General features: G+C 43.7%; 1 protein-coding gene across 1 annotated transcript; it reads left to right on the top strand.

The window, feature by feature from the left end:
* The first annotated feature begins 307 nt into the window (after positions 1-307).
* LOC124717153 lies at positions 308-50,511 on the top strand. Its single transcript, XM_047243911.1, has 6 exons — positions 308-405; positions 25,974-26,105; positions 30,827-31,052; positions 40,210-40,295; positions 45,178-45,331; positions 50,252-50,511. The coding sequence occupies exons 2-6, from the start codon at positions 26,028-26,030 to the stop codon at positions 50,344-50,346; spliced, it is 639 nt and encodes a 212-aa protein (XP_047099867.1). The 5' UTR covers positions 308-405; positions 25,974-26,027; the 3' UTR covers positions 50,347-50,511.
* Positions 50,512-60,948: the final 10,437 nt, after the last annotated feature.

The raw sequence follows: 60,948 nt of genomic DNA, 5'->3' as shown, positions 1-60,948 counted from the left end.
GGCATACACGACCTCGTTTCGCGCTGGAGAAAAGCACAGAATGTGATGGAGATTACCTGAAAAAATAGGGTGTGCAGATAAAACACCATTCTTTGTTGGCGCATTGCTTTCTGGGCAACCTTCGCAGCTTCTGCCATGGTATCAGATAAAAACTACAACATCGAAGTGAATGACCCTGGTGTAGCGTGTTTTTGTACCGACGTTCGCGGAATACACATGAGAGGGGCCCCTCTGCCACTTGTGGCCCGCATAATGGTCCAGCCTCCTCCTCCTCCCCCTCCCCCCTCCTGGCATCTCGCGGCCCGCGCGGCTATCACAGCACGCGGGGTCACAACAGTCGCCTTGTGACCGGCTCCGCGAACACATCATCGCGCTCTGCTACACCACGACGTGCATTTCGCCGAGGTAAGCTGTGCAACAAATGGGAGAGCCAGCGAAAAATGTGGAAGTACATTCTGGGCTTAACGGTGTACTTCCGGATATTCAGCCGAGCTGCTGATTGCGTTCTACACACGATATTCCGACGACCGACGCAACCCTAGTCTTCAGGTGCTGCCAGTTTTGTTATGCGTGCTCGCTGCGTGGAATGCAACGCCACTGAACTGTTGGAGGTGTCACTCCGCTACTTATAACCGAGTTCGACTCCCGCACCCACTACGCCCTTTGATGCTCTTTTTATTTTTTAGAGCCCGCAATGACATTCCGTGTTACGTATATTTTCTCAGCACTGGTGGATGTGATGGTCGGCTAGAACTTAATAAATTGAGTTCCGGACGCCTAATTAAAGCCTCCGTCCAGTTATAACAGGTCATCATCATCATCATAAACTAAAGGCTATGCCTTGTCGATATAGCCACGTCACTTTCTACATTGCCATCCTCTTCAGTTTCTTCATACGATTTTATCCCCATATCTTCTTTGATGGCCGGCCGAAGTGGCCGAGCGGTTCTAGGCGCTTCAGTCTGGAACCGCGCGACCGCTACGGTCGCAGGTTCGAATCCTGCCTCGGGCATGGATGTGTGTGATGTCCTTAGGTTAGTTAGGTTTAACTAGTTCTAAGTTCTATGGGACTGATGACCTCAGATGTTAAGTCCCATAGCGCTCAGAGCCATTTGAACCATTTTTCTTTGATGTTATTAAAATACGTTGCTCTTGGCCTGCCTATTGGTTTTTTCCCTAAAACTTTTCCTTCAAATACATTCTTTAGGAATTGGTTGTGTCTCATTATGTGCCCTATCATTTTTGATTTTCTTCTTCCTATATAATTTAGCAGGGTTCTGTTCTCATTCACTTCTCTTAAGACCTATTCATTACTTTTTCTGTCTATCCAGCTTGTTTTCGTCATTCTTCTCCATCTCCACATTTAGATTGGTTCCAGTTCTTTTTCTCTGCCTTTCCCAGAGTCCACGCTTCTCATCCGAATGTTAAGACACTCCAGACAAATTTTTTGCTAACTTTTCCCTACTTTCCAGACTTCTATGATTATCTGTTAGTAAATTCATTTTATTTTGGAAAGCTTGCTTTGCCAAGGCTATTCTTCTCTTTATATCCGTGATACATTTATTGTCGCCAGCAGGTCATCCGACGCATTTATTACGACAGGCTTGTTAACCCTCGCAATGCCAAGGGGCGGAAAGGGGGGGGGGGGGGGGAGGTGGTAGTTTATGCCCACCTTTTGAAGAAATTGTAATCTAGTCAGTTTCTTTATATTCTAAAACTTTGAAAAATAAATGTATTGTTTGTAGTAAATTCTTCTACCGGATAATATATATAATGTCGTGTGACTAGGGCCTCCCGTCGGGTAGACGTTCGCCTGGTGCAAGTCTTTCGATTTGATGCCACTTCGGCGACTTGCGCGTCGAATGAGATGAAATGATGATGATAAGGACAACACAACACCCAGTCCCTGAGCGGAGAAAATCAAACCCGGGCCCTTAGGATTGACATTCTGTCGCGCTGACCACTCAGCTACTGGGGGCAGACTTCTACCAGATGTCAAATACCTTTTAAATTTTTCAGTTAAACCTCATGCAAAAATTTAAGTCTCAATAACAGATTTCACTTTCCCCAATGAATGCCCTATTCAATATTTCGAGGTTCAGAGACTTACTAACACGTCAACATCTGCTTGAAAAGTATACTGAGAGTAAAAATCAACGACAGTGAACGAAATTTGTATTTTTAAAATTCTTCTTTGTAGTGGTCATGAATTCAGTAGTACACATTATTGAAAGTACTCTGATACTGCTAAGAGTGTGCTGAAAGATATCGTCAGGTTCTGGACCATACTTATACATCAGTACCCTTATAAAAAGCAAGTTGTTGATCTAATTCAACAACACTTGACGATTTTTTTCTTTTTTAAAGCTTTTTCGGTTGGGCACGAGGTACCCCTCCCCTCCCACTTGCTAGCGAGTTAAGGAAAATTAACTACGCCCTCCTATGAACCTGCCGTGTGCACCACGTTGCTGGTCTATTGTATTGTATTTCATGGTTACATCCCAGTCAGTGGTCTGCGACAGCAGATTTGCTTAGTTGCTTTAGTCAGTTGTGCTGAATCTCTACTCAGCTGTTCTAATGGTCTGGTCCACTGAAGAAACAGCTTGGTTGAAGACCCGGAACTACGCTATTTGTCAAACACGCCGACAGAACCTGGATGGTCACACGAGTATGATGACCAGCACGTGGCTTTGCGGTAAGGCTGTTCGTTAATCGAAACATTTGGATTCGTCTGTTTTAACTGACTTTATTAACAGTGGGAAGATTGGACAGACTATTTTGAATTATGTACCTCGCAGAATATCTAGGACAATTATCGACAGATCTCAAGTTGATTCCGCATTTCTAGTTTCCAGAAGTTTTCGACACCGTTCCTCACAAGCGGCTACTAATCGAACTGCGTGCCTACGGTGTAGCCATGTCCGAGGGAACATTGTATCAAGCCACACAGACACTGTAAAATAAAAACACTGCACTGCCGTGTTTAGTAGATCTGTTGCATCTTCTGAGTATTCTGCCAATAAAACAGAGTCACTGATTCGCCTTCCCAACAACGATTTCTGTGATGGTTCCGATTTAAATTGTTTTTAATTATAATTACTAGATATTTAGTTGAACCTATAATCTACAACTTGACGTGTCTTCTTTAAGGTAAGTAGCAAACTGTCTTTTCCTACATTGCTGATGTTTCTACCTGGAGTTTCCATTGTTTGACCTTTAAATTTGTGTTACTTATCGTGTGCCTGAAACTGAACGATCTTTTTTTAGTACTCAGGTGGAGGACTTCACATTTTTTATTGTTCAATGTCAACTGCCACGTTGTGCATCATACTGATATCTTGTCGAAATGATTCTCGAATTCGTTTTGATCATCCGATGACTACTAGATGGTGAACGAGAGCTTCATACGTATGAACTCTATGAGTGCTGCTCAGATTGTCTGCTGATAGCTTATATACATTAAGAATAGTGGAGCGCCAAAAACACTCCCTTGAGGATCGCAGATATCACGTCTGTTCTACTAGCTGACTTCGCACAATGTGATCTTTCTGGCAGGAAATCACGAATCCACTTGCACACGATTCACCGCAGGCACACGATTCGATTACAGGCCGCTTGTGAGCGACGGTATTAGAAAGCTTTTGGAAATCTAAAAATACAAAATTAACTTGAGATCTGCAGTCGGTAATACACATTAATTCTTGTAAATAAAGAGACCGCTGTACTTCACAATCCGGCCGAAGTGGCCGCGCGGTTCTGGCGCTGCAGTCTGGAACCGCGAGACCGCTACGGTCGCGGGTTCGAATCCTGCCTCGGGCATGGATGTGTGTGATGTCCTTAGGTTAGTTAGGTTTAACTAGTTCTAAGTTCTAGGGGACTAATGACCTCGGCAGTTGAGTCCCATAGTGCTCAGAGCCATTTGAACCATTTGTATTTCACAAAAACGATGTTTTCTGAATCCGCGTCGTTGTGTGTAAATAGTCATTTTTATCCGAGGTAGTTCATGTGCTTTAAAATCTTGCTACTAACCAATGTATGTCTACTTCGATTTCCTGTAACAAGCTAGCATTGAGAAAAAATGAGGAACGAAGTCGACCGCGTCTTTTTAAAGCAATGGTGCAGGCTCGTTGGCGGATGTGTACAGGTACCTTAAATGTACTGGTTTTTATGGCATCTATTCTAAAGGCGGGGGAGCGGAATTATAAGGAAAATCACTCTATGAAATATATACTACAGGAAGTGATAGAATTCCAGTTACAAACGGGGAACAATATACTGAAATCTGCTCTGATTCTTTAATTAAAATAACTTTTGTTTTAAATAACGGCGCACAACATTGCTACGTTTGTGTGGCGTAAGGCGCCTTAAAATGTTACATGTAAAATGTTTACGTGATCTATGGAAAAACTAAATATCTCAAGGAATCTTTAATAAACAGGAAAAAGTATTATTATTAACAGGGGTCGGTAAAATATTGGTGCCTCTTTCTAAAGATCCGTAAATTATTTATTATTTCTTACCTCAAAATATTGTCTTTGAAATGGTAATCGATCGCCGTGAAGCGGCCTATTTGAATCCAACTGAAAGTCCACAAATTACTATAAATACTGCACGTGCCTTGAAGTTAGTAATATATTCAAGTAAGGCCTGTCAAAAAGAAATTATTTACGCACTCTCAGGTGTTTACGCCTAAGAGAAACTATGGAAACATTAAAATAAATGTTACGGGCGGTATTGGCTGCCAACAATGACTTCCATTGCGCGATCTTTCCGCGCTACTTCAGGCACTGAAAATTAGAGAAGTTACTAGTTCCTGCATGGGACAGGATGTCTACTTAAGTTAAAAAATTATTACTCTATCTATAACATACTTTAACAACTATTAAATTATTATAGACTCACAATGTTCGATCGCAGACCGTTGCGTGCATTCCAGAACAAGAGAAAACTCGTAGCGAATTCTTTATCCTTGAGCAATGATTAACAAATATAATCTTTTCATTCTAATTACACAGAACAAAGAGTTTCTTTATTATTATACAATTTCTATGCCGATCTTATCTACAATATTCTTAAATTGACTTTAGTTCCTTTTTTCTTTACGTACGCCTCAATCAAAGTCTTTGCGTATAATCAAAAATATTTCAGTAAAAAAAGTGTTCACTTTATTTAATGTCATCGTCAGGTATCGGTACAGCTGCACGTTAACCCCGAACGTTTCTTTCTTTCGTCTCTCAGGTGAGCGTATCAGGACCACTAATATCCTCAGTAAACAAAGTACAGGGTGTTTCAAAAATTACCGGTATATTTGAAACGGCAATAAAAACTAAACGAGCAGCGATAGAAATACACCGTTTGTTGCAATATGCTTGGGACAACAGTACATTTTCAGGCGGACAAACTTTCGAAATTACAGTAGTTACAATTTTCAACAACAGATGGCGCTGCAAGTAATGTGAAAGATATAGAAGACAACGCAGTCTGTGGGTGCGCCATTCTGTACGTCGTCTTTCTGCTGTAAGCGTGTGCTGTTCACAACGTGCAAGTGTGCTGTAGACAACATGCTTTATTCCTTAGAACAGAGGATTTTTCTGGTGTTGGAATTCCACCGCCTAGAACACAGTGTTGTTGCAACAAGACGAAGTTTTCAACGGAGGTTTAATGTAACCAAAGGACCGAAAAGCGATACAATAAAGGATCTGTTTGAAAAATTTCAACGGACTGGGAACGTGACGGATGAACGTGCTGGAAAGGAAGGGCGACCGCGTACGGCAACCACAGAGGGCCACGCGCAGCTAGTGCAGCAGGTGATCCAACAGCGGCCTCGGGTTTCCGTTCGCCGTGTTGCAGCTGCGGTCCAAATGACGCCAACGTCCACGTATCGTCTCATGCGCCAGAGTTTACACCTCTATCCATACAGAATTCAAACGCGGCAACCCCTCAGCGCCGCTACCATTGTTGCACGAGAGACATTCGCTAACGATATAGTGCACAGGATTGATGACGGCGATATGCATGTGGGCAGCATTTGGTTTACTGACGAAGCTTATTTTTACCTGGACAGCTTCGTCAATAAACATAACTGGCGCATATGGGGAACCGAAAAGCCCCATGTTGCAGTCCCATCGTCCCTGCATCCTCAAAAAGTACCGGTCTGGGCCGCCATTTCTTCCAAAGGAATCATTGGCCCATTTTTCAGATCCGAAACGATTACTGCATCACGCTATCTGGACATTCTTCGTGAATTTGTGGCGGTACAAACTGCCTTAGACGACACTGCGAACACCTCGTGGTTTATGCAAGATAGTGCCCGGCCACATCGCACGGCCGACGTCTTTAATTTCCTGAATGAATATTTCGATGATCGTGTGATTGCTTTGGGCTATCCGAAACATACAGGAGGCGGCGTGGATTGGCCTCCCTATTCGCCAGACATGAACCCCTGTGACTTCTTTCTGTGGGGACACTTGAAAGACCACGTGTACCGCCAGAATCCAGAAACAATTGAACAGCTGAAGCAGTACATCTCATCTGCATGTGAAGCCATTCCGCCAGACACGTTGTCAAAGGTTTCGGGTAATTTCATTCAGAGACTACGCCATATTATTGCTATGCATGGTGGATATGTGGAAAATATCGTACTATAGAGTTTCCCAGACCGCAGCGCCATCTGTTGTTGAAAATTGTAACTACTGTAATTTCGAAAGTTTGTCTGCCTGAAAATGTACTGTTGTCCCAAGCATATTGCAACAAACGGTGTATTTCTATCGCTGCTCGTTTAGTTTTTATTGCCGTTTCAAATATACCGGTCGTTTTTGAAACACCCTGTATATACACTTTCGTTGACTGCCTCCTGCGGAGGATGTTGGGTGTTTTCGGAGATGTATCTCCGAAGCAGTTATGACCCTTGGGGCGTTACCATGAGGAATACTCAGTGAACTGCTATGAAGAAAACACAATCTGTCATGCGTCTGTGAGTGCGTCTCATGTCGCAGTTTACAGCTGTGTCTCTGTCACCACTGGAAGTCAACAAAAAACTCAGGCACGCTTGCACAGTCCGAAGGCACTGCACCTAACACTCCACCTCACGGAAATGTTTTAGTTTCCCTAAACCACATCTGTTTCCAGTTAATATACGCTAACCAACTTTCTTAGCTGTGTGTTGCTCCATCTCTGCAACGTAATACACCAGCAACTCTCCGCGGCATGAACGCGACAAGTCATTCGTAGGCTCCCGGAGGTATGTGACGCCAGATGTCCACGCACACGGCACGAAATTCCCGCAAAATTTCGAGACGGTGTTCTATGGGTGCGGAGCTGTGCCTGAAAGCGTCCCAGGCGTTTTCCACCAGGTCCACAGCAGACGAATCTGGTGGCCAAGACATAACGTGAGAGGGAGGTTACGCGTGGTACCCCTTTCTGTCGAGTGTTGTTCGTGAGTGAATGCACAAAATAACTTTCATTTTCCAAATTATAGCCCTGTTACAGGTGCAACCTACCTCTTACTAATCGGTCTATCCTGCTTGCGATATAAAATATGACCGTGGATCGCGTGTATGCCTAAGGAATTTTTTCTAATTGTATAAGGCTATCTTTCCTGAAGAAGTGATACCGATAAATAGGAGGGAAGTGTACATCCGATCCTTCTGATGGAAAGTCTACTAAAATTAAAAGTAATTAAACCGAACAGGGCTATAATTTGGAAAATGGAAGTTATTTTGTGCATTCACTCACGAACAACACTGGACAGAAAGGGGTACCACTGATCATGAATCGAAAGTTATACTAATGAACGAAAAAGAAGTAATTAACGGTCGCCAGCCCACTAGGGCAATTTACATCCTAAACCCTGTACTAAATGATGTAGTATTAAACACTGACGTGGCAACTAAAGATTGCCACGGTTTTTTAAAATTTTTTGACACTAATTTTAAGTGAGTATGTAGTGATAAAGTTATAAATGCGTCAAAATGAGTTAATAGCTTACCATTAGTAACTTGACAGGAATTGCACCTACAATAATTTTATCGTACGATATCCGAGCACGAACATTCTGTTTTACTACTACTCTAAGAATCATTATCGGCTTGAATGTATCGTGACTGAAAGTTGATGTGTGTTCTTTAAATCTTACTGAAATTTTTTACGGGTGCCACATAAATTACTGCTTAATATATATTACGAACAGTGTTTAGCAGCGTATTTGATGTCATTCAATATCACAGCTGTGCAGTTTCGATATATCGTTGTAAAGATTCACTGCTTATTTCGGAATACCAGTTACATGGAAAGTTCTCAAGAGGGTACCAGTCTGTGGAATCGGTTGGGTAAGCAAAATAAGAGAAGTGATAGTAGTGGAGGCAGAAGTTGTGTTTTCCATTCAGTGAGGAGATAAGTGGAGCGGTCTTTTTTCGTGCCGGTGTTGCATAATGGGCACAACAAGCGGACCGCGTCGGTCAGGGAGTACAGAGTCACGTGTTTAGCGTCAAGCAACTTCCGTACGGCGCCGAATAGCTCATATATAAACACGTGATTGTAAAGGAATTATATAAAATTTTTTTATGAATGTATAGACACTAGTTCAACTACCAGAGATTAAAAAGGTAAAGCATTTGCTGAACAAAAGAAGCTTTACGCTCTTCGTTTATTAGTCGTAGAATAAGTTACGTTTCGCTGTCATCCTGGCCTAGTGTTATGACGTGTTGTGCCATTTCTTACTGATAAAAATTGGGTTAAATAATGGCACTCAAAATGTACGTGTGTCTATTCCGTTCGTATGTTCGCATACATCTGAGTGTGTACAAGCGTAACCATATTTAAGACTCGTTTCCTACACAGACTCGTTTCCTACACAGTAGGAAACGAGTCTTTCTTTTTTTTTTGACCACTCATTCGCGAATGTACGTGCCCTCTTATTTGATGTAGTCAGGCGGCCGTATTCTTTAATAACATTATTTGTAATATTCAGTGGCTTGGTTTCTACAATTGATCTTTGCCTGTGTTGCAACAGTGTTTCACGAGAAATATTTATTACGCGACATCCACAGTAACTTTTGTTTCAAAATTTCGACGACCGACTCATCATCATCATCATCATCATCATCATCATCATCATCATCATCATTTAAGACTGATTATGCCTTTCAGACCGACTGAAGAAAGATTTTTCTAACAATAACAATAGCAAAGCATAATAATATAGGAGGACGCGTTACATGATCCATACGGTTTTTTTATCTACAGATGGCACAATACGCGTCAACCAATGCAAAGATTTACCAATACCCCTCTGCGAGGACTGCCTTTTCATTTTCACAGAAACGGGGACAACGGATTTCTTTTTGTACAAATCGGTTTAATGCTAATCTGAATATTCCCCTTTTAAAATTTATACACATTTGCACCCCTTCGAACCAAAACGGAAATTCTTTATTCCGCTCTGTTGGTGCTTCGAAAACATGGTGCAGTGAGGATTCAACAGCTTCTTTAGGTGTAGAGCTATTTGTACCTCTGTTGAAGCCATGCACTCTACGCCTATGAGCGCGCCTTCAGTGAAGACAGGGGAGATGCCCTTCAGCATTGGAAGCCAAATGCTCTCGGATAAATTTTTCATTCAAGGCATGGCATTCACGGATAGTCTCGATCTAAAAGTAAAGCCTCCATGTATTGATTTCTGACCGCTTTCAAGAGGTGAGATGAAATTCCGACAGTTTCTACCAGCTTCCGAAGTTGGTATCCAGTTTTACACACTACAATATTTTTTTCCAATATGACATCTGCGTATGATCTTGACCAACTCAGCTGTAGATTCCAGTATATTATTTTAACACAGGCTTGTAAAGTATAAATATAAACTGCAGATTTAATTTTCTCGTTGAATCTCAGTGGTCCATATACAGGGTGGTCCATTGATCGTGACCGGGCCAAATATCTCACGAAATAAGCGTCAAACCAAAAAACTACAACGAACGAAACTTGTCTAGCTTGAAGGGGGAAACCAGATGGCGCTATGGTTGGCCAGCTAGACGCCGCTGCCCTAGGTCAAACTGATATCAACTGCGGATTTTTTTTTATTTAGCTAGTAACCCCCATTTTTATTACATATTCGTGTAGTACTGTACGTAAAGAAATATGTATGTTTTAGTTGTACCACTTTTTTCGCTTTGCGATAGATGGCGCTGTAATAGTCACGAACATATGGCTCACAATTTTAGACGAACAGTTGATAACAGGTAGGTTTTTTAAATTAAAATACAGAAAGTAGGTACGTTTGAACATTTTATGTCGTTTGTTCCAATGTGATACATGTACCTTTGTGGACTTATCATTTCTGAGAAAGCGTGCTGTTACAGCGTGATTACCTGTAAATACCACATTAATGCAATAAATGCTCAAAATGACGTCCGTCAACCTCAATGCATTTGGCAGTACGTGTAACGACATTCCTCTCAACAGCGAGTAGTTCGTCTTCCGTAATGTTCGCACATGCATTGACACTGTGCTGACGCATGTTGTCAGGCGTTGTCGATGGATCACGATAGCAAATATCCTTCAACTTTCCCCACAGAAAGAAATCCGGGGACGTCAGATGCGGTAAACGTGCGGGCCACGGTATGGTGCTTCGACGACGACCTGTCATGAAATATGCTATTCAATACCGCTTCAACCGCACGCGAGCTACGTGCCGGACATCCATCATGTTGGAAGTACATCGCCATTCTGTCATGTAATGAAACATCTTGTAGTAACATCGGTGGAACATTACGTAGGAAATCAGCATACATTGCACCATTTAGATTGCCATCGATAAAATGGGTACCAGTTATCCTTCTTCCCATAATGCCACACCATACATTAACCCGCCAAGGTCGCTGATGTTCCAGTTGTCGCAGCCATCGTGGATTTTCCGTTGCCCAATAGTGCATATTATGCCGGTTTACGTTACCGCTGTTGGTGAATGACGCTTCGTCGCTAAATAGAACGCGTGCAAAAAATCTGTCATCGTCCCGTAATTTCTCTTGTGCCCAGAACTGTACACGACGTTCAAAATCGTCGCGATGCAATTCCTGGTGCATAGAAATATGGTACGGGTGCAATCGATGCTGATGTAACATTCTCAACACCGACGTTTTTGAGATTTCCGGTTCTCGCGCAATTTGTCTGCTACTGATGTGCGGATTAGCCGCGACAGCAGGTAAAACACCTACTTGGGCATCATCATTTGTTGCAGGTCGTGGTTGACGTCTCACATGTGGCTGAACACTTCCTGTTTCCTTAAATAACGTAACTATCCGGCGAACGGTACGGACACTTGGATGATGTCGTCCAGGATACCGAGCAGCATGCATAGCACACGCCCGTTGAGGTGGCGCAGTGGTTAGCACACTGGACTCGCATTCGGGAGGACGACGGTTCAATCCCGTCTCCGGCCATCCTGATTTACGTTTTCCGTGATTTCCCTAAATCGCTTCAGGCAAATATCGGGATGGTTCCTTTGAAAGGGCACGGCCGATTTCCTTCCCCATCCTTCCTTCACCCGAGCTTGCGCTCCGTCTCTAATGACCTCGTTGTCGACGGGACGTTAAACACTAATATCCTCCTCCTCCTCCTCCTCCACACACCCGTTGGGCAATTTGGTCACAATAGCCATACATCAACACGATATCGATCTTTTCCGCAATTGGTAAACGGTCCATTTTAACACGGGTAATGTATCACGAAGCAAATACCGTCGGCACTGGCGGACTGTTACGTGATACCACGTACTTATACGTTTGTGACTATTACAGCGCCACCTATCACAAAGCGAAAAAAGTGGTCCAACTAAAACATTCATATTTCTTTACGTACTACACGAATATGTAATAAAAATGGGGGCTCCTATTTAAAAAAAACGCCGTTGATATCCGTTTGACCTATGGCAGCGCCATCTAGCGTGCCAACCATAGCGCCATCTGGTTTCCCCTTCAAGCTAGACAAGTTTCGTTCGTTGTAGTTTTTTGGTTTGACGCTTATTTCGTGAGATATTTGGCCCGGTCACGATCAACGGACCACCCTGTATACTGAGGCGACAAAAGCCATGGCTAATATGGTGTCGGACCTCCCTTTGTCCGGTTTAGTGCCTCAGCTCGACATGGCATGGACTCGACAAGCCGTTGGAAGTTCTCTGCAGAAATAATGAGCAACGCTGTCTCTAGAGTTGTCCATAATAACGGAAGTTTTGGCGGTGCAGGATTTTTTGCACGAGCTGACCTCCCGATTCTGTCCCCTAAATGTTCGATGGGGTTCATGTCGGACGATCTGAGGGGGGGGGGGGGGAACCTTTCCCTCGACCTGTCCATGATGTTCTCCAAACCAATCGTGAACAATTGTGTCCCGTTAACATGACGCACTGTCATGGAAACATGCAGTCCACGAATGGGCTCCAATAAGCCGAACATAGCCATTTCCAGTAAATGACCCGTTTAGTTGGACCAGAGGACACAGTCCATTCCACGCAAACGCAGCCGACACCATTATGTAGCCACCACCAGCTTGCACAGTGCCTTGTTGCCAACTTCGGTTGTTGGCCCAGAAGGGTTTCCACCAGACTCAAACCCTACTATCAGCTCACACCAGCTGAAATCGTGGGTCATCTGGCAAGGGCACGGTTTTCCAATCGTCTAGGATCCAACCGATACGGTCACACAGAGAGGGGCTGCAAGCCATGTCGTGCTGTTAGCAAAGGCACCCAAGACGGTCGTCTACTGCCTTGGGTCATTAAAACCAAATTTCAGCGCACTGTCCTAACGGATACGATCCGCCAACGTCCCACATTGGTTTCTACTGTTATTTCATTGATTGCTGCTTGTCTGTTAGCACTGACAACTCCACGCAAACGCCACTACTCTCGGTCGTTAAGTGAAAGCCGTCGATCACTGCGTTGTTCTTGTTGAGACATAATGCATGAAATTTGGCATTCTCGGTACATTCTTTACACTTACGATCTCGGAATATTGAATTCCCTAACGATTTCCTGATTAGAATGCCCCATGCGTCTAGCTTCAACCGCCATTCCGCTCGGAAACCTTCGCACATGAATCACCCGACTACAAATGACTAATGAACTGCCCATTTACACCTTGTGTAGGCGATACTAACGCCATCTGTACACGTGCATATCGTTATCCCGTGACTTTTCTCATCTCAGTACATTCTGTAATTCTGTACTAAGACCTACAACCTGCCCAATTTCGATCGTTCTTCTTTTCTGTCAATGTTCGTCTTGTGTTTTTGAATTTCTACGGCCTGTCTGTACCTCGTACAATAGTAATGATTAGAATTTGATAAAACCTTGCTATCAGAATTGTTATAACCTCTGATGGCTCCTGCAGCACTGAAGACTAAGCTTTAGGCAAAGAATTGTGCCTCGGACCATGGCCTAATGACCACACAACGAATGTTATCAAAAATGCACATACCGGCATCGAAAGCCTGCATTATATGATTATTTACATAGATACGTATTCTAGAGCTGCACTCACGAGTTTTAGCTATTTAATTGGTATTTTCAGGGGATTTTTATTTTAGGCCCCCAGTTTCGGAGGCTCGCCCGAGTCAAACAACACAAAAACTTCAGTTTTCAAATGGCATCGCAGATCATAAATGTACCTCGTACAATAGTAATGATTAGAATTTGATAAAACCTTGCTATCAGAATGGTTACAACCTCTGATGGCTCCTGTAGCACTGAAGACTAAGCTTTAGGCAAAGAATTGTGCCTCGGATCATGGCCTAATGACCACACAACGAATATTACCAAAAATGCACATACCGGCTGTGGTGTCACCACCAGACACCACACTTGCTAGGTGGTAGCCTTTAAATCGGCCGCGGTCCGTTAGTATACGACGGACCCGCGTGTCGCCACTATCAGTGATTGCAGACCGAGCGCCGCCACACGGCAGGTCTAGAGACACATCCAAGCACTCGCCCCAGTTGTACAGCCGACTTTGCAAGGAAAGGTTCACTGACAAATACGCTCTCATTTGCAGAGACGATAGTTAGCATAGCCTTCAGCTACATTTGCTACGACCTAGCAAGGCGCCGTATTCAATTGATAATTAATATTATGAATCATGTACCGTAACGAGAGATGTTGTACAATTGTGGATTAAAGTTAAGTATTCTACCAGTTACCTCCTGTTTTGCTAGTCTTATTTCTCTGACCTGTTCCAGACCTAACGCCAGTCAGCGTGTAATTAAACGCGTGCATTTCGGCCTCCTCTAGAAAAACAGTGTTGGCTCTTCTGCCAACACTACACCGGCATCGAAAGCCTGCATTATACGATTATTTACATAGATACGTATTCTAGAGCTGCACTCACGAGTTTTAGCTATTTAATTGGTATTTTCAGGGGATTTTTATTTTAGGCCCCCAGTTTCGGAGGCTCACCCGAGTCAAACAACAAAAAAACTTCAGTTTTCAAATGGCATCGCAGATCATAAATGTTTGTGTCGTTAAACCGTCTGATGATGTCAACAGCATTGGAAGACGAAACGTTAGGGAGAGAACTATGCTTTGGACCACGGCCTAATGCCCGTAAAACACAAACAATCGAAAATTTGAATAATGTTCTGTCGCTCCAGTTGTGACCCAACTCCAAAGAGTATTAGCCTTTAGAATCTGGAGTGAACACCTGTTCCAGCAGTACGCAGCAACGTAATATATAAAAATGAATGTTTCATTGCTCATGTTCTGTGCGTTCATACACTAGTAATCCCATTGCGATGAAACTTTGGTCAACTGTGTAAGCACGCTAGAATACAGCGAGAACCAGTTAACACCGCGTAGGGTTGGGTGTTAAAAAGGGATGACATCGAAGTCAGGAACGTTTGCAGCAGTTTCATTCAAATTTGATACATTATGCCGAAGACCTTGCTGCAGCGGTAACACCGGTTCCCGTCAAATCACCGAAGTTTAGCGCTGTCGGGCTTGGCTAGCATTTGGGAGGGGTGGGAGAAGGGTCACCGTCCAGGTCTGCCGAGAGCTTTCGCAAGTGGGGTGAACTCAACCCTTGTGAGGCCAATTGAGGAGCAACTTGACAGAAAAATAGCGGCATCGATCAGGAACACTAACGATGGCTGGGAGAGCGGTGTGCTGACCACACGACCCTCGGTATCTGCATCCGGTGACGCTACAGGGTTGAGGATGACGCGGCGGCCGGTCGATAGTGTTAGCCTTCATGCCCTGTTCGGACGGTGTTCGTTCGTTTGTTTGCTACATACATGATTCACTGTTTATATAAAAGTACTTTGGGAGCAAGATACCCTAATATCGATAGGGGGGTGATGGCAGTGAGGAGTAGTACAAAGACCGGTAACGACGTGCTGCTGTGTGTTTCCTGCAATTTGATGGAAGTAGGGGTACTTTAAAAGAATGAAGCGCGTTCAGTCTCTTATTTGCGTTGTTAAGTGCATCATCCACATCGTGAGAATTAGCACTGAAGCGAGCCAATAATTTTACCGGCGTGTTTACTGGCCAGAGATCACGTCAAACGGCTCAGTGTCGACTCATGTTTAGCGTCCTCTCTAGAAGCGCATTGTATAAAACAGTACACAACCAGGCAGTTGTCAAAGAAGTCTTTTTTCTCCAACGACGATCAATTACTGGCAGAATTACAAATTTCTTCCGAGTTAAGATGAAAGTGCCGGGCAAAATTCACTAGATATACCGATGAAATACGTGTACAGATAAATGTGAAATATGATGAAGCCGCCGCCTGTTATCAGTCGAGTCAAGGCATCGTTCTGCGGCAACGTTCCGACTAGTTTCCTACTCGTCATTTTCAGGCGAAGTACCGGGTCCATATCCTCCCTCCCTCTCTCTCGCTCTCTCGCACTATTTTTGTTTCCTAATCTTTTGAGGGTCATTTCGTTAGGGTTTTTGCCCTGTGGACATTTGTTACTAATGACTGACTGACGAGTGTTTTTAGTTTTATAGCTTGGCGTTTGGGTTGGTCTTTGCTGTTGGTGCGAAAATATGAAAGCGAAGAGAGAACATGAGGAAGGTGGAAACCCTGAAGATTACGCAGCTGTACTGTAAGTGGGCTGCTTCTATCTCAGCAGAGTGTAGCGCTTTGCATTGGATCTTTGACTGCGCTTTCTTTGTAAGAGACTCTGTGGCTGGCTGGACTCGTTGTTGGAAGTTAGTCGCCAGTAGTGTTGGGCAGTTGGAAGTTCGTCGCCAGCAGTGATGGAAGTACTGTTGGGCAGTCGGAGGTGAACAGCCAGCAGTGATGTATGTTAGGTGTGAGAAGTTATCATTGATGGGGGTAGAGGTCTGAAGTGTTAGCGTAGGCTAACGATCTGTACATGTTCTACCTGGAGATTGAATATTATTCATGATTATATACCTTTGTACTAGATGTCAGTGACGATTTATATTCGTGTCTGAAATGGATGTCACATTATTAAGGTAAAAAATACATTATTTGGTTTGCACCAAAATCTTTCCTTTGCTAACCATATGCCTATTAGTAGTTAGTGGCTTTAGTAGAATATTTTATTTACCTAACAGTTTTGACACTCGCTGTTTTGCAGTAGTTCGCGTAATGAAGAATCTTGTGAGGTAAGTGCTTAATGAAATGTATATGTTATTGTTAAGATTTCTTTTTAGCCAGGGCCATTTTTTTGAATTAATTATTTCAAGTCAGGTTGTAATATTTTTGAGCAGTTAGATTGCGCTAGAATATTGTGGGTGAGTGTTGACATGATAAGAAAAAGTGAAGAGAAAGTAGGCTCAGTACGTTCAGTTTTACTCAGCTGGTTCAGAGTCAGATAACTTAGAAGTTTCATCTTCTCAGCCATTCTGAAGTTTAAGTACACACACACACATTAAAATAAAGAAGTTTCAGTACTAGTAACAGCAGAGGTGAGGCACAGATCACACATACTGATGAACTTAAACATTATGACCAACTGCTTAATAGCTTGTTTGTCCGTCTTTGAAACGAAATACTTCACTGGTTCTGAGTATCAGGGATCCAACAATTTGTTGGTAGGTTTGTGGGGCATGTAGCATTAGATGTCTACGCACAGGTTTTGCAATTTGCGTAAATAATTCGCGCAGATTTGCGTAAGAGGTGATAGCTTCACAGATAGACTGCGCAGCATATACATTAGGCGTATTTGGTCGCCGAGACATAGACGTGAGTTCACTATAATGTTCAAATGGCTCTGAGCACTATGGGACTTAACATCTATGGTCATCAGTCCCCTAGAACTTAGAACTACTTAAACCTAACTAACCTAAGGATATCACACACATCCATGCCCGAGGCAGGATTCGAACCTGCGACCGTAGCAGTCGCGCGGCTCCGGACTGAGCGCCTAGAACCGCTAGACCACCGCGGCCGGCTCACTATAATGTTCGTCAAACCACTAAGATACGGAAACATGACGTCGAAGTCGGGTAACACATCAAGCACTAAGGGATGTAGGAGGTTCGCAGCTGTCAGCATGTCTTCGATTACTATCACAGGACCCATGCAAGCGCAGGAGCATGTCTCCGATAGCATAATACTGCTCCCACCACCCTGCGTCCGAGCCGCCGTTCATCTCGATGACGGCGTTTCTAGAGACGACCATCTACGTAGTGTAGCAAGAAGGTGATTCATCCGAAGAGCCGACACGTTTCCATTAATCGACCGTCGAATCCCGATGGTCCCATGCCCACTGCAATCCTAATTGTCGTTGGGTCAACATGTGAACACGTAGGGGTGATCTGCTGCGGAGCTCTGTGTTCTGCAACGTACGATGAACGATGTGCTCCGAAACACTTGTGTGTGCACCAGCACTGTTCTCTTTCGGCAGAGATGCCACAGATCACCATATATCCTACTTTACGCAGCAGACAAGCCTGCGGAACCCAAGTTCTCTGATGATTCGTGGACGTCCAAGCATTTAGCGCATAGTGGTAGTTTCACTGTACTTGTACCTCTTTCCGTAGATGCTCACGACAGTAGCACGTGAACATTCGACCAGCGTCCCCGTTTTAGAGATACTCGTTCACAGCCTCTGCTTAACAATAATCTGCCCTTTTTCAAAGTTGTTAATCTCTTTGGATTTCTCCATTTGCAGTTCATACCTTCGCTCGGGTGATCCGTCCGTGTCTGCTCCGTTTACATACTTTTGTTACCACGTCACGTGCTCGAAGGCGGCCCTGATTTTCTGAGAAGAAAACTCTCTGACATTTATTTTATGCACAAAAAATCTGTCTGAACTGGGGTTCCGAATGTTTTTGAGGTGTTTCAGGATACGATTTGGAGGAAGGCAGACTAGAGACACTAACGTACTATCAAAACGAAGAAAAATACACACTGATTCGATATAAAAAAGTAGCCGTACTTCTGATTGTCAGATGCAGATATTTCTAGAAAAAAAACTTGTGACTGAAATGATATGATTGTAATTTACTTGTTAGACAATGTTCAAATGATTCAAATGGCTCTGAGCACTATGGGACTTAACATCTATGGTCATCAGTCCCCTAGAACTTAGAACTACTTAAACCTAACTAACCTAAGGACATCACACAACACCCAGTCATCACGAGGCAGAGAAATTAGACAATGTTGTTAAAGTGTACTTCAGGTCCCAGGCATCTGAGTAAGATAATCACTGCGTAGATTTCAAGTGAAGACCAGCAAATAAAAAAGGTAATTCGCCGACCTTCACCAAAAAACGTGACAAAGTCAATATGTGAACTAATGTGATTAATTGTACATCTAAATGTTGATCAATAAACACTCGTATTATCCTACCACGTCCATTCTGCTAAGAGCCCACTTTTTTCTTTATTTAGAGCCGCCTAAACTTGTGAAAATTATTAGCATTTTTCCAGCGTTCACAGTCAAGTTGACTTAAACGCTTAATGAAAGCAAACTATTCTGCTAACAACTGAGCTAACACTGTCTTAATAATAATAAATGAGAAAGAAAAATTTTACGTCAATAGAACTGTCATACTTCAAAAGCGCCGTTGGGTAAAATCTTAAAGCCGACCTCCGTAGTAATACTGCACCACTCTGTGCGACGGGCTTTATACGCGAGGCGACTTAAACTCTTTCTGTGCCACTTCCTAATTAAGCAGTGAGGGCTCTACACCAAGGCGCCCACAAAGCAGAAGCCAAGACGCCGCAGAGACACAGGAAAAGGTGATTTCGGTACTTGTAAAACAAGGGGGTCCAACAGCCGTCTCAGATAGTCTTATTTAATTCTTAAAGAGTTCTACATGTACAATTATGCGATCAAAAGTGTCCTACATAATGTGGAGTTTTCACGCCCTTTTGGACGTTAGATAAATCTCTCCGTTTCCGCATTACAACGAATGCACGGTTTCCCGTGGCGACCCGACATACTTCCGTATATACACAGAATCATTTTCATGTCACTGCCCGTAATATTACCTCTTCGCTATGACAGGAACTAAGCTGTTAGCGAATCGAACAGTACAAAAGAGTGTAAGATGTCTTGGTCAAAGAGCATTCCAGTATCAGAGACAACGAAAATGTTGACTATTTAGCAAAGGGTGATATCAAGGAAGAAATACCTTTCTTTGTATGTCGCATTTCACACAGGCATCGTAATCACTGTAACTAAATGGGGTAACTGACGATTGGTACTGAATATTGGGCCGGCCGCTGTGGCGGAGCGGTTCTAGGCGCTTCAGTCTGGAACCACGCGGCTGCAACGGTCGCAGGTTCGAATCCTCCATCGGGCATGGATGTGTGTGATGTCCTTAGGTTAGTTAGGTTTAAGTAGTACTAAGTCTTGGGGACTGATGACCGCAGATGTTAAGTCCCATAGCGCTTAGAGCTATGTGAACTGAATATCAAAACCTCTCATACGACAAAACTTTGCAGGGATTCAAAATGCATTCCCCAAATAACTTGGTATTCAGAGATAAAACTTTCATGACGACATATAACGTCAACCATAAGAATACGTAATGGAGACGGGTGTTATCCTTCACATCTCTACAGAATCATTGACTTGACCACTCTACATTGCGAAAATTACCCCTCGGAACAGGAAGATCGAAATTACCTGCTGCTCAGTTGTTCTCTTTAAGCCTGACAGCAGGCCGAACTCAGTAAGAAAATCACCAAATTGGAAATGCCCTGGCCAGAGTGTCACGAACCATGCCAAAAAGTCAAAAATCTATGTTCACAACGCGAGGTACTTTCATGACACGAACATTCTCCTCGCAATGTCGAGACAACACTGAGCACCGGCCGCTGTGGCCGAGCGGTTCTAGGCACTTCAGTCCGGAACCGTGCTGCTGCTACGGTCGCAGGTTCGAATCCTGCCTCGGGCATGGATGTGTGTGATGTCCTTAGGTTAGTTAGGTTTAAGCAGTTCTAAGTTCTAGGGGACTGGTGACCTCAGCTGTTAAGTCCCATACTGCTCAGAGCCATTTTTTGAACTGAATTGGAAGACTCGAGAAGACAGACGAAAACAATCCCGAGAAAGTCTGCTAACAAAGTTTCAAGAACTGGCTACAAACGATGCCACTAGGAACGCCCTACATACCACTCACATTGGCATTATGAGGACAAGATCAGAATAATTACTGACCGCACAGAAGCATTCAGAGAATCATTGTTCCCGCGCTCCATACGTGAATGGAACAGGAAGAAAGGCTAATAACTTGTACAATGGTATGTACCTTCTGCTATGCAGCACACGTTGTTCTGCAGAGTACAGATGTAGACGTTGATTGATAAGTTTACTGTTAAAATTCCCATAGCATTCCTTCCAAGAAGAGTCTGGCGACGTACGACGGTCACTCCAAAAGAAATGCACACTATTTTTTTTTAAATCCATCTTTTATTCTACATGTTTGAAAGTTTTACAGTGTATAGATACATCCTTTAGGAACAATATTTTCATTTCTCCACATAATTTCCATCCCTCTCAACTGCCTTACGCCATCTTGGAACCAGCTCCTGTCTACCCGCACGGTAAAATTCTGGACCAACCTGTTGGAGCCACTGTTTGGCAGCGTGCACAAGGGAGTCATCATCTTCAAACTTTGTTCCACGAAGAGAGTCTTCCAGTTTCCCAAAGAGATGATAGTCACATGGAGCCAGGTCAGGAACTGTAAGGCGGGTGTTTCAGTGTTGTTCATCCGAGTTTTGTGATCGCTTCCACGGTTTTTTGACTGACATGTGGCCGTGCATGTTGTGCAACAGCAAAACATCCTGCTTATGCCGATGTGGTCGAACACGACTCAGTCGTGCTTGAAGTTTCTTTAGTGTCGTCACGTATGCATCAGAATATATGGTGGTTCCACTTGGCATGATGTCCACAAGCAAGAGTCCTTCGGAATCGAAAAACTCCGTGGTCATAACTTTTCCAGCAGAAGGTGTGTTTTTGAATTTTTTTTCTTGGGTGAATTTGCATGATGCCACTCCATTGATTGCCTCTTCGTCTCTGGTCAAAAATAATGGAGCCATGTTTCATCACCTGTCACAATTCTTCCAAGACAGTCATCTCCACCATTCTCGTACTGTTCCAAAAGTTCGCTGCAAACCGTTTTTCTTGTTTCTTTGTGAGCCACTGTCAACATGCTGGGAACCCACCTGGCACAAACCTTTTTTAACGCCAACACTTTCAGTATTCTGCAAACACTTCCTTCCCCTGTCCCAACGTAGCGTGACAATTCGTTCACTGTGATGCGTCTGTCAGCAGTCACAAATTCGTTAGCTCTCTACACATTGTCTGGAGTGTGTGCAGTAAGAGGCCTGCCGCTGCGAGGACAATCCATAATATTGCCGTGCCCGCTTTCATCATGTAACCTGCTTGCGCGCTATCTGTACTGCGATCGACAGCAGCATCTCCATACACATTTTTCAACCTCTTGTGGATGTTTCCCACTGTCTCGTTTTCACAGCACAGGATTTCTATGACAGCACGTTGCTTCTGACGATTGTCAAGTGTAGCAGCCATCTTGAAGACATGCTGTGACGGCGCCACTCACGGGAACAGGTTGAACTAAGTTTGAAAACAAGTGGGAAGGATGTATCTACACACTGTAAAACTTTCACAAATGCAGAATGAAAACTGTATTGTGGATTTCTTTTGGAGTGACCCTCGTACAACCTCCCACACACGTCTCATGAAATGACCCCGATGAGAAAATCGGAGAAATCGACATCGAACGCAGGCTTTTCACAGTAATTCCTCCCGCGCACCTTTTGCGAAAAAACCGAGCGAGGTGGCGCAATGGTTAGACACTGGACTCGCATTCGGGAGGACGATGGTTCAATCCCGCGTCCGGCCATCCTGATCTAGGTTTTCCGTGATTTCCCTAAATCACTCCAGGCAAATGCCGTGATGGTTCCTCTGAAAGGGCACTGCCGACTTCCTTCCCCATCCTTCCCTAATCCGATGAGACCGATGACCACGCTGTCTGGTCTCCTTCCCCAAGCAACCAACCAACCAACCTTTCGCGAATCCGACAGGAAGGTGACGAAATGATAGTGTTAGCTCGTCTAACCTCTGCTGCTCACCGGAAGCTGGAGAGTGAATCCGGAAACAGTATTTTCCTTGCCACACTAGCGGCTGTGAGCTCGTCCGTCTGAAGCGACCCGCTGAACAACTTAAACGGTCCGCAGCATTCTTCCGGCAGAGTGTTGTTTGTCCACGCAGGCCGAGTGCCCAGTGTTTGGTTTCCGTGGGAGCGGAACCGCGCCGGGGCATCGCCGCGGCCCAGACCGTCCCGGGAAAGGTCACCATGTCTGACCCCGTGATGTCACCGACCATACGGAGCAGACGCAGTGGGTGCCGTACGTCACACTAGCCACTCGTATCAAACACGGTGATAAACACTCAGACACGTCAGTACGGCTACTTCAATAGGCTGGTTTACGTTACCGCTGTTGGTGAATGACGCTTCGTCGCTAAATAGAACGCGTGCAAAAAATCTGTCATCGTCCTGTAATTTCTCTTGTGCCCAGTGGCAGAACTGTACACGACGTTCAAAGCCGTCGCCATGCAATTCCTGTTGCATAGAAATATGGTACGGGTGCAATCGATGTTGATGTAACATTCTCAACACCGACGTTTCCGAGATTCCCGATTCTCGCACAATTTGTCTGCTACTGATGTGCGGATTAGCCGCGACAGCAGCTAAAACACCTATCTGGGCATCATCATTTGTTGCAGGTCGTGGTTGACGTTTCAAGCGTAGCTGAACACTTCCTGTTTCCTTAAATAACGTAACTATCCGGCGAACGGTCCGGACACTTGGACGATGTCGTCCAGGATACCGAGCAGCATACATTGCACACGCCCGTTGGGCATTTTGATCACAATAGCCGTACATCAACACGATATCGACCTTTTCCGCAATTAGTAAACGGTCCATTTTAACACGGGTAATGTATCACGAAGCGAATACCGTCTGCACTGGCGGAATGTTAAGTGATACCACGTACTATTACGTTTGTGACTAGTACAGCACCATCTATTACAAAGCGAAAGAAGTGGTCCAGCTAAAACATTCATATTTCTTTACGTAATACACGAATATGTAATTAAAATGGGGGCTCCTATTTAAAAAAAACGCCGTTGATATCCGTTTGACCTAAGGCAGCGCCATCTAGCGAGCCAACCATAGCGCCATCTGGTTTCCCCCTTCAAGCTAGACGAGTTTCGTTCTTTGTAGTTTTTCCGTTTGACGCTTATTTCGTGAGATATTTGGCCCGGTCACGACCAATGGACCACTCTGTGTATATATATAGGGTGATCAAAAAGTCAGCATAAATTTGAAAACTGAATAAATCACGGAATAATTTAGATAGAGAGGTGCAAATTGACACACATGCTTGGAATGACATGGGGTTTTATTAGAACAAAAAAAAAAAAAAATACAAAAGTTCAAAAAATGTCCGACAGATGGCGCCTTATCTGATCAGACTAGCAATAATTAGCATAACAAAGTAAGACAAAGCAAAGATGACGTTCTCTACAGGAAATGCTCAATATGTCCACCATCATTCCTCAACAACAGCTGTAGTCGAGGAATAATGTTGTGAACAGCACTGTAAAGCATGGTGAGGCATTGGCGTCGGATGTTGTCTTTCAGCATCCCTAGAGATGTCGATCGATCACGATACACTTGCGACTTCAGGTAACCCCAAAGCCAATAATCGCACGGTCTGAGGTCTGGGGACCTGGGAGGCCAACATGACGAAAGTGGCGGCTGAGCACACGATCATCACCAAACATTGCGCGCAAGAGATCTTTCACGCGTCTAGCAATATGAGGTGGTTCTAATAAAACCCCATGTCATTCCAAGCACGTGTGTCAATCGTTACCTCTCTATCTACATTATTTCTTGGTTTATTAAGTTTTCAAATTCATACCGACTTTTTGATCACCCAGTATATATATATATATATATATATATATATATATATATATATATATATATATATATATATCAGTATTTTAAACATAGCTGCACAACAGCAACGGCTCCACGTAATAAAATTTTAAACAGCCGACCAGTTGCAATGGATAAAGAATTCTTTACCTAGGTTTCAACAAATTTAAATTTATCTTCTTCAGAAGGTGGCCTAAGGACAATGAACATCATAGCTTACATTAGAAAGGTATGAAACTTAAGTCAAGAATAGATTTTAACACAAATTAGAGAGCTCTTGCATTACAAAAATATGAGAACGACGACTGGTACTTACAATTTTACATTAGTATGGGCTGATGTATCATCGCCGTTTTTACAAATGTCTGCATAGATCCATTTGTCAACATTAGAATATAGCCCTAAAAATAGGGTTTGTCACGTAAATATAAATTAGTACACGGATGTTGCAGAGCTCACAACCGACTGAGTGTAATCGGCCAGCGTAGTTACTCTGCGGCCAGGGCAGGTGGCGCTCATGGCGCGAACCATGTGCCGATTGGCGTACAAAAGCAACGTGTAAATTATCAGTATTAATAACGTCCTTAGATAAAGTAACAATAAAAAGAAGGAAAGCGTTTAACACTCCCGTTATAACAGTATGGGAGCCTTGGTACAATTAATGTAATACATCAAAAAGGAAGGTGGCGCTTACGCCGAGAGAGTTACGTACAGTGGCATATACAGCCAGAATATAAAAATTACATTACAATATTAGTGAAGCCCACACACGGTATATATGTCAGAACCTTAAAATTGATAATAATAGCTCTTAAGACAGAATTAGGAACCCTGGTCCACAATCCAGTTAATACACATTCGCAGGGAACCAACGTTTTTATATATATATATATATATATATATATATAATGTGTGTGTGTGTGTGTGAATCGGTGAAATGCCATGAGTAATGAGGATAATAGACAAGGGGCACTACATTAGTAGTGGTTGGATAAGCTGACCATCTCGGTCTGACGGCAGGCGTGCTGGAGCAGTCCATGCAGTTGCAGTGACCACTGTGCTAGAATGGCTTAGTGATCAGAGTAACTGCTTAGTGAGCAGGATGCCTGGGTTTCAGTCCCAGTCTGGTACAAATTTTTGTGTTCCCATATTGATTTCAATCACAGGCCACTCACAGCCAACGTCTATAATTCTTTGTGTCGCTATTTTATTCTGCTCCTGGTAAGTATTATTCATAAATTAATAAACTCTCTGGGTTCATCTGAGGTGTAGGGTATGATATATGATGCATACACTCTGTCTCAGTACATCGAAACGCGCCGCCATCATTATACCACATGCTTATAAAACCCTCGTCATTTCGCGAAAACTACATTCAAATTTAACTGTGGACAACTGTCTTGTTTATCTTTGATGGGGGTTGATGCATCAGAATTTTGACTCAAACAGGGTAAAAATGCCGACCTTGCTGCAGTTGACTTTGAACCGTGGTTCGTGCACTCAGACTGCACAATGCTGACTGTGTTGTCTTCTGCGCGCAGGTCTCCTGGTTCGGCCGCTCCTGCTAGACTGCTGGTGACGCCGTGGTGTCCACCATGGTGGTGATGCTGAGGCAGTGCTGCTGCGGCTGCACACTCAAGACAGGCACCCTCATCATCGCCGTCGTGTTTGCGGTGAGTACCTGCCACAGCTGCTTTCTTACTTTTTTTTTGGGGGGGGGGGGGGGGAGAAGGAAGAGGGCGTGGTCCGTCATGGAATCCTCACCTAGGCCAACCTACTCACCTCCGAGTAGCACCTGCATCCAATGTCCTCATGTATTTGTTGGACACATTCCACTCTCTCTCTCTCTCTTCCCTTACAGTTTTTGCCCTCTGCTGCTCCTTCCCTGATGTCTTAACGCATATCATCCAGCCACACCGTCCTATCTATATTTTCCACATGTTTCTCACCTCTCCGGTTCTACAGAGGACCTCCCTTGTTATTTTATCAGCCCACCTAATTTTTAATATCCTTCTGTATCAGTGGAAACGCTTTGCTGCTCCTCTTTCCTGGATAGCCCGCACTACCATACAATGTTGTATTCCAAACGTACAGTCCCAGAAACTTTTTCCTCAAATTAGTGTAAATCCGGGAGAGATGGCGTGCATTTTCAAAATCGCATGTGTGAAGTCCCGCAGCGGACTTTCAGTATGAATTTTTTTGCACAACTGAAAACTCCACTTGTCTACCGGATACAATTTTTTTGATTTTATTCAATGTAACGTTTAAACAAAATATTTGACCATGAAAAAATCTTTACGATGCAGCGTCTATCCTTTATCCTAGGGGTGAAACGCCACATCTTAAAAAACCTCAAAACTACCCTGTTTTCACGTCAAAAACTGTATGTATACATTTATTTTGTCAATATTTTGCGATTAAATTTTAAGTTCAAAATGGTTCAAATGGCTCTGAGCACTATGGGACTTAACTTCTGAGGCCATGAGTCCCCTAGAACTTAGAACTACTTAAACCTAACTAACCTAAGGACATCACACACATCCATGCCCGAGGCAGGATTCGAACCTGCGACCGTAGCGGTCGGTCCGTTCCAGACTGTAGCGCCTAGAACCGCTCGGCCACACCTGTCGGCAAATTTTAAGTAATTGGCTGGTATATACAGGGTGATTCAAAAAGAATACCACAACTTTAGGAATTTAAAACTCTGCAACGACAAAAGACAGAGCTAAGCACTATCTGTCGGCGAATTAAGGGAGCCATAAAGTTTCATTTAGTTGTACATTTGTTCCCTTGAGGCGCTGTTGACTAGGCGTCAGCGTCAGTTGATGCGAAGATGGTGACCGCTCAACAGAAAGCTTTTTGTGTTATTGAGTACGGCAGAAGTGAATCGACGACAGTTGTTCAGCGTGCATTTCGAACGAAGTATGGTGTTAAACCTCCTGATAGGTGGTGTATTAAACGTTGGTATAAACAGTTTACAGAGAATGGGTGTTTGTGCAAAGGGAAAAGTTCTGGACGGCCGATCTTACGGCTGATCTTACCCCCTGCGATTTTTTCTTATGGGGGTATGTTAAGGATATGGTGTTTCGGCCACCTCTCCCAGCCACCATTGATGATTTGAAACGAGAAATAACAGCAGCTATCCAAACTGTTACGCCTGATATGCTACAGAGAGTATGGAACGAGTTGGAGTATCGGATTGATATTGCTCGAGTGTCTGGAGGCGGCCATATTGAACATCTCTGAACTTGTTTTTGAGTGAAAAAAAACCTTTTTAAATACTTTTTGTAATGATGTATAACAGAAGGTTATATTATGTTTCTTTCATTAAATACACATTTTTAAAGTTGTGGTATTCTTTTTGAATCACCCTGTATAATCGGGAATACTGAATAATAAAGTCCATTGATCTTCATTAGACTGAATGAAGTACCTAATATGGGTGTTAAGTCATTTTAACGAAAATAAAAGCAAACAAGAAATGTTTTCATTTATTTAACACTATTATTTGATTTTTTCGCAAATAACCCAAAGAAAAAGTATGCCACAGATATACCGGATTTAATTGCGGCATGTATCCAGATCAGAGACGCCGCACCTTATAAATTCATGATCTTGAGAGCCAAGATGACAGCAACAGAATCAAAACACGCTCAACAGAACTTACTGTTACTACAACCACTCGAACTTTTGGAAATACACACATCAAAAGAAGTTTTGCATCACCTCGGTTCCGAGAGTTCCAGAACCTGCAACGAAAATTGGAAGAGAGATCAACATCAACATCATTTCCGCCCTTTTTAATGCTCATCAAAACCACACAATGCATGTTGTACCACCATACAGCGGGAACTTCAGAGGTAGTGGTCCAGATTGCTGTACACACCGGTACCTCTAATACCCAGTAGCACGTCCTCTTGCACTGATGCATCAATGTATTCGTCGTGGCATACTATCCACAAGTTCCTCAAGGCACTGTTTGTCAACAGCGATTCGGCGTAGATCCCTCAGAGTGGTTGCTAGGTCACGTCGTCCATAAACAGCCCTTTTCAATCTATCCCAGGCATGTCCGATAGGGTTCATGTCTGGAGAACATGCTGGACACTCTAGTCGAGCGATGTCGTTATCCTGAAGGAAGTCTAAACTTCCAGGCAGATTAAAACTGTGTGCCGGACCGAGACTCGAACTCGAGGCCTTTGCCTTTTGCGGGCAAGTGCTCTACCAGAGAACTTGATGGTGAAAGGCAAAGGTCCCTAGTTCGAGTCTCGGTCCGGCACACAGTTTTAATGGCCAGGAAGTTTCATATCAGCGCACCGCTGCAGAGTGAAGATCTCATTCTGAAAAAAGTCATTCACAAGATGTGCACGATACGGGCGCGAATTGTCGTCAATGAAGACGAATGCCTCGCCAATATGCTGCCGATATGGTTGCTCGTATCGTACAGCCACTACGTCGGCCCCCCGTAATGCCACCCCAAAACATCAGGAATCCTCCACCTTGCTGCACTCGCTGGACAGTGTGTCTAAGCCTTCAGCCTGACCTGGTTGCCTCCAAACACATCTCCGACGATTGTCTGGTTGAAGGCATGTGCGATACTCATCGGTGAAGAGAACGTGATGCCAGTCCTGAGCGGTCCATTCGGCATGTTGTTGGGCCCATCTGTACCGCGCTGCACGTTGTCGTGGTTGCAAAGGTGGATCTCGCCGTAGACGTTGGGAGTGAAGTTGCGTATCATGCAGCCTATTGCGCACAGTTTGAGTCGTAACACGACGTCCTGTGGCTGCGCGAATAGCATTGTTCAACATGGTGGCTTTGCTGTGAGGGTTTCTCCAAGCCAGGTAGCTGTCATCCACTGCAGTAATAGCTCTTGGCCAGCCTGAGGGGGGCATGTCCTCGACAGTTACTGTCTCTCTGTATCTCCTCCATGTCCGAAGAACATCGCTTTGGTTCACTCCGAGACGCCTCGACACTTCTTCCTTTGTTGAGAGCCCTTCCTGCCACAAAGTAACAATGCGGACGCGATCGAACCGTGGTATTGACCATCTAGGCCTCGTTGAGCTACAGATAACACGAGCCGTGTACCTCCTTATTGGTGTTATGACTGGAACTGATTGGCTGTCGGTCCCCCTCCGTGTAGCAGGCGCAGCTCATGCATGGTTGTTTACATTTTTAGGCGGGTTTAGTGACATCTCTGGTCAGTCAAAGGGACTGTGTCAGTAATACAATATCCACAGTTCTGGGAACCGGGGTGACGCAAAACATTTTTCGATGTGTGTTTTATTCTGGCGACATACCATCTGACTTTCGGAAGAATATCATGCACACAATTCCGAATACTTCAAGAGCTGACAAGTGCGAGAATTAGCGAACACAATCGGCCTAACAGCTCATGCATTTATACTGCTGACAAGAATAATATATAGAAGAATGGAAAAGAAAACGGACGAGGTGTTAGATGACGATCATTCGGCTTTAGGAAGGGTAATGGCACCAGAAAGGCAATTCTGACGTTGCAGCAGATCATGGAAGCAAGACTAAAGAAAAGTCAAGACATGTTCCGATTTGTTGGCCTGGAAGAAAAACGACAATGTAAAATGGTGCAAGACATTCGAAATCTCTAGAAAAATAGGGGTAAGCTATAGATAGAGACGGGTAATACACAATATGTACAAGAGCCAAGAGGGAATAATAATAGTAGAAGACCAAGAACGAAGTGCTCGGATTAAAAGGGCACAAGACAGGGATGTAGTCATTGACCCCTACTGTTCAGTATACAGGTTGAGTCACTAACTGTTGGCACCATGAAAAACTTCGAAAGTATGATAGGAGCTGAAAAGTTTGTGGGACAAAAGTTGCATGGGACAATGGGGACCACAATATGACATTGGTTTTTTGTTGCTAGGTGGGGTCACTTCAGACATACGGTCAACTTTGTTTTTAAATAGGATGCTACAGTTTGGTACTTATTTTCTGATAGCAGCTATCGAGATAAATTCAAAAATGTGTAACAGTAAGGTCAAGAAGAAGGTCAAAAAGGTGCTTTGAATGTCCATTTACAGAAGGTGTTCGAAGTGATGCAGGGTGCTAAATGGGTCCTGTCGACTCGACTACGTGACGTGGATTTCTGCCACTAGTATATTGTTTGAGATGATGCTATAGCCACGCTAGACTGTGTGCTGTAGAGGGCAAAAATTGTAGACGAAAACAGAGATTTGAATGCACCCAGTAAATAATTGAGGATGTAGGTTGTAAGCGCTGCTCTGAAATGGTGGGCCACATCAAACCATTAAGAAGAAGACTACTGATGAATAAAAAGTAAAAAATGGAGGCACTGTGGCTGGTGGGTCGTTAAACGTGTGGTTTTAGACAAGTGTGGCGTGGTGTGTTGTTGCAGATCCTGGCGGGCCTGCAGGTCACCATGTACTCACTGGGCGCCGTGGAGCTGTCGGAGCGCTACGACTATCTGCGCGGCGAGTTGGCGTTCCAGGAGCAGGAGTTGACTGGGACCTCAACGCCGTCCAGGGACGAGGACGAAGGGCCACTAGGCAGCAACGACACGAGCCACCACCACAGCTACGAGCAACCTGTGCCCCTTACCTTGCGGATCAAAATCACTAACAGTAAGTCATGCCTCGAGCGACCACAAAACGTTGGGCCTTTATCGTTATTTCCTATAGTTAGTACTGGTGTTCCACAGGGTTCAGTTCTGGGACCACTCAAGTTTTTCAAGCTTCCATACCTCAGTTGGTATAAATGGAACACTTACATGGACACTTTGTTATTCATCTGCCTGTCCAACTGCTAAGGGGACTTTTCCTCAGACACGAGTTGAGGCATCAAATTGATGTTCATGTCGTATACCAAGGTCTACAATCCCTTGCAATTGAAAGATGCGGCCATTTATTCAAACTCGTAAAGTCACCCATCACAACCTACATTCCCTTAGAATCATGAAATCTGGCAAAAACAAAGGTTTCGCAGCCCAAGTAAAGGGAAAATTCTGAAAACTGTCAGTTTTTAATTATATCATATAAAAATGTTTTTCACCATTACAAACTTCCACCGAGATGACAAGCTCGGGATAGCGACATGCACATGTAGACATGGTGGTAATATCGCATACACAAGGTAGAAAATCACTAACAGTAATTCACACCTCGAACGACTCCGAAGCCTTGGGCCTTTATCGTTACTTTCTATAATTGGTATTGGTGTTCTACAGGGCTCAGTTTTGGGACCACTCATGTTTTTCAAGCTTCTGTACCTCAGTTGGCAAAAAAGGAACACTTAAATGGTCACTTTGTTATTCGTCTGCCTGTCCAACTGCCAAGACGACTTTTCCTCAGATCCGAGTCAAGGCATCAAATTGATGTTCAAGTCACATACCAAAGTGTACAATCCCCTGCAATTGAAAGATACAACCATTTATTGAAACTCGTGAAGTCACCCATCACAATCTACAGGTTACTTCTCATTGCCTTAGAATCACGAAATCTGGCGAAAACCAAGCTTTCGCACCCCAAGTAAAGGAAAAATTCTGAAATCTGTCAATTTTTAATTATATCATATAAAAAATGTTTTTCGCTATTACAAACTTGCACTGAGATGACAAGCTCGGGATAGCGACATGCACATGTAGATGTGGTGGTAATATCGTATACACAAGGTAGAAAATCACTAACAGTAAGTCACATCTCGAACAACTCCAAAGCCTTGAGCCTGTATCGTTACTTCCTGTAATTAGTAGTGGTGTTCCAGAGGGTTCAGTTTTGGGGCCACTCATGTTGGTTTGTGAAGTGATTATGGCCGCACAATGGGAATTAACAGATTTTGCACATGGAATCATAGTTGGAGCTAGACGTATGGAACATTCCACTTGGGAAATCGTTAGGGAATTCAATATTTCCAGATCCACACTGTCAAGAGTGTGATGAGAACACCATATTTCCGGCATTAGCTCTCAACACTGACAACTCACTAGTGGACGGCTATCACTTAACGATCGAGAGCAGCAGCGTTTGTATAGAGATGTCAGTGCTGACAGACAAGCAACACTGCGTGAAACAACTGTAGAAATCTGTATCGGATGTCGACGGAGGTATCCGTTGGGACGGTGCGGTGGGACTGGCGTTAATGTTCTATGGTAGCAAACGATTGAAGCGAGTGCGTTTTGCTAACAGCAAGAAATCGATTGCAGGTCCTCTCCTGAGCTCGTGACCATATCGGTTGGACCCTAGGCGACTTGTGGGGCGGTGAGTGGAAAAGTTTGTCTCTATTGTTTTGTTGCCGTTCTCAACACAGGCTTTCTAACTACAATGTTGGCAACCAGAAAGTGATTAACAAAAACGAGATGCCTGTAATTAAAGTTCACTGTGCCCACTCTGATGGAGAAATAAAGTTATTGATCATTGAAGTTCATTATGCTGAGGATTTAGGATGATGTCTGGGATTCATAGAAAATGTAGTTTACTATAACAAGTTTCACTATATTCCGAAAACAATAAAGCTTAAAGTTCCAGACAAAAGTTTACCCTATCAACTCTTGTAGTATCAGAGCTGTTCAGAGTCTATTGTGCGGATCCTATTATCCCTACATAACGAAACTGTTCAATAATAATTATCGATGTAAATGTTTAAACAGAATGCTCGCCAAAATTTGATCTTAATACTCATCAAACGCACGCTGAAGGCCAATGAAGCTCTCAATTTAATTGTGCAATCAGGACACAGGTAAGTATCTGCAATAAAATTCTGATGTGGCTATGCTAAATACTTTTGGCGAGAGAATTATTTTAGTTGCACTGCATGCAATAGATGAGCTCTGAACTTGCCCTTTGGAGAGGTGCTACAGCTATAGTTTTATAGCTACCTTTTGCAAACTTCTCACGTCTTTGTTATTATAGCCTATCTCCATTATACCAATATCTAAACATCCTAGCTTTATCTAATCACTTACTTAATCTATCTTGCTTCCATACGCTTAGGACATAAAAACAGAAAATCATGAATTTCAACCAAAATATTACTTTGTGAGATCCAGCATGCTGTTTCCATTAAATTGCAATGAAAAAGGAATCCGAATATAAACTTTGAAATTTCTAGCTCCTTGCTGTTGCACCGATGATTTTTACGCAAAACGTCCAAATTTCGAAAACTGTTAAAGTTACTAAACTGAAACTTAAACATTATTATTTTAGCATCACTCATGACATGCTATTAACTTTCCAGATTAATTACTTTACTTTTAAGGTATTGCTCAACATTCGTGACGTCATAGATAGTTACAGCGGACTAGGCTGGTACACATTGATAAGCATATGAGTTCTATATGAAGTGAGTAGGCTGCTTCCCTACAGGCTGGTAAACCGCGGCCTGGTCAGAGGAGTCCCGATCCCGGTCGGTAAGAGCTGATGGTGGGATTCGATGTGGTGCAAACCTCAGAGAGCCATGGACCGAAGTTATCGACAAGGCACTGTGCAAGATGCTGGTGGCTCCATAATGGTGTGATCTTTGTCTGCACTGGATCCTGGTTATGTTCGGCTACTTGGAGCCCATGTACAGCCATTCCTGGACTACATGTTCCCAAACAAAGATGGAATATTTATGGGCGTACGGCAGGGCGGTAAACATAAAGAAGTGCGGTTGAAGCTTTTTCACACGAAATGTGCATATAAAAATGTTGGTTAAAAAAATGTTATTGCAAATTTTGGCTCTCACGTAAGTCTCAGGGGATGGTTTCCACACTTGGAGCATTAGCACACTTCCACACCCGTGCATTTCTTATAGTTTTCGAATTAATTATTCACTCAGACATAAGTACAGTTTATGCTAGGGAACAAAAATTGGGCGATTATTATAGCAAAATCGGTTTTTCACGACACAGTTCAATCACTATTTATTGGCGTTGTCCTTTTCTTTCACACAATGAAATTTGCACTGGTGAGACGGTTTACAGTTTTGCTTTAATAATAATTTGACTCCGAGCCCCCAATAGCAGTCGTGTAGGCTGCTATAAACGAAAATTATTCAAATAATTCGAACAGAACCGCAAGTCCCACTGTCCTCTTTGTTCTAACAGTTTTGGCACGAAATCACAGTTCGCCACATGTTCAATTACGCCGAAGTACACCTCGTAAATTGTACTCACACAAATAATCGTAGCACTTTCAGTTCACCAAATATATGCGTGCACACTTGCACTACTAAACAATACTCTTTGTCGAAATAAATCGGCGTGAAAAAGAATTCTCAAGCGATCACGTGGGCCACCCTCAAGTGGGGCTTGCTCGCCACCCACACTCCAAAACGACTGACCCCTGGCGAAGATGGCTGCTCGCTTGTATGGGCTCGGACGTCAACCCCCTGGTTATGCAAGTACCAGTCTCACCAGTTAAGGTTACAAATTTTGATACATACATCCCTCGACAGGAATAAGTACACCATCGGAACCGCGCTAAAAAGTACACCTTATTTACTATTACATTTATTTCTAGAATTATTCTATCGCCCGTAAATCAAGTTTTAGTTTCTGCAAAATTTCGCCACTTAGAGCAAATTTGTTTATTGACATCTGTGCTGCAAAGTTTTATCATAGAACTGCATATAGCAACGTTTTTAGACGTAATCTATAACGATCCACACATTGCGCTGCTCAAAATCTTCATATCTATAACAATTAATTATTTATGGAAGAGAAATGTTAATAATAATTTGCAAACAATGAAAACTATTGCAAGTTAAGTGTATAGTATAACTTAACTAGTTTAAAATACGTGTGATGCCACCCAAAATATTATATAGTGCCGTTCTTTACGTCATAAATTTTCTATTGAATTTTTTAAACAATTTTCCCTCAAACTCTGTTTATTGCTCTTTACGGGCTTAATTATATATGAATCTTAACTTATGACTACGAAACTCGATCCGCTATGACGAAACATTTTTAATGAGTGCAAGCTCATCCCTGTAAGTTGTTATTTACTATTTTTATTAATCTTTAAGTATTCGTGATATTAACCGATTTTGAGATTACTATAACTTTTGCGTCTCGTGACTTGAAATAAAGACCTATCTTTCAGAAGGTGCATATTGCTGATCCAAGCCACTACCGCATCGCTCTTCACCGTAAGTTACATAGTTTTCGCGTAATGCGCGAAAACCACACAATCCCCAAGCTGCGGGCCACGTGGCAGCCCGGCGACCGTTGCAAATCACGCGCGAACGCTCCACGCGCATCCGCGAATCGTGCACCATGTAGCGCGCTCGCTGTCCACAAAGCAATCCTTTCATACTAGAAATATTCATCTAGTAACGGGGGTTTATACCGTCACAGACGACAATGCGCTATGTCAGTGGGTCATAACTGTCCGCATTTAGTTTGATGAACATTCTGGACAGTTCGAGCGAATGGTTTGGCCACGCAGATCGCCCGACTTGAATCTCACCGCACATTAAAAAGACTTAATGGAGAGGTCTGTTCGTGCACAAAATCCTCGACCGGCAACGCTTTAGCAATTATGGGTAGCTATAGAGACAGCATGGCTCAATACTTATGCAGGGGACTTCCAACGACCTTTTGAGTCCATGCCACGTCGAGCTCCTGCACTATGCAAGTCTAAAGGCTGTCTGACGAGATATTAGCAGGTATCCCATGACTATTGTCACCTCAGTGTACAGAGTTTAATTCTGGGACCACTTCCATACCTCAGTCCATAAGGAAGAAACACTTGTTGTCCGTCTGTCTGCCGACTACTAAGACCCTTTATTCTCAGAAACATGTAGAAGTATCAAACTGAAATTGAGGAGGTATTAAATCGAATATCTAATACTCAGGACTACGGTCCCTTTGCAATGTAAGAGCTGCAAACTTCAAATTCAATACAATCGAAAGATACAGCCATTTATTGAAACTCGCGACATCACTTATCAAAAGCTACATAGATCTTCCCACTGATTTAGAATTATGAAATTTGGTACCAAGCAAGGCTTCCCTGTGCACATGTTGTTGCTGTGGTCTTCAGTCCTGAGACTGGTTTGATGCAGCTCTCCATGCTACTCTACCCTGTGCAAGTTTCTTCATCTCCCAGTACCTACTGCAGCCTACATCCTTCTGAATCTGCTTAGTGTATTCATCTCTTGGTATCCCTCTACGACTTTTACCCTCCACACTGCCCTCCAATACTAAATTGCCGATCTCTTGACGTCTCAGAATATGTCCTACCAACCGGTCCCTTCTTCTAGTCAAGTTGTGCAACAAATTTCTCTTCTCCCCAATTCTATTCAATACCTCCTCATTAGTTACGTGATCTACCCATCTAATCTTCAGCATTCTTCTGTAGCACCACATTTCGAAAGCTTCTATTCTCTTCTTGTCTAAACTATTTATCGTCCACGTTTCACTTCCATACATGGCTACACTCCATACAAATACTATCAGAACGTCTGACACTTAAATCTATACTCGATGTTAACAAATTTCTCTTCTTCCCAACCACTGCTTCCCTTTCATGCCCCTAGATTCTTATAAAGAAAAAAAATAAAAAAAACTCTTATTTTTAAGTTATACCACAAAAATTTTATTGCTCTTAGAAACTTAAACTGCATTCGTAATCCGTCAACAATGCCAGGAACTACGTTAGGTGTTTTGATCAGGTTTTTAGTGAAAGGTAGAGTGGTTCACGAGGAAGGTTTGTGTATATAATTTAAAAACATTTCGTGCTACTTGGCTGAGCTGTGATGAAATTAAGTTCCCTGCCGTTGCGTACAAGATGCCGTCTACCGGAGATGGACGTAACGCCGACCGACTACCGTGCCGTGCTGGTGCTAGCATTGCAGGTCCGTTACGAACTAGTCATAATGTTTAGAAACAAAGTAATATTCGATGTAGAAACAGTCTTGTTGCAGGGTAGTAATTATTACACTACTGGCCATTAAAATTGCTACGCCACGAAGATGACGTGCTACAGACGCGAAATTTAAGCGACAGGAAGAAGATGCTGTGATGTACAAATGATTAGCTTTTCAGAGCATTTACACAAGGTTGGCCCCGGTGGCGACACCTACATCGTGATGACATGAGAAAAGTTTCCAACCGATTTCTCATACACAAACAGCAGTTGACCGACGTTGCCTGGTGAAATGTTGTTGCGATGCCTCGTGTAAGGAGGAGAAATGCGTACCATCACGTTTCCGGCTTCGATAAAGGTCGGATTGTAGCCTATCGCGATTGCGGTTTATCGTATCGCGACATTGCTGCTCGCGTTGGTCGAGATCCAATAACTGTTAGCAGAATATGAAACCGGTGGGTTGAGGAGGGAAATACGGAACGCCGTGCTGGATCCCAGCGGCCTCGTATGAGTAGCAGTCGAGATGACAGGCATCTTATACGCAGGGCTGTAACGGATCGTGCAGCCACGTCTCGATCCCTGAGTCAACAGACGGGGACGTTTGCAAGACGACAACCATCAGCACGAACAGTTCGACGACGTTTGCAGCAGCATGGACTATCAGCTCGGAGACCATGGCTGCGGTTACCTTTGACGCCGCATCACAGACAGGAGCGCCTGCGATGGTGTCCTCAGTGACGAACCTGGGTGCACGAATGGCAAAACGTCATATTTTCGGATGAATCCAGATTCTGTTTACAGCATTATGATGGTCGCATCCGTGTTTGGCAACATAGCGGTGAACGCACATTGGAAGCGTGTATTCGTCATCGCCATACTGGCGTATCATCCGGCGTGATGGTATGGGGTGCCATTGGTTACACGTCTCGGCCACCTCTTGTTCGCATTGACGGCACTTTGAACAGTGGACGTTACATTTCAGATGTGTTACCACCCGTGGCTCTACCCTTCATTCGACCCCTGCGAAACCCTACATTTCAACAGGATAATGCACGACCGCATGTTGCAGGTCCTGTACGGGTCTTTCTGGATACAGAAAATGTTCGACTGCTGCCCTGACCAGCACATTCTCCAGATCTATCACCAATTGAAAACGTCTGGTCAATGGTGGCCGAGCAACTGGCTCGTCACAATACGCCAGTCACTAGTCTTGATGAACTGTAGTATCGTGTAGAAGCTGCATGGGCAGCCATCCAAGCTTTGTTTGACTCAATGCCCAGGTGTATCAAGGCCGTTATTACGGCCAGAGGTGGTTGTTTTGGGTACTGATTTTTCAGGATCTATGCACCTAAATTGCGTGAAAATGTAATCACATGTCAGTTCTAGTATAAGATATTTGTCCAATGAATACCCGTTTATCATCTCCATTTCTTCTTGGTGTAGCAATTTTAGTGGCCCGTAGTGTATATGGGGAGGTATAATCTTGCATCGACGTACTGACCTCCAAATCTTTGAACACGATACTGCCACAGCTCAGCTTTATTGTGACACTGCAATACTTCCCTATATGCGTATTTTGGTGGGGAGGGGGTGGGATGGGGGGCATCCAGTCTTGACTTCGTGTTTATGGATGACAATGAGCAACAAACCAGGTATGCGGACCAGCTGTTGGAGAGAGAGGATATTCAGCGAATAGATTCACCTACCCGTTCCCTCGATTTAAAACCCACGGAGCACATGAGGGATGCATTGGAGAGGCGTACCGACGACCATGCAGCAGTTGAACCGCGCTGACGGAGGGATGGAACTACTCCTGAAGAACTCCTTGCCGTGCTTATGGCCAACTTGGCAGCACATTTCAGTGCATACACTGCTGCCTGTGGTGTTCACACATTGTGTTAAGAATCATGTCCCACCTTTAGCAATCTTAGGGGGAACGTCATAAATCGCTTGACTTGAGTGTATCGATTGTCTCAGAATAAGAGGGTCATTTCTGTTCGTCTCAGTGCGTATGTCTTTCCGTTACCTTCTGTATTATACTGCAGCAGTTCTTTCTATGTATGGTACAAATTTCATCGAGCTATGTTTCCTTCCAGCGACATATCTTGCGGAAGTTACTTCGTCCATAAGTTTTGCACACCGGCGTGCATCGCCTTTACTCTGACAACGCATTTCGCTCTAGGCATAGGCGATAGTTAAGGTATTACTTTAACATCGCTCGTGAGTAATACCTATGAAGCAAATAATAAGTTACGCACTAAAGCCCACGAATTATGTAGAAGAGTTTTCACTGTCGTTCGATAGCAACGGGAAAACTACACAGTTTTTGTTACATTCATTTTCTTTAATTTTGTGTGTAGCAGCAATGAATAAAAGACAGAAATCTAGTTATTTGTGGGTATATGTTCACTGTAAGGGACGAAGTAACATAATTGCACATTGCTATATCTGTGGTCAAACATTAAATTTCGAAACAAAAGTATATAACCCAGAATAAGTCTTGAGCGCAGACATCCACCAGTAAGTTTATCAGTTCACAGACAAATTGTTACTGTCATGTGAACTACCTCGTAGCTTTCTCTGTACTTCACAGCGTACGTGGAACCTGTTAAATAACTAACAGGTATCTAGAATCTATTGCCTCTTTGGAACGCTAACAATGCAACATATTACTCGTAATTAATTTCAGTCAAACACCCGTTCGACTTTTATGGCCATGTATTCCATTGATAGCAGTCCAGGATACCATGACTAGCGTGTATCTTCCTTATGTTTATTCACGTGCAGAAGTCTTCACCATCCTTATAGCCCATTAACAGCTTTTGTACCAGAAATTTTAACCACTTCACGATAACTGTGTAAAGTTTCTCAAAACCGCCTTTAAGACGGACCAGCGATCTGTTTGCTCACAGACGCATGCTTTTGATTGCAGTCTGGAGGTGGTGCATGATACTACTCAGCATCACGGAGACGATCAACTTCATCCTCAACATACTGCTCATGTTCGCAGCCAATAAGGTAAGATCCTACAAGTCTCTCTTCCACATACCTACTACAACCACCAGCTTTGATATGACACTTTTTGCATATTCTAATGCCCTTTAGGGGACATTCAGCACCAACTTAACTACGCCTGAGTACCGTAACAGAAGTCCCATTAATATGTCATGTAAGGAGATTCGTGACCTGTTGATTATAACCCTTCTTTATTCAATACATTCTCTGTTTACTCATCACAGAACATTCTTCCGTAGCACCAGAAACAGCGACTGGAAACGTTCGGTTTAAATGGCTCTAAGCGCTATGGGACTTAACATCTGGGGTCACCAGTCCCCTAGACTCAGAACTACTTAAACCTAACTAACCTGAGGACATCACACACATCCATGCCTGAGGCAGGATTCGAACCTGCGACCGTAGCAGCATCACGGTTCCGGACTGAAGCGCCTAGAACCGCTCGGTCACAGCGGCCGGCAGAAACGTTTGAAACGTGTTGCTATAAAGGTGGTAACTTCCTACAATTCGGAATAAATCCAGAATGATGATCACTGTTATTGTAGTTATTGCTGGAATCATTTGTAAGCTTGACAACAGTCTTTCCTTGCCACTAACTTCCTCCTGTTTTTAGCTCCAGTGGAGCAGATCCTTTGACGAGATCTTTTCGTATGATGCTGCAGCACCTTTCTTATTCCGAATTACGATGCAAAGCTCCTTCGGACATGTGTAACACAGGCACCAATATCGTATTTACCCGTCGATACCGGGCAAGCGGCTTTCGAGTAAAAAAATGGTTCAAATGGCTCTGAGCACTACGGGACTTAACATCTGTGGTCATCAGTCCCCTAGAACTTAGAACTACTTAAACCTAACTAACCTAAGGACATCACAAACATCCATGCCCGAGGCAGGATTCGAACCTGCGAACGTAGCAGCCGCGCGGCTCCGGACTGAGCGCCTAGAACCTCTAGACCACCGCGGCCGGCTTCGAGTAAAATGTCTCCCCTGTACGGTAATATACGTAATGGATGTACGATTACAAGTTGTAGACACATGGTTGACGACATATGGAAGTTTGGTTCTAGCCAATGCCGGCTCGGTAGCTCAGCGTGTTCGGTCAGAGAGCCGGTTGGCCTCCGTAATAAAAAACTGAGTGGAAAGATCAACAAACGAACTTGACTGGATGTCATGCGACATCCGCAACGACCAAACACAACGATCAACAACGAACAAAGTGAAAAAAAAAGCTTGAGTCGTGCTCGGATAGCTAAATGGTAAGGCGACCGCTCGCGATAAGCGGGAAATCCGGGTTCGAGTCCCGGTCCGGTAAAATTTTCATTGTCGTCATGCGATTGTACAGCTGATTGATCTCCATAATCGCAACTGCAAATACATTTCATGTAGATCCTTTAGTGTTTGTGGTTCGCTACAATATTCGGGAAGACGGCACATTATAAGCACAATTGTGGAATGAATAACACAGTCTAACGGAAAATATACACATGGCCAAAATGGAATGCTGGCTGTAGTCGGAGATATGATCGAAAACACTTGGTATTTTTCCAGTCTTGAATCCGCAGAGATGATTTCTTACAGCCCAATGTAATGTGCCACTAAGCTTCTTCCTTCATTCAGTACCTCTAAATTAGTTACCCCATCTACCCATCCAGTCTTCAAAATTTAGCTGCAACACTACATTTCAACAGCTTGTATTCTCTTCTCGTCTACACAAGTTTATTGTCCACTTTCTGCTTCCATACAAGGCTTCACTCCAGACCGACACTTGTAGAAAAGACTTCCCCACACATAAATTTATATTTGATCTTAACATGTACCTCTTTAAGCATTTCTTGCGCTTGGCCTCTTTAGCTTATATACTTCTGCAGTCGTCAGTTACTTTTAAAAAAAATTGTTAAGTTCCTATGGGACCAAACTGCTCAGGTCATCGGTCTCTAGGCTTACACACTACTTAATCTAACTTAAACTAACTCACGGTAACGATAACACACACACCCATGCCCGAGGGAAGACTCGAACCTCCGACGGTGGCCACGGGGGAGGGGGAGGGGGCGGGGGAGCCGCGCGAACCGTGTGACGAAATCCTAACAACGAAAATAGCTACGACTGTTACTGAGGATGAGGACCGCATAAACAATTCCCCCTACTCTTTATTCGAAATGTTCTAGTTGCAGTCGATATATCAAGCATATTAATCGCAGCCAAGCTTTCGATCCAAATCACGTTTACAGGAATGCAAATAAAATCCATTTGCCAATACACGTGGTAATTCACATCCCAGCATTAATGCCACCGCGTTTTAGAAGTGTGACCATTCCCATTGCTAGTTAGCTTAAGAAACACTTGGGATAATGAACGTTTTCTGGCTGTGCCGAGTCTAATGGAGAATTCGAAACATTGTAGAATACGTTTGGCAGCTATGTCGCCGTTTATTTCCAGGGGTGGTTCAGAAGTATCCTACTAAATTTACTCGCTAATAACAGTATTTTATTAATTTGATAAACATCCCGAATGATTGTCATATAAGCGGTGACATAAAGGTAGGAAATTCATGTTTTTGAGTCCAGAAAGCTCTATGGAACAGAAACTCCAGATCATTTTGCCATTGTCATTGCGAAATTGCCGGCTTATTCATGTCTGGGGTAATAATAGAGGGCTGTTTGCCAGGGTTGTCTGCTAGCGTAGTGAAAGATGTTAGCTACTGCAAGGGAGGTCTGGTTTGTTTTCGGTTCTAATCTCGAAGGAGGCAGATTGACTATCAGTTCAAAAATTGTTCTGAACACTATGGGACTTAACATCTATGGTGATCAGTCCCCTAGAACTTAGAACTACTTAAATCTAACTAACCTAAGGACATCACACAACACCCAGTGACTATCAGTAAAACAATTTTAAGAAATTCTCGCGGCCACAATACGTTTTATTACTACCTTTATTCTGTACCTGTGTCCTGTGGATGTCAATATGAAACTCTTGTAGAATTTCATACTTGTTACTACCTACTTTTTCCGATTCCGTCAATAATTGAATTGACTTAAGTGTGGCACTGAATGCGCATAATATTTTGCTAATTCGTAACTATCTGGGGTACTTTGTCTTACTAAAACAGTTACGTTATCTCCATAAGCTAAAATTAAAAAAAAATGGTTCAAATGGCTCCGAGCACTGTGGGACTCAACTGCTGTGGTCATAAGTCCCCTAGAACTTAGAACTACTTAAACCTAATTAACTAAGGACATCACACACATCCATGCCGGAGGCAGGATTCGAACCTGCGACCGTAGCGGTCGTGCGGTTCCAGACTGTAGCGTCTTTAACCGCTCGGCCACTCCGGCCGGCTAGCTAAAATTAATTTTTATTAGTACAGTTCATATTAATTAGCGTTTCTTCTTTCATTTATATCCTATATTTAAGTGTCGTGTTTAACGCACTAATCAGCATTAATATAGTCCTACACATGATTGAAAACAGTCTGAAAAAGTTCGGATAGTTTTTCAATTTCACGCCCGTGCATGTTATGTTGGTAGCATTTCGTCGCCTTGCCTGTTATGCTGTGTAGCAGACTTTAAAACTGTGCGGGTCAGCATAACGAAAAGGCGAGGGGCCTCGCTCGTTTTGTCCACAACTGTACATCATACTGGAGCTGAATGACGTTCATTCACTGTTTAAGTGGGATGCCAGCAATTTGCTTATCTGCCCACTACTCTCCTAGCCTTCTTGATTGATTTATTAACTTCAGCACCCTAAAACATAATCATTTTTTTCTTCCGTGCACATTTCGTTAACTCATACCTAAATTTCCGTTATTCCCGACATCACCACGACCCTATACTCCAAAAGCAATGTTTCAATTGGACCTCCAAATCATAATGAGCCTGCAGTGACTGGAAAACTACTTAATGGAACAAAAAATCGTATTAAATTAAAAAAAAAGGAACTTGCTGCATATAGTATCTGTTGTGACTTGGCAACACAGCCAAGCCACTATGATTGGTCGCCGAAAGGCACGCGTTAAGCTCACGCAGGCTGGCTTGAGGTCTGGAACAGGACAAGGTAATTAATATAGCCAATAATGTACGTTGCTGCTGGAATACTTAACTTTAATCCATAATTGGTGAACATCGGTCTGATGGTACATGCATCACAAGATAAATAGCAAATGATAATGGCGCCTTGCTAGGTCGTAGCAAATGACGTAGCTGAAGGCTATGCTAACTATCGTCTCGGCAAATGAGAGCGTAATTTGTCAGTGAACCATCGCTAGCAAAGTCGGCTGTACAACTGGGGCGAGTGCTAGGATGTGTGTCTAGACCTGCCGTGTGGCGGCGCTCGGTCTGCAATCACTGACAGTGGCGACACGCGGGTCCGTCGTATACTAGCGAACCGCGGCCGATTTAAAGGCTACCACCTAGCAAGTGTGGTGTCTGGCGGTGACACTACAGTATCCACATACGTAGATCGTCAGTTTAAATGACGCTCGCAGTTCTTCATCCACTATGGATGTTGTTGTTGTAGTCTTCAGTTCATAGACTGGTTTGATGTAGCTCTCCATGCTACTCTATCCTGTGCAAGCCATTTCATCTTCGAGTAACTACTGCAACCTACATCCTTCTGACACTGCTTAGTGTATTCACCTCTTCGTCTCCCTCTACGATCTTTATCCTCCACGCTTCAATAATAAATTGGTGATCCCTTGATGCCTTAGAACTTGTCCCACCAATCGATCCCTTCTTTTAGTCACTACGGATATAATGAATAAAATGATTTGTACCAAAAAATTTCTTCTCTTTGTAGTTTCTGTAAAAGCAGTGATTATAATCCTCGTAACAACCACTGTTGAGCGGCGAGTGTTGCTCACGCTGGACGCTCCTCTGTGTTGCCGCAGGACTCCGCGCGCCACGTGCTCATCTGGCTGTTTGGCTTCTTCGGCACCACGTGTAGCCGCACGCTGCTGCAGATCGTCATAGTCGGCACCTTCTTCTACGTCGACTTCGTTATTGGAGGCTTCGTCCTGCTCTCCGTAGCGGTCGTCATGACAGGTGCGTTCGCTCTCTTATTACCCTTATAGACTTTACCGTAGGTCTAAGAAAAAGTGATAAGCAAACATTAAGTTCTGCATTAAGCTCGGGAAAAGCCCTAGAGAAACGTAAACGATGATTAAGCAAGCATATGCAGGCGAGGCACTTTCAAGAAAAGTCGTGGTTTCGTGTGGCACGAAAGCTTTCGTGAAGACAGAGATTTATTGCAAGATGATCCCAGAGCTCGTCGCCGATCTTACGCCATGCTACGTAACAGCAAGTGGTACACCAGTTCTCATGGATGCACTGGGTAGTCCGCATTGATACACCAGCAAATCTAGCAATTACAGTGTGGACACCGGCGCGGCCATGCCATTCTGTTTCATCTCCGTGTCTGTACATCTTACTGTGTTGGTCCCATAGAAGGGATCAGCACATATACACTGGTGCTATGGTGATGGTGGTGATATGACCGTCAGGTACCATTTCTACACCATCGACATCTGTTATTATGCCATGTTACGTGACAATCAGTGTTGCACCATTCGTTGTAGGCACTCTGAGCAGTTTGTGCTGGTACACTAACAAATATGGCAACTTCATTCACAGTGAGACTTTGGCACATCCATGCCATTCTGTTGCATCTCTACATCTACACATGTTACTGCGCTCATCCCATAGAAGCGATTAGCAAATATACACTGGTGCTGTGATTATGGTGGTAATATGACCTTCTGGTACCAGATCTACACTATCCACATCTATTCTTATGTCATGTTACATGGCAGTGAGTACTGCAGCATTCATTGCAGACACTCTGGGCAGTCTGCGTTTCAACACCAACAAATATGGCAACTTTATTCACAGTGAGACTTTGGCACATCCATGCCATTCTGTTGCATCTCTACATCTACACATGTTACTGCGCTCATCCCATAGAAGGGATTAGCACATATACACTGGTGCTGTGGTGATGGTGGTAATATGACCTTCTGGTACCAGATCTACACCATCCACATCTGTTCTTATGTCATGTTAATGGCAGTGAGTACTGCAGCATTCATTGCAGACACCCTGGGCAGTCTGCGTTTCAACACCAACAAATATGGCAGCTTCATTCACAGTGAGACTTTGCCACATCCATGCCATTCTGTTGTATCTCTACATCTACACATGTTACTGCGCTTATCCCATAGAAGGGATTAGCACATACACACTGGTGCTGTGGTGATGGTGGCTGATATGACCTTCTGGTACCAGATCTACACCATCCACATTTGTTCTTAAGCCATGTTGCATGGCAGTGAGTGTTGCACCATTCGTTGTAGACACTCTGGGCAGTCTGTGTTTGTACACCAACAAATATGGCAGCTTCATTCACAGTGAGGACGTTGGCACATCCATGCCACTTTGTTACATCTCCACATTTTACTGTACTTATCACAAAGAAGCGATTGGCACATACACATTGCTGCTGTGATGGTTGTGGTTGAAAGAGTAGTGAGTGTTGGACCATTCGTTGTAGGCACACTGGGCAATCCATGTTGGTACAATAAAAATTTGGCAGCTTCACTCATGGGGAGGACTTCAGCACATCCATACCAGCCTGTTTCTTCTCCACATCTACACATCTTACTGCACTGGTCCCATAGAAGTGAATGGCACATACACACATGGTGGTGGGGGCTGATATGACCTTGTGGTACCAGTTCTACACCAGCATCATCTGTTCTTATGCTATGTTACATGGTAGTGAGTATGGACCATTCATTCTAGACACGCTGGACAGTCCATGTTGGTACACTAACAAATATGGCAGCTTCATTCACGGTGAGGACTTCAGCAAAAAATGGTTCAAATGGTTCTGAGCACTATGGGACTTAACATCCATGGTCATCAGTCCCCTAGAACTTAGAACTACTTAAACCTAACTAACCTAAGGACAGCACACAACACCCAGCCATCACGAGGCAGAGAAAATCCCTGACCCCGCCAGGAATCGAACCCGGGAAACCGGGCGTGGGAAGCGAGAACGCTACCGAACGACCACGAGATGCGGGCGGACTTCAGCACATCCATGCCATTCTGTTATGTCTCCACATCTACACATTTTACTGTACTGATTCTGTACATGCAATTGGCACGTACACAACGCTTTGGTGCTGTGGGTGTAGATGATTATGTGACTGTCAGTAGGTATTCCTAGTTTTACACCAATTAGAGTGCTCCTTTATGGGGGTGACTAATATTTTTTCATGTGAGCTCATAATTTCTGCAACATGTGTTATGACTTGTCAAAGCATACAAGATATGTGCCAAGTGAAGTTGTCTACGAAAGATGACCCAAGCATATAGTTTTAAAATTATTAAAATTCTATAATATCCTAAACTGATTCTATTGAGTTCATACTATGTTGTCCATTCCTGTACCTTTGCTAAGCCTCTCAGTACACAGTTATCGATGAGATAGAGGCTTCGGTGGTCCATCAGGTGTAAACAGATTTGAACAGAACATGAGCAGTAAACAACAACGAAGTGTCTTGTGACTAATGCAAACATGTAATGGGGCCGTGTGGATGTGTGTCTACACAGTTACCTACTAGAGGTCATGTTTATAGATGGAGAACAACTGTGGAGGCGTACAACCAAAACTGTCTACTCCTCTTCACACTGCACGTTGGTCATTCTGCAATAGCTTGGACATTTGTGTCATGTTTTTCAATGGTTGCTGTGGTGATCGTGAAAGAAAACGCAACTGGTAAGATGCAAGGAGCCATTTTAGGTGTTTACATTCAGTACATGGCGTCCCAGAGGGTGGGGGGGACAGCGGGTAGCATGGCCACACGAATCCACTCACTGCCTCAGCTGAAAACTCTACCATTGTTTCGATGCGATCAAATAAAAATGCTCCTTGCTTTCCGCAATACCCCAGCACGACTACTACCATGCTATTGATGTCTGCATATGTGTCTTCTATATCTTGTAAGGTGCTGACACAGTTTATCGCTAGGCATGTATTGCAATCCCACCGACACGAATATCCACGATTTTTCTACTCCCTTCTCCAGCAAAATGGAGTCTACGGATTGTTGCTTTCCATTATTTATTTCACCTGACAAGACTAGAGCATTCAGTCACTCTTTTGCAAGAAACCAGACGTAATAGAATTCAGTGTGAACATAACATGAGCAGTAAACATCGACGAAGTGCCTTGGTCAAAAAAATAACAACAAAGTCTTAAGAGTTAATAACAGGGGAGAGCTTCACGAGCATAACAAGGGAAAAATTATGAGGCCTGCAAGCAGCACCAGAGCACGACAACAGACTTACGTGAAATGACAGATACTTTAGGTACGTAGAAGCTATGTTTTTGGTCGGTGGCGCCATGGGGACGGCAGCCACACTTAAGAAATAGCACTGTAAGCCGTAAAATGTCATTCAGAGCGAGAGTAAGGCAGAGGTAAGCGAGAGAAGATATGGAAGGGGCACATGTACGTCATGAAGAGCTTATAGCAGGTCAAGGACAACATTTACAACAGGCACCCCCCGCACTTCCTGAGAAACAGAGCATAACTAGGGCCCTTCAACATTATGCCAAGTCTGGCAGGTGGCGAAGGGAAAACTCGGATGCAGACGTTCCGAAGAGGGAGTCATGCCAGTTTTAGAGCACAGAGGAGCAGAGAATAGACAGGGCAGGCAGGTTTTAGTGGAGGTGGAGAGGTAGCAGCATTGGCAGAAACAGCCGAAGTTATTAGCCGAGCAGGGGCGAGCAGAGGTATCTGCAGTAGTTTCGAACGGAAGATGGAGATCTAGCCAGGGTAGCTGAGGACTCATGCGTGTCCTGCCCCGGCTGCAGAAGCGATTAGCACTGACAGGTCCTTTAATAGGCCGAATGGTGCTCGTTACTCGCCGACTCCTTGCAAAGACTTGGTCTTTCGTGGATACAACTCATTTAGAGCAGATGCATACTAGGCTGAGGATAGCCCCTGAATAAAGTCAGAAATTATAAGACACTCAATGTTCGTCGTTCAGGACTAATCCCAATCCTTAACTTTTGTAATAAGGGACTTATAACGACACAGTCAGGCCAAGACTCCGTCTCACTTGGGCCAGCCGACTCCCTGTAACCAGTCGCTTAATCCAAAGAAATGCTCATGTCTGGCACACGACAACAGTAAAGTCAAAATGAATCTCAGAGTAAGGCAAAGAAAGAACGTTGATACAGAGGTTTCTACATGATCAGTACCAGAGTGTTTATTGTACCTGCTCCAGCTAGCATAGCCTACAAGAGGGTAGTGGAATTCAATTTTGCTGTGTGTATCGTATTCCAAAGGATCTATCATGTGTTTGCTAGGGCGCCGTCTATAGTAGGCTGGTGGTATTCAACTGTTTAGTGTAACTTACGCCAGAAGGTACAGTGGTCGGTGTAGTTCAGCTGGCTAGCCTGTAACATACTATGCCCGACTATATAGTTGATCTGAGTCCTTGTGACGATTTTGTTTCCCCAAAGTAGAAAGATATCTTAAAAGGATGTCATTTTAGGCCTCCACAGAACATACGAAAGAATGTGACCAACATATAAAACGACTTACCAGTTCAAGCCTTTCAGAGCAGTTACCAAGACAATTACTCCAACAGTGTACAGCTGCCGAAGCAAACTACTTTGAAGGGGACAATATTGATGTTTGAAAAAGACAAAACTTTGGTAGATAAAAAATTAGCACTTTTCTCACACTTATCGTATACCAGAGAATAGGTTGCATGCGTTCCTCAGGGCACTGCCTACTGTTCGCTGATGGTATTCCGGTGTCTAGAATGCAGTGCTGCGTGCCAGAAAGTGAGCCGTGTGTGTGTACCAGGATCTGATGGCAAAAGGGAGCTAGCAGAATTGGCATGTCTAGAGTGTGACAAATGTCAGCATGTTGGTGGTGTGTGTTGCAGTGGGTGCAGCCTACAGCTTACTGGTGGTGCTCAGCTACTACCGCCAGCTGGTAGGAACTGGAATCGCCAGGAGGATCTCCCAACAGGACGACTGAGCATCACCTCCTATCCTCCTGAGGACAGCGATAGCTGGACAGTGATCCAGCAGGGTCCATTCTCCAGAACTGTCCACTTGCCATGTCTCTCATGCATACACCGACATTTATCACTAACAGACTTTGTATATATTTTTTAATAAACATTATGTTACAAATCTGTCATTGTTGTGTTACTGTATAGCAGATTGACTATAACCAGCCACCAATAGCACTTGTAATTGAAGTGATTGCTTAAACACTCTAAGCGTTTATAACGAATGTATAGGAACTACAGGTGACTTTGTATAAGAGAACAAGCCAGCCGCTGTGGCCGAGCGGTTCTAGGCGCTTCAGTCTGGAACCACGCTGCTGCTACGGTCGCAGGTTCGAATCCTGCCTCAGGCATGGATGCGTGTGATGTCCTTAGGTTAGTTTGGTTTAAGTAGTTCTAAGTCTAGGGGACCGATGACAGCAGATGTTAAGTGCCATAGTGCTTACAAGGGAACCTGCCAACGCACCCCCCTCAGATTTAGTTATAAGTTGGCACAGTAGATAGGCCTTGAAAAACTGAACACAGATCAATCGAGAAAACAGGAAGAAGTTGTGTGGAACTATGAAAAAAATAAGCAAAATATACAAACTGAGTAGTCCATGCGCAAGATAGGCAACATGGTTAGCGTGAGCAACTGCGGAACGAGAGGTGAAAAGTGAAAAGCTTAATTTTTTATTTTCAGACAATTATTATCTTTCCGTCCATCCGTCCGTCCGATGCGAGGTAACTGCGCCGTAGTATGGGGACGCTACACCTAAACAAACATATGTTTTGACAGAGCATAGGGAAAACTGTGCGACCGTGAAACTGTTGCATCCATTCATTTGTTGCAGTTTATGTGACAAACTCTTATGTTTTCATCACTTTTTTGGGAGTGATTATCACATTCACAAGAAAACCTAAATCGGGCAAGGTAGAAGAATCTTTTTACCCATTCGCCAAGTGTACAAGATAGGTGGGTCGACAACATATTCCCTATCATGTGACGCACATGCCGTCACCTGTGTCGTATAGAATATATCAGACGTGTTTTCCTGTGGAGGAATCGGTTGGCCTATGACCTTGCGATCAAATGTTTTCGGTTCCCATTGGAGAGGCAGGTTCTTTCGTCTACTAATCGCACGGTTTTGCGGTGCGGTCGCAAAACACAGACACTAAACTTATTACAGTGAACAGAGACGTCAATGAACGAACGGCCAGATCACAACTTTGCGAAAATAAAGAAAGTAGACTTTTCATTCGAGGGAAGACTTGAACCAAGGACCTCTCGTTCCGCAGCTGCTCACACTAACCACGTGACCACGGCGCTCCTGAGCTCACACTCTCCTCGCTGTTGCCTATCTTGCGCATGGACTACTCAGTTTGTACATTGTGCTTATTTTTTTCTTAGTTCCACACAACTTCTTCCTGTTTTCTCGATTGATCTGTGTTCAGTTTTTCAAGGCCTATCCACTGTGCCAACTTGTAACTAAATCTGAGGGGGGGTGCGATGGAGAGGTTCCCTTGTTAAAGCCATTTAAACCATATAAGGGAACAATACGTATTGTACAGAACCTTGTTTTCCATATTTTTATGAGCAAAAGTAATGTAAAAGATTGAATAAAGTCTACAAGAGACGTCCAACAAGCAATGCAACACTTTTTTTTGTGAATGTTGGTTGATTTCATTCAGGACTGCAATACAACATATTATTTCCTATCCTTTTGTCTACAAAACAATTTTTCAACATAATCTCCTTTCAATGCGACGGCTTTGCGCCACCTTACTGAAATGGCCTGCATGGCCACATGATACCACTCTACTGGTCGACGTCAGCTGTGTGTAGCTGGCTGGCACGTGGGAGATTGGACAAGTTTGCAGGACCTTGTTGCGATGATGGCAGAGGTCTCGCCCAACGACTCACCGTGCCTTTGTTCACTGCCAGGTCTCTGCACACACTCTGAAAACGCCTATGAATATCTGCGATGCTCTGCTTTCCCGCCAATGATAGATCTTTGCTGGAAACGTACCTCCGTTACAGACTGTCAGACTCTCTATCACATTGTAAACAATATATCCAACTAAACGCTATTCTTTGCATTGTGTGAGCACTCAGATATCTATAGTAACAATCTGACGGCGAAACATGTGAGCGCGATTTTAAGCATTGTTGTGAGACGAGGTCTGTCTGCGAGAATGGAAGTAATAGTGTCGGTCGAGAGCTCGGAGACAGAAGACGTGTCACGCTGCCCTCATGTCGTTGATGCCAGATCTACAACACTCAAGGCCTGATTTCATTTACATAGCAAGGAGAGATTTAGATGGCTTAACTACGCTTGAAGATGGAATTAAAGGTAAAATTCGCAAGAATAGCGCAAAAGCAATTACAGGGTTAGGCTTGTGATTGTTGGCCCGAGTTTGCAACAATACTATGTTTTGCTTGTCAGTTAAAGAAGACTCCTTATCCTCCAAGAATTATTCTCCACATCTAATTAATAAATAAATGCTGTTGTTATTAAATGTAAATGTAACTTTGAAATTGAAATAATGTATTATTCTGACACTCAGCCATTATTGATACCTATGTCATTGTCTATTATTGGTTGTGGGTTATGATGATTTTGAAGTTTTAAATAGACTTGATTTATGAAATTCCTTCTCACGAGTAATTTAGTAGTTAGCAGGATTCAAGCAAACTCCTTTTTATTAAATTCATTCTTAGTAACAATAAACCTTAGCCGCTGCTGCTGCATTCTGCTGCGAATTGCTGTGAACCACATGGAGAAAGGTAGTCATCTAACGAGGTGAGTGCAAAAACTTAGGACCAAAACAGAGACACTGACACACCGCAACATGTCATGTACTCTAATCCAGTAAATTCCGTTGCTAAAGTCAGATTCAGTATCACTTGTAAATTCTAGTTCAAAAACGCAGTCATTGTTACAGGTTCATTTGTTCCTGTAGTTTTTCATATTCAAATACGCAGTGAGGTAGCTCATCCAAATGTTAGTTCAAGTTCTTCATGTAACTATCTGTTAAGGGCTTAAATGACAGTGAAACTGACACTCATACAACAATCGCACAGTGTTATGTAGGTTAGGTTCTGTTTACTGATAGGCTGCTTACCGAGTCCATTTTCACTGACGAACATAGCCAATACTGACTGTAGCTACGTTACATATTTGTTGCACATACTTCGCAAGATGCAATTTTGAAGGCTACCTATAGCGCTGCCACCTATCAGAACGTCACGAAACAATAAGAGCTGAGTGGGAATATTCCACGATGCCCCACAACAAATATTGTATTTCGACTGAAACTGACTGAGAGGGAAAAAAAGGATTGCTTTGCTTATTGAACGCTCCTCATACTTAACATTTCGACGACAGATATGCAGAGGTTTTAAATGCCGTCCGTTTTCATATTTTTCTGACTTTATCATGTCAGCTTCCTCTCTTCCTTCCACACGAATGACATGTATAAATCCATAAGAACGACGATCAACTCAAGGTCAATCCTTCCAAGACCCAAGCGATCATTGTAGGCAAAATCACCTCTTCCTTCCGTCTCCTCGACTTCTATCTCACCATTTATGGCCGTCCTATCGCCCTCACCCCCACCCTTAAGTACCTTGGCCGACACCTCTCCTGGACCCTCCACCTCAGGACAATCCAGGCCAAGGCACGCTCCCGACTCCATCTCCTCAAGCTCCTTCCTGGCCGTACATGGGGTCTGGACCCCTCCACCATCCTCCACACTTATAGATCCCTCATCCACGCTATCCTCTGCTACGCTCATCCCGCCCGGATCTCCGCCCCTCCTACCTTTTACAAATACCTTCAAATGCTAGAACACCATGTGCTCCGCCTCGCCTATCGCATCCGTCTCCCCTCCACCACGTGGATCCTATATGACCTTATTCCGTTCCCGCACCTCCTTCTTTTCCTCGAATAGATACGGATCCTCTACAACTCCCACAAACTTGATCCCCCTCACCCGCTTGTCTCTCCCATCCTCTCCCACCCCCGTCTGCTGTCACGCCTGTATTTCCACGTCCCACCTGCTCTCCATCTCTCCACTCTCCACACCCTCGCCCAAGGTAGCTTCCACCAACTCCCCCTCCCTGATGATGCCCTCATCCCCTCCATCTACCACTCCTACCAACTTTGATCTTCCTCTACAGCACCCTGTGTATTTTTCCAAGGGCACCCTCTCTCCCTTCTCTCTCTCCTCCCTCCCTCATCCCCCAGGCTTCCCCTAGCCCCCCTACCTTCTTTCCCCCACCTCCAACCTCCTCTGCCACTGGCATCTACACTCCCCTCTCCCTCCCCCCCCTTTTTTCCCTTTTGGCAGGTCCCCAGAGTTGTACACGTATAGTGAACTTTCGCGCGCCGGAGATCATTGTCTAGTGTTTGTGTCTGACATCGTGTTCGTGCTCAAGTATTCCAGTGTTTAATCGTTTGTGCTCCAACGTTCGCGTGTGTCATCTGTCATCTCTGTGTGTGTCCACGTGCCTGAACATTTTTATTTTGGACTCTGCGCCCGTGAACGGCTCCGTGTGTTTTAATTTTGTATGTCTACGTTTGTATATCCACTATGTCTGTTCTGCGACTGTCTTCTTTTGTATCATTGGTTTCATCTGTGGCCGAAGAGCAGTGTAGTATGCCGCTGCTGGCCTACCTGTATCAGGTGTGTAATTAACAATAAAGAAAAAAAAGATCAACTGATGTTTATTCACGATTTTCGCATCTTATTGCATATCATACATAAAGACTTCAAGGATACATTTTAAGATGTAGGTTTATTACAGATAGCCAGATGCATACTATTTTTGGTATTTCATTCAAACTATAGTGCAAAAAGCAAAGAAGCAAAAATTCACTTCTCGCATCCTGCTATTGAAAAATATATAGGTACATTTTTGATCTGTTTTGACTGGAACCATAATGTTAGAAGAAATAGTGGCGAAGTTTATGAAACTTGTGAGAGGATGGAAGGTGAGTGTGAGAAGTTAGAAAATAAGTACTACAAGTTGTATATCGCTGACACAAGGGCTTGGGGCAGACAAATGTCACAGTTCCTTTGCACAACGAGGCGTCGTAGAAGTAAAACAGTTTTCAGGCTTTGACTCTCTAATGACGTAGGCGTATACGATACCTCTAAAAATGCTGGACTATTTTCTGCATTAAAAACGTTGACCGCTACGGTCGCAGGTTCGAATCCTCCTCGGGCATGGATGTTTGTGATGTCCTTAGGTTAGTTAGGTTTAACTAGTTCTAAGTTCTAGGAGACTAATGACCTCAGCAGTTCCGTCCCATAGTACTCAGAGCCAAAAACGTTGAGTTACTCACCAATTTAAGCAGTAAATTATTCAATTCTCGACTGTCGGGCAGAACTTACCTGAAACAAAAAATAGAAAGCAGCAGTTAATATCGAGCATAGGCAACAAGTATTCTGGCGTGCAACAGTATGTGACATTAGGAACCTGAAAAGTCGACGACAACTGGTGAGAACATAATGTTGTTTTGAAGTTGGTCTCTCTGTCTAATTGTCAATGACATACATAACTAAGAATGTAGTGGAGGGGCTCCATGCGAATGCATGTGGTTTTACAATTTTTAAGCACCAGTATCGCTCCTAAATTAGCTAAAAATATGTATTCATGTGAGTATGTCATGTCTGCGACAATACTGACTATTCGCAATGAATTTTGTTGTTGTTGAGAGAAAGAACTGGAGAAACGTTTTGTGAAATGGAGTGTCTAAAATTAAAAAAATAATACAGTTTAGAAAAAATTGAGACACCTTCCAGTGGTGTTCGAAATCATGTACAGTAAATAAGACAGCACGGTCTACATAGTCCACAAGACAGATACCATCCACTACATTTTAAAACTTTAAGATTTTAAGTTAAACGTTGACTTTAAATTCTTATTTGGCACCATTCAAACGCGCAACACACGTTTACCTATATTTATTTACTACTTTCAGACAAAATATTTCACAAAACAATTGACCATTTCCTTTGAATTTTTTTAGTTCAAAATTTTCTTACTGATAGTTGCATGTCACACCAATACAACTTTTTATGTGCGGAATAGCTAGGTCTTGAAGAGACGAACTTTTTGGAACTTTATTTACTTCGCTAGCAGCCACTATTGTTGAAATATTTCAGTTTTCCGTCAAACCACTAATAAAGTTTTTCGTAATTTACTCTGACTACTTTTAAGGAATTAAACAGTTTTATGTAAAACGTGACCTCACACTAGTCAGTTTGATAGCCAATTTGTCTATTTCCCGATTTTCGTTTGGTCATGAAAAATGGGATAAACACTCATTGTGTAATTTCTAGGAAGTCTTTACTTGCTCTGTTCAAATATCACGCTGGACAGGAGTAATATCTGGTGCGCACCACGGATGTTTCTTAGGGTCGCACTCTTCATGTCTTACAATAATCACTCAGCTGATAGTGCTGTCTGAAGTCTCAGACTTTCCACCGATGAAAAGAATATTACCTATTTTTATGTAAACTACATAAATTTGTATGCAGGTAAGAATTATATATAGACTACGCAGCCTCTCTAGCCGGGGTTCGAGTCCTTCCTCGGGCATGGGTGTGTGTTCTGTTCTTACCATAAGTTAATTTAAGTAATGTTAAGTCCAGGGACCGATGACCTCAGCAGTTTGGTCCCTTGGAATTCACACACATTTGAACATTATATATTCTATCTATATATATGACGGTAATATCTGTTCTCGAAAGAACAGTTACCGTAGATGACCATGCAGCTTTGCTAGAAATGAAATGATAATTAAATGTGATTCTTGAGTTTCTCCCGGCGTATTTGATAATCAAAGTATCCACGAGTGTGCTGCCGGTCTATAGTGTCCAATGGGCACAATATTTCGGCGATCATACATGTCGCCATCATCAGGTGAACTGACGGACTGAGCTCCTGTGAACGTGCCGGCACGGAGATCCGTACGCTATGGCTGCTCAGAGGGAACTGGGTTCGGTCGCGGAATGGGGTACCTAAAACTCTAGTACATAGGGCGCACACTATCTCTGACGCAGTCTACCCCAGGAATTGGAACATCTGAGAACTGTATTTCGAAAAAATGGGTACTCAGACTGGCAGATTCAATGTGCTCTCCGCCCAATCACTACAGCACAACCTGTGGGGATGGATGAAATCACGAGGGAGGAGATAGGCACTGCGTTTATTCCATATACAGGCGCACTCTCGGGGAAAAATCGCCCGCATTCTGAAGAAACACCGGGTCGGAACTGTGTTTTGTCCTCCGAATAAAACTCGTGCACTGGTGGGGAGCGCCAAAGATGACCTCGGTTTGAGGAAGGCCGGCGTGTACCAGATTCCGTGTCAATGTGGCAAGTCGTATATTGGTCAGACGATGCGTACCGTCGATGATCGATGCCGTGAACACCAGAGGCACACTCGACTGGTGTATCCGAGCAAGTCGGCGGTCGCTGAACATTGTTTGTCGGAAAATCACGCAATGGAGTATGACCGCACGAGGATTCTGGTACAGACGTCGAGATACTGGGACAGCGTTGTTAGAGAGGCCATCGAAATTCGTACCAATGACGACCTCATAAACCGTGACTGTGGCTATAATCTTAGCAAGGCTTGGTAACCAGCGATTGGGTTAATCAAGAGTAAATCGAGCAAACGTATAGTTGTGACGACCACAGCGGACAGAGCCATCACACCGACGTCATCTCAGACGCCGTCGCAATCTGTTCCACCGCACGACCCTGGCGCGGGGCGCGGACGGCGGAGGGAGCGCGCCGCGGGCGGAGGGTATTTAAATCGGCCGCCGCCGCGACCGAACCCAGTTCCCTCTGAGCAGCCATAGCGTACGGATCTCCGTGCCGGCACGTTCACAGGAGCTCAGTCCGTCAGTTCACCTGATGATGGCGACATGTATGATCGCCGAAATATTGTGCCCGTTGGACACTATAGACCGGCAGCACACCCATGGATATTTTGATAATTAAATGGATACCCTAGCTGCAAACAGGCTCGATGTACTTCATTGGGGACATGTGTAAGTAGGCTGTTTAGGTTTTTTTTTATTGGTAACGCCACGTAGCGCTCTGTATGAAAATCACTGGCTGTGCTGTGTGCAGTCTGTGGCTAGTTTGCATTGTTGTCTGCCATTGTAGCGTTGGGCAGTTGACTGTTAACGGCGCGTAGCGTTGCGCAGTTGGAGGTGAGCCGCCAGCAGTGGTGGATGTGGGGGGAAATGGCGGAGTTTGGAAATGTGTAAGACTGGATGTCATGAACTGCTATGTATATTATGATTTTTCAACACTATTAAGGTAAATACATTGTTTGTTCTCTATTAAAATCTTTCATTTGCTAACTATGCCTATCAGTAGTTAGTGCCTTCCGTAGTTTGAATCTTTTATTAAGCTGGCAGTAGTGGCGCTCGCTGTATTGCAGTAGTTCGAATAACCAAGATTTTTGTGAGGTAAGTGATTTGTGAAACGTATAGGTTAGTCAGGGCCATTCTTTTGTAGGGATTTTTGAAAGTCAGATTGCGTTGCGCTAAAAATATTGTGTGTCAGTTTAAGCACAGTCTTGTATAATTGTTCAAAGGGGACGTTTCAAATGTTGAAAATGTGTGCCCCGACCGGGACTCGAACCCGGGATCTCCTGCTTACTATCCTCTGTGCCCTCGGTGGCTCAGATGGATAGAGCGTCTACCATGTAAGCAGGAGGTCGCGAGTTCGAGTCCCGGCGGGGCACACATTTTCAACATGTCCCCAATGAAGTACATCGACGCCTGTTTGCAGCTAGGGTGTCCATTTAATTATCGTTATATACTCTGTTGTGTAAGTGGTACTTTCAGAGACGTTGAATCTCTGGAAAATGAGAGGAACGGATGGCTGAAGACCATAAGTGGAGTGTACGATCACGTGTTTTCTAGACAGCCAATATATGAAAATGAGGATTTCAACTATCTAGGAACTAATAGTCAGTAAGACTAATGTGTTAAGTTGGAGTAAATAACGTGTGGTTCCAAGTGATTAAGATTGCACAGACTCTGCAAGCATTTTCTGAGCATAGAAAAGTTGATGTGTGAACTATAAATAACGGAAGAATACCAGGCCTCTGTCCCATTTCTATTTTCTGATTCTTTTGGTCTACGTAACCATTGGTCTCATGTGACTCCTTCCAGCGTACTAGCCGTTCGTTTTATTTCTTACCCCATTCATCTTTGCGTCTGTACCGCATTGAAGATATTGGCACATCATACGAAATGTTGTCACTGTGTGCTATGTGTCTTGTTCGCCAACAGGCTTTATCCATGCAGTCGTGGCATTTTCTACTTGGTGTTGGCGACAGTAACGCCCGCTTTACTCTTTGCATTCAGTACACCTCGGTTCTCTCTTGGGTTTCGTTTTTCCAGCTGTATTAGTTGTACGTTGACAGTGGCACACAGCGGCACAGATAGGCTCACTGAGGAAAAGTTGGGCGATTAGCATCTCCTCAAGGGTTCTCTGAACGCAATGTAGTATCGCCACAACCGCGCTATACTGGACTCTTCCCTCAGCGACACCAACCACGTCGTCTGATTAGCATCAGAGGGTTCTTAGATTATTCCCTGTTTTTAATTGCACGTTTTGCTGATTGCGTGTGACAGGCTATTGTGAAGGTATTTACGCAGAAACAAAGATAATTCGCGAACAAACCGAATAAATCAGTTACATTATTGGAATCATCATCATCATCATCATCATCATTTAAGACTGATTATGCCTTTCAGCGTTCAGTCTGGAGCATAGCCCCCCTTATAAAATTCCTCCATGATCCCCTATTCAGTGCTAACATTTGTGCCTCTTCTGATGTTAAACCTATTACTTCAAAATCATTCTTAACCGAATCCAGGTACCTTCTCCTTGGTCTGCCCCGACTCCTCCTACCCTCTACTGCTGAACCCATGAGTCTCTTGGGTAACCTTGCTTCTCCCATGCGTGCAACATGACCCCACCATCTAAGCCTGTTCGCCCTGACTGCTAGATCTACAGAGTTCATTCCTAGTTTTTCTTTGATTTCCTCATTGTGGACACCCTCCTGCCATTGTTCCCATCTACTAGTACCTGCAATCATCCTAGCTACTTTCATATCCGTAACCTCAACCTTATTGATAAGGTAACCTGAATCCACCCAGCTTTCGCTCCCATACAACAAAGTTGGTCGAAAGATTGAACGGTGCACAGATAACTTAGTCTTGGTACTGACTTCCTTCTTGCAGAAGAGAGTAGATCGTAGCTGAGCGCTCACTGCATTAGCCTTGCTACACCTCACTTCCAGTTCTTTCACTATGTTGCCATCCTGTGAGAATATGCATCCTAAGTACTTGAAACCGTCCACCTGTTCTAACTTTGTTCCTCCTATTTGGCACTCAATCCGTTTATATTTCTTTCCCACTGACATTACTTTCGTTTTGGAGATGCTAATCTTCATACCATAGTCCTTACATTTCTGATCTAGCTCTGAAATATTACTCTGCAAACTTTCAATCGAATCTGCCATCACAACTAAGTCATCCGCATATGCA

The sequence above is a fragment of the Schistocerca piceifrons genome, chromosome 9 (assembly GCF_021461385.2).
Source record: "Schistocerca piceifrons isolate TAMUIC-IGC-003096 chromosome 9, iqSchPice1.1, whole genome shotgun sequence".
NCBI classification, from domain to species: Eukaryota; Metazoa; Arthropoda; class Insecta; order Orthoptera; family Acrididae; genus Schistocerca; species Schistocerca piceifrons.
The sequence above is the reverse complement of the archived record's forward strand: the minus strand, read 5'-3'. Positions and strand labels throughout refer to the sequence as shown.

Coding starts and splice junctions, on each gene's coding strand:
- LOC124717153 (XM_047243911.1), top strand. CDS start 26,028: ATGGTGGTGATGCTGAGGCAGTGCTGCTGCGGCTGCACACTCAAGACA. Junction 26,106..30,826: donor TCATCGCCGTCGTGTTTGCG/GTGAGTACCTGC, acceptor GTGTTGTTGCAG/ATCCTGGCGGGCCTGCAGGT. Junction 45,332..50,251: donor CGTAGCGGTCGTCATGACAG/GTGCGTTCGCTC, acceptor TGTGTGTTGCAG/TGGGTGCAGCCTACAGCTTA.